At 34.5% G+C, this 72,089-nt stretch overlaps 2 protein-coding genes across 2 annotated transcripts; both read right to left on the reverse strand.

The window, feature by feature from the left end:
* Window positions 13,453-25,002, reverse strand: LOC109844520 (probable LRR receptor-like serine/threonine-protein kinase At5g45780). The gene is made up of 11 exons (XM_020413585.1): window positions 24,621-25,002; window positions 24,410-24,542; window positions 24,254-24,325; window positions 22,497-22,640; window positions 22,345-22,416; window positions 22,187-22,246; window positions 17,645-17,718; window positions 17,417-17,560; window positions 17,006-17,341; window positions 15,949-16,340; window positions 13,453-13,990 (listed from the first exon to the last, which is right to left on the reverse strand). Exons 1-11 carry the CDS (start codon window positions 24,745-24,747, stop codon window positions 13,679-13,681), a joined length of 1,866 nt encoding a protein of 621 aa, XP_020269174.1. The 5' UTR covers window positions 24,748-25,002; the 3' UTR covers window positions 13,453-13,678.
* Window positions 26,922-40,486, reverse strand: LOC109844521 (shaggy-related protein kinase eta-like). Its single transcript, XM_020413586.1, has 12 exons — window positions 40,338-40,486; window positions 39,576-39,662; window positions 39,418-39,477; window positions 38,751-39,023; window positions 38,590-38,664; window positions 38,447-38,503; window positions 35,537-35,677; window positions 35,364-35,414; window positions 35,190-35,285; window positions 31,953-32,036; window positions 31,027-31,128; window positions 26,922-27,461 (listed from the first exon to the last, which is right to left on the reverse strand). The coding sequence occupies exons 1-12, from the start codon at window positions 40,464-40,466 to the stop codon at window positions 27,366-27,368; spliced, it is 1,251 nt and encodes a 416-aa protein (XP_020269175.1). The 5' UTR covers window positions 40,467-40,486; the 3' UTR covers window positions 26,922-27,365.

Genomic DNA, 72,089 nt, shown 5'->3' on the forward strand with positions numbered 1-72,089 from the left:
GGATCAATTGTGTTCTTGCTTCAACAAGGTTTTCTCTCGGGTGTGAGAGGGTTAATCTCTTGGTTTAGAGATTGGTGTTCAAATTGGCAAAGTGCTTGTCAATTGGTGTTGCAATTTACAGGGACTTGCAAATTGGTCAGGTTTGCGTTTGATTTTATAAGTTTATTCAAAATCATAGTGAAAACTCTCAAGCGGTATTTGCTTGGGGACTGGATGTACACCGGATTGGTGGAACCAGTATAAAATCCTTGTGTTTGTGATTGTGAATTTCTGAGATTGCCATTTTTCTTTGCAATTTATAATATACTTTGCATAAATTTTAAAAAAATACTATTCACCCCCCCTCTAGTGTTCAAGTGTATCTATTTCAGATCCTACATTTGGTATCAGAGAAAGGTGAAAGATGGCATCATCAAATACATCACAATTCAAGGAAGGTCATTCTACAAATCGTCCTCCATTGTTCGATGGTTTGAACTACAACTATTGGAAGTATCGAATGAAGATTTACCTTCAATCAATTGGCTACGAACTTTGGAACATTGTGGAAACGAAATATGAGAAGCCAACCACTCCTTTCGCGGAATGGACTACATCTCAAAGGAACAATGCAAATTTGGATTCTAAAGCAATGAATGCCTTATTTTGTGCACTTGATAAGAATGAGTTCAATAGGGTGTGCAAATTTGGATTCTAAAGCAATGAATGCCTTATTTTGTGCACTTGATAAGAATGAGTTCAATAGGGTGTCAACGACCACATCCGCATATGATATTTGGCACACACTTGAGATAACTCATGAAGGTACAAATAAAGTTAAAGAATCTAAAATTTCTGTTCTTGTGCACAGATTTGAATTATTCAAGATGAAGAAAAATGAGACTATTGGAGAAATGTTCACAAGATTCACCGATATTATAAATTCTCTCATTGGTCTTGGAAAAATATATACTCAAGTGGAGATGGTAAGAAAGATACTTCGTTCACTTACTCCACAATGGGAAAAGAAAGTTACCGTAATTGAAGAAGCCAATGATTTGTCAACTCTTACGGTTAAAAATCTTATTGGTAATCTTATAGCATATGAAGTACAAATTGAAGATAGAAAGAATGATGAAGAATTAAAGAACAAGAAAGTTCTTGTATTCAATACTACTTCCGATAAAGAAGATTCAGATGATGATGATAAAGAAATGTGCATGTTTGCACGAAAATTTTGAAAATTCATAAAACGAGGTAATTTTAAATCTAAGAGTTCAATTTTAAATAACCCTCTTTGTTTTAAGTGTAATAAACCAGGGCATATGAAGAAAGATTGTCCAATGTTGAAGAATAAGCAAAAATCAAGTTATTTCAACAACTTCAATAACATTCAAAATAACAAGAAAAGGAAAGCAATGGCAGCCACTTGGGATGATAGTGATGAATCATCTTCGGATGAAGAAATTGAAGAAAAGGAAAGTGCTCACATGTGGTTTATGGCACAAGATGAAGTAAGTGACAATGAAGAACTTTTAGATGCTTTCAATGAATTATATAAAACTTTTGTGAGATTAAAGACATCACATAATTTTCTTAAAGGTAAAAATAAAAGATTACTTGAAGAAATTTCTGATTTTAATTCTTCTACTATTTCTAATTCTCAAGTAATTGAATTGATTAATAATATTCTTTCTTTTCAAAGAGAATCACAAAAGACAAAAGGATTAGGTTTTCAAATTAATAAAAACAAATCAAAGAATACAATATTTGTAAAACCTTCTTGTGATTTGTATGATTATAAAACTAAAAATTTGTGTAAAAAGAAATCAAATTTCTTTTCTATTTGGGTTCCAAAAGAATTATCTTATTTACATGAGAATTTTTATATTTCTGATTTTATTAAAAATATTTGTTTATCACCTAACTATTTAGGCAAATCAAACTCTTCATGGGTTTGGTTTCCTAAAGGCTAATTTAAAGGACCCAACATAGTATGGGTACCAAAATGTAAATGTTTATTATTTCAGGTACCCAAGAAAGATAAGTAGATTTTGGATAGTGGTTGCTCCAAACATATAACTGGAAACATACAATTGTTGTCATCTTTTCAAAACAAGGATGGAAGTACCGTTACTTTTGGAGATAACAACAAAGGAAAAGTCATCGGTATTGGATCCGTCGTTAATCCAAACAAACCTATCATTGATAATGTTCTATTAGTTGATGGTCTTAAACATAATTTACTAAGTATTAGTCAACTTTGTGATAAAGGTTTTAAAATTATTTTTGAAAAAGAATCATGCTTAATTTATGATATTGATTTAATAACCATTATTTTTTAAAGGTTATAGAAAGAATAACATATATGTGTTATCTATGAATAATATTTTAAATGAACATTGTCTTATTACATCATCTAATGATTCTATTTTATGGCATAAACGTTTTGGACATGTTAACTTTAAACATATGTCTAAGATTTCTAAAAATGATTCAGTAAATGGTTTACCTAAGATATCCTTTAAAAATAATTTTTGTGATGCATGTCAATAAGGAAAAATGCACAAATTTTCTTTCAAATCTAAAAATATAATATCTACAAATAGACCATTAGAATTAATTCATATAGATCTTTTTGGTCCATCTAGAGTAGCATCTTTAAATGGAAGTAGATATGCATTTGTTCTTATTGATGATTATTCTAGATTCACATAGATATGCATTTGTTCTTATTGATGATTATTCTAGATTCACATGGGTAATTTTTCTTAAACATAAAAATAATGCTTTTAATGAGTTTTATATATTTTGCAAAAGAATTCAAAATCAAATATCTACTTCTATTATCTCTATACGTAGTGATCATGGAGGTGAATTTGAAAATGAATTATTTACAAATTATTGTGACAAACATGGTATATCTCATACTTTTTCTTTTCCTCGTGCTGCTCCACAAAATGGAGTTGTAGAAAGGAAAAATAGAACTTTATAAGAATGTGCTAGAACCATGTTGTGTGATAGTAATTTACCTAAATATTTTGGGCAGAAGCTATATCAACAGGTTGCTATGTATTAAATAGAGTTTTATTACGACCTATTTTAAAGAAAACCTCTTATGAATTATTTTATAACAAAATTCCTAAAGTATCTTACTTTAAAGTTTTTGGTTGTAAATGTTTTATCTTAAATACAAAAGATAACTTAGATAAATTCGATTCAAAATCCGATGAAGGAATTTTTGTTGGATATTCTAATCATAGTAAAGCATATAGAATATATAACAAAAGAACACTAGTTATTGAAGAATCTTTACATGTTTCTTTTGATGAAAATTTTTCAAAAACACCTATTATACTAAATAATGATGATGATGTAATTGATACTATACATGATACTCCTATGATAAATATTACAAAAGATGATAATCTACAAAATGATTTACCTAAAGATTTTGTAGAAGTTAAAAATCATCCACATGGTTTAGTTATAGGAAATATTTCTGACAAAGTAACTACTAGATCTCATTTTAATTTGATTGCTAATAATGCTTTTATTTCAACTATTGAACCTAAAAATATAAAAGAAACACTTCTTGATGATTCATGGATAATTGCTATGCAAGATGAACTTAATCAATTTACTAGAAATAATGTTTGGGATCTTATACCTAGACCTCAAAATAAATCCATTATTGGAACAAAATGGATTTTTAGAAACAAATTAGATGAATTTGGTCAAGTTGTTAGAAACACAGCTAGATTAGTTACTCAAGGTTATAATCAAGAAGAAAGAATTGATTATGATGAAACTTATGCACCTGTTGCACGATTAGAATAAATTAGGATTTTACTTGCATTAGCATGTTTTATGAATTTTAAATTATTTCAAATGGATGTTAAAAGTGCTTTTCTAAATGGTTTTATAAAAGAAGAAGTTTTTGTAGAACAACCTCCAGGTGTTGAACATAAAAGTTTTCCAAATCATGTTTTTAAACTTAAGAAAGCATTATATGGTCTTAAACAAGCACCTCGTGCTTGGTATGATAGATTAAAGAAGTTTCTTTTAACTTTAGTTTTTGAAATTGGAAAAGTTGATTCAACATTATTTATTAAGAAAATAAATAAAGATATTTTACTAATTCAAATATATGTAGATGATATTATTTTTGGTTCTACTAACAATAATGTTTGTCAAGAATTTGCGAAGACTATGCAGGATGAATTTGAAATGAGTCACATGGGTGAACTAAATTTCTTTCTTGGACTTCAAATTAAACAATTGAAAGAAGGAATTTTCATCAATCAAAGCAAGTACGCAAAAGATTTACTTAAAAGATTCGGATTGGAAAATTCAACAAGCAAACCAACACCTATGAGCACTACAACATCTCTTGACAAAGATGAAAATGGTAAGAATGTTGATCAAAAGCTCTATCGATGTATGATTGGATCACTTCTTTACATTACTGCTAGTAGACCTGATATTATGTTTAGTGTATGTTTATGTGCAAGATTTCAATCTAATCCTAAAGATTCACATCTTAAAGCAGTAAAAAGAATATTTAGATATATTAAAGATACTACAAATTATGGTTTATTTTACCCAAAACATAGTTCTTTTGATTTAATATCATATAGTTATGCTGATTTTGCCGGATATAAATCTGATAAAAAAAGTACAAGTGGAACATGTCATTTCTTAGGACATTCACTTGTATCTTGGTTTAGTAAGAAACAAAATTCAGTATCATTATCAACAACTGAAGCTGAATATATTGCTGCAAGTCTTGCATGTGCACAAATATTATGGATGAAACAAACTTTAACTGATTATGGCATAAATTGTCCCATATCATCAATTATGTGTGATAATTCTAGTGCAATTAATTTATCTAAAGATCCTATTCAACACTCACGTACAAAACACATTGATATTAGACATCATTTTTTATGTGATCATGTGCTTAAAGGTGACATTTTATTAGAATTTATACCTACAGATAAACAAATAGCAGATATATTAACAAAACCCTTAAAAGAAGAAACTTATGTTAAATTAAGAAGAGAATTAGGTATATGTTCAATTGAAGATTTAAATTAATTTTTAAAACAAACATATATAAATTTATACCCTAAATAGTCGACTAATGTGACTTATAGTCGACTACATGCACAAGTCTTACAAACAATTTTTTCTGAAAAATTACAGTATGGTCGACTACTTACCTTTATAGTTGACTACTCAATGTAAAATCTTAAAATACACTTTCTGTTGTTTACAGTGTAGTCGACTACAATACAGATTAGTCGACTACTCTGAGTTAAAAACTGAAACTTATCTTTCTGTCGTTCACAGTGTAGTCGACTTCTCTCACTATTAGTCGACTACTGATTCTGAACTTTCAGTTTTACAGTTTTAAGCCAAGTGGATTTTTTTTCTTAGATTTAAACCCAATACTCATACCCGTTTCACTTAAGTAAAATTCATCTCAACCATTCTTTTTCAACTACATCAATCCTAACCATACATTTAAGATCAAATCTAAACCATACATTCAATTTACTATCTAATCTGAACCATACATTGTTTTAATTCTTAAAAGATAAAGTAAAAAAAGCAACTACACCCAAAACCGAAACCCCATCTTCCCCACTTCAGAGTCATCGATTCCAGGTTAGGGCATTTCTCTTTTCTCACTTTTTTCATCAATTCAAGCATTCAGGCTCTGTAGTCGACTAATCCAACCTATAGTCGACTAATCTAGGGTTTCTACAGTTGGGGTATTGCTTCTAAACTTGATCTTTACATTTTCTGTTATTTATCTATCTAATCATGTCTAGATCTAAGAAAGCTAAGCAAACCCATACCTCTATCAATGATGAAATCATCATCTATTTAAAAAGTCCTGATTTATTAGAAGAATTTAACAAATTATCATCTTTTGAAGTTCTTCCAGGACGATTTGTGAAATTTGATGATTTTATACCCTGGAATTTTAGTTTATATTTTGAAAATGTGGGATTGCTTAAACTGTTCTCTGTTGAAAATAAAAAACCCACATATCCATTTCTTGTGCAACTGTTCTATACCAATATAGAACGTGTGGGAACTATTGGTGGTTCTGAAAAAATCAAAACTCTTGTTAAAGGAATAGAGATTGACTTAACTACAAAGTCAATTGGTAAAATATTCAATATTCTTTATCAAGGAGTTTCTCTTAACTCTGTTAGGATGAATGATTCAGATCTGTTATCTAATCATATATTTCTTCCTGGACATGGCAAACCTTTAAATAACTCAAACAAACTTCGTCCAATTCCTAGGTTCATTGCTCGAATCCTAGCCTATAACTTGTTTTCAAAAACTGGAAGTTTTCATTTTATTTCCCTAGAACTAGCAAAAGCTCTATATGCTATAACGGGAAATATTCAAGTCAATTGGGCTGAGGTTTACTTTGAAAATCTTCTGACTATTCCAAGAGGATTTCTTCCTTATGGTGCACTCTTAACTAAAATCTTTGTCAAATTCCATGTCGATCTCCAATCTGAAAATTCTGTTGTCCGTTCAATTGAATTTTTTGATTCAAATGCCCTAACTATGATGAAATTGACAAAAAACTTTGAAATTCAAGAACATAATCTTCAAAATGAACCTGCTCAAAATGAACCTGAACCTCATCAAGAAGAAATTCCACAATCCTCAACTCAAGCAGGAGCTTCTTCAAGTCAACCACCATCATTTCCTACTGAACCCTCATGCTTTTCAGACGTGCAATACAACACTTTGAGTGCACGTATCCTTAAACTTGAAACTGGTCAAAGAGCTCTATATGCACAGAATTCATACATCATTAGTAATCAAGAAGAGTTAATCAAGAAGTTTGAAGACTTGGACACAAAGCTTAATACGTATTTTCAAGGACAGCAACCTCCTCCAGCACCTTAAGATGTTTTTTATGTTAATTATCAAAACAATTATGTTATTATGTTTAAGTTTCAAAAACTATGTGGTTGTGTGTTGTTAGGACTTATGTAATATGTTTCTTATGTTGCTACTATGTCACTTATGTTAATTATGTGTTTTTATTATCTATGATAATGTTTGGTTAGATAATGCATGTGCTACATATTTTAAACAGATCATGGTGATGAACATTATGGAATTTTTGATCTTTATGGCAAGTCTTTGTCTACCTATTTGGATGGGTGAAGTTATGGACTATGTTCATAACCTGGATGATTTGTTTGTAGTTTTAGCTCATGTTGAAGAAATAATGTCATGTTTAGCTTCCTATTTTTGTTGATAACAAAGGGGGAGAAATAGTTATGTTTTGTTATGTACTGTTATAGTTTAGTTATGTATGTTATAAACTAAAATTTGCATATATGCAGGGGGAGTAAGTATTATATGCAAGGGGAGTAAGTATTATATGCAGGGGGAGTAAGTATGATTATTTTAAGTTTTAATCTGATACATAAATTATTTTGTTATCATCAAAAGGGGGAGAATGTTGAATATCATATCTCCATGATAGTATTTTGATGATAACAATTTATACAGTGTGTGCACTAACTTTTATATGCATATTTTAATATCAGAATATGTACAAGTGCAAGTTGATTTCAAGACATTTTGAAGTGAAGAAAATGAAGAACAAAAGAGATAATGTATTTTACATTTTCTTTACTTAGAATAATTGTACAAGCCTTGATCACACACACGCACACACACAATTTTAGAACACACTAACACAGGCTTAGTGTGTTGGTTAACTATAGAAATCCCCTATGTTAACCATTAGAATTATAGTTAAAACTTGATTATAAAAACTTATTGTAGCAGAATTTTTGATCTTAGTAGTCGACTAATTAGAATAGTAGTTGACTACTCATGTATAAAACTCAAATACATGTTTCTGTTAATTTATAGTATAGTCGACTAATAGTGATTATAGTCGACTACTCAAGTGTTTGACAGAAACATAAGTTTCTGATATTTATAGTCGACTAATAGTGATTATAGTCGACTACTCAAGTGTTTGACAGAAACATAAGTTTCTGATATTTTACAGTATAGTCGACTAATGTCAACAGTAGTCGACTACTGAACTCAAATTTTATTTTATCAGTTTCTGTCAAAATACAGTATAGTCGACTAATGGGCTTTGTAGTCGACTACTGAGAAAATTTTCCGAAAACACAGAGTCTGTTTGAACTCAGTGTAGTCGACTAATGTCAACAGTAGTCGACTACTGAACTCAAATTTTATTTTATCAGTTTCTGTCAAAATACAGTATAGTCGACTAATGGGCTTTGTAGTCGACTACTGAGAAAATTTTTCAAAAACACAGAGTCTGTTTGAACTCAGTGTAGTCGACTAATGTCAACAGTAGTCGACTACAGATACAGTTTTTTCAGTTTTCAAAGTTTGAATATCTTACTGTTTATAGCCGTTTTTAAACGTTTTTAAAGTTTAAAAAATTATATTTTCAAGTGCTATAAATAGGTTATTTGTTCAAAAAAATTGCAGAGACTTACATACCCATAAGCTTTGATATTTGTGCAATTTTTCAAGTCAAAAATATTCAGATTTTGTGAAAAAGAGAAGTTTCTGAAATTGCCTCTAAACATTGATCAAATACTTATCATTTAGGTAATTTACAGAGGTTAAAAGAATCCTAAGCCACTGCTGCACTTCACTACACATTCAAGGCTTATAGGATCAATTGTGTTCTTGCTTCAACAAGGTTTTCTTTTGGGTGTGAGAGGGTTAATCTCTTGGTTTAGAGATTGGTGTTCAAATTGGCAAGGTGTTTGTTAATTAGTGTTGCAATTTGCAGGGACTTGCAAATTTGTCAGGTTTGCGTTTGATTTTGTAAGTTTATTTAAAATCATAGTGAAAACTCTCAAACGGGATTTGCTTGGGGACTGGATGTACACAGGATTGGTGGAACCAGTATAAAATCTTTGTGTTTATGATTGTGAATTTCTGAGATTGCCATTTTTCTTTGCAATTTATAATATACTTTGCATTAATTTTAAAAGAATACTATTCACCCCACCTCTAGTGTTCAAGTGTATCTATTTTAAATCCTACAAAATATTCAAGTGCAAATTAATAAAGAGAAGGAATATTTGAAGAAAGTATTACATAGAATAATTCCTATTGTTAAATATCTTGCTAAACATAACTTAGCATTTCTAGGAACAAATGAGAGAATTTATCAAAATAATAATGAAAATTTTTTAGGCCTAATTGAAATGATTACAAAATAGGATCCGGTAATGCAAGAACATGTTCGACGTATTGACCATGATGAAATTCATTATCACTATCTTGGTCCTAGCATTCAAAATGAATTGATAAGTATGTTAGCTTCTAAAATCAAATGTGCAATAGTTCAAAAAATTAAAGAAGCTAAATATTTTTAGTAATACTTGATTGTACTCCAGATGCAAGTCACCAAGAACAAATGACCTTAATATTACAATGTGTCGATATTTCTACAAGCCCGATAAAAATAGAAGAATTTTTTATAGAATTTTTAAAAGTAAATGATACATCTGGACAAGGACTTTTTGAAGAATTACAAAATGTGTTAAAAACTCTTAATCTTGATATTGATAATGTACGAGGTCAAGGGTATGATAACGGGTCTAATATGAAAGGGAGACACCAAGGTGTACAAAAAAATTACTTGATATAAATCTTAGAGCATTATACACGCCTTGTGGTTGTCATAGTATTAATTTAACACTTTGTGATATGGCAAATTGTTGTGGTAAAACAAAAGACTTTTTTAGAGTGATACAACGCATTTATACATTATTTTCTCACTCAACAAAATGATGACAAATTTTGATAAATAATGTAAAAGGTTTAACTGTGAAGCCATTGTCGACTACACGTTGGGAAAGCCATGTTAAAAGCGTTAAAGCGATTAGATTCCAAACATTTGAAATAAGAGAAGCACTACTTCAGTTAGCAGAAACTGATAATGACTCCAAAATAAGGAGTGAAGCAGATTCTTTAGCAACACATGGAATTGAAAATTTTAAATTTTTATTAACTATGATTATTTTGTATATATATTGTTTGTTGTTAACTTAATTAGCAAATCTTTACGATCTAAAGACATGCTTATTGATGTTGCTATAAATCAAGCAAAAGGATTGATTAGGTTTTTTTGAGGATTATAGAGAAGTTGGGCTCACACAAGCAATGTCAATTGCTAAAGAAATTGCTACTGAAATAGAAATTGATTCTGTATTTCAAGTAAAACATCAAATCCGTAGAAAAAAACAATTTGATTAGAATGTTAATGTGGAGACAACACAATCTGCTGAAGAATCTTTTAGAATCAATTACTTTTTATATATTGTAGATCAAGTTATTGGTTCACTAAAGAAAATGTTTGAGCAATATAAAGCATATAAAGATATTTTTGGATTTTTGTTTGGTTCAGAAAAGTTAAATTCATTAGATGATAATAATTTGAAAGCATGTTGTGATAATCTTGAAATTGTTTTAAAATATGAAACATTTTCTGATCTTGATGGGAAAGATTTATTTGGAGAACTAAAAATCTTACGAAATATTTTACTAAAAGAAACAAAGATGGCTATTGATATACTGAATTTCTTAAAAAGCATATAAAGATATTTTTGGATTTTTGTTTGGTTCAGAAAAGTTAAATTCATTAGATGATAATAATTTGAAAGCATGTTGTGATAATCTTGAAATTGTTTTAAAATATGAAACATTTTCTGATCTTGATGGGAAAGATTTATTTGGAGAACTAAAAATCTTACGAAATATTTTACTAAAAGAAACAAAGATGGCTATTGATATACTGAATTTCTTAAAAATAAGAAATTATTTTCCAAATGCATATATTGTTTATAGAATATTATTGACTATACCTGTTATAGTCGCATCTGCAGAAAGAAGTTTTTCAAAATTAAAATTATTAAAATCTTATCTGAGATCGACCATGTCACAAGAAAGACTAAATGGAATAGCTTTGATATCCATTGAAAATGATTTTATAGATAAAATTGATGTTAAAGGCTTAATTAGTGATTTTGCAGCTAAAATGCAAGGAGGACGATTTTTCGATGATACTTTTTGATACTAAAGGCCTCGATATCTGATGAAGGTAAGCACAGATACAATAGGAACATAATATGCAAGTATTTCTTATTGTGGACTATTTGCTCTATTATAAAGCTTTATTAAAATGTGATTACATGCATTTATCTGATCAGTAACATTTTATTCAGGTGACTTAAGATATGAAGAATGGGCAATAGCACTTGAAAAGTATGTTAAAGACTATCCAGATGCAAAAAAAAATCAGGTAACATTTTAATGCCTGATCAATAACATTTTGTTCCCTAGCATTTTAGGGATACAAATTAGAATTTATTGATATTTTGTATATAGATAAGTGTCATGTGTTTACTTTTCGCACAGGACCCCTAAAATCTCAGAACCTGCCCTGTTTAAACCCATAATTGAAGTAGACTAAAATAAAATGCACAAAATAAAATAAAGCTCTACTCAAAGAACGGCTTCTCCGTTTCTGTCATCTTTAGAAGTTCTGCTAAAGCAGTAGGAAAAAATGTCTTAAAGAGTGTTGTGATGGTTGTAATCAATGTGTGTGCAATTTTATTTCAATGTTGTCGTAGTCCATTCATTTTTTGAATGATTACCGTTGGTGAAGATATTATGTCGACTCATCTTTCATGGGCTGAAATTAGCTCTCTTGGATTTTTGGAAGTCATCAGGACCAATTACAAGTTGTGCGTTGAGAGCCGCTGCAGCAATTTTGGGATTTTGGCAGCGGCTATGGCATGCGCGAACTCATTTACTATCTGGATCACTTTTTTCAGGCTTTTAGGTTCTTAGTGTTAGTTGTGGAATTTGAGTGACTGTTCGAGACTGTCATTAACTTTTCAATGTGGCAATTACATGTTTGATTGTTATCTCTCGTATTGGTTATTAATGGCCATGTTTAATGTGAGTTGTTGATTATCAAAATTAACTGAAAATTTTTTAGTAAATTTAATACGACATTTAACGACATGAGATGCTCGATGATCAGGTGCTCATAATTTAGGGAGAGAAAATAAAAATTAAAAGCACACGTGTGAGATGCTTGAAGATCATGTCAGAAATTAAATGGCAAAACAATTATTTTATTTTATTTTTATGTCACACAACATGAGAAGTCTAAAAGTTGTGATATCTCATGATAGTTAAATTTTATAATTTTATTGTAGGGGCAGAAGTGATTTCTATTCCATGAGGGGCGAAACTGTGGGTCAGCAATACTTTTAAAATATAGAGCAGATTTTTTTTTCTTTACTGGGTCTACTTGTTTTTCTTTTTCTTTTTCTTTTTCTTTTTCTTTTTTTTTTACTGGGTCTATCATGTTCATAGTTCATAAAAGACAGGTAAATACTATAACATGAATTGCAACACACGAGAAACCAAATAATTATGTTGCCGCTAGCCAGAAGATCAAATTGGTGAGCCGTGTGATGGGAAACCTTCCCGCACGGTTAGGAGGAGCACTGAAGACGAATGAGAGGTTCACCAACTAAGTCAAACTGTACTAAAAACTTTTAAATTGAGGCGGGTGAAAAAGAAAATGCTCGAGGAAGGAAGAGTGGGATGAGTGCCAACTGGTCGAGACTGTGGCTTCGAATGAGAAATTCTTCCTGACCTCGCGGTACTGACTGATGTTGTCTGTAGCACAAGGGAAGGGTGTTGATGCAAAGATTATCAAGCCCCAATGGAATGGACCTAGCCAACAAGTGTGGGATAGCCGTTATGCTAGGCTTCCTCGCCGTGTTGATGGGCACCCTGACCGCTGCTTAGGGTGGCATGGCATGAATTTTTAAAAAGAGATAAAATGGGATATTGATATTAGAAAGATGAAACCCTTCATTTTGAACAACAAAGAGCGATTAATCAGGTCCGACAACAAGTTTTCGAACAAGCCTTACTATGCAGGATTATACACGAAAGATCCTTTTTTGGCTCTCTCCTCAACCCTATGTCTGCATGGAGCGAGGTTTTTATTTCGGTTTAAAAGAGCCGTGAGAGTCCTAAATGGTTTGGCAATGGATGAGCTCAAAGTAAAAGTGGCACCCGCTTCAAGTCATTCATGACCCATATTTTATTACACCTAATTTGTGCACCAATGGTGATAGTGGCAGATTACAAGAATACACAGGTATTTTGTTTGCTTATTTATATTAATATATAGATCAATGTGAATAGACCAGATAATTTACAGCCCTTTATTTTTACGATAAAAGACCATAGCCATAGGCATAGCCATGACAGGATTGATCCTGTTAGAAATAACTAATAGCGTCGCAAGAATCTGAAGTCCAACTCCAAAGGAATAGAATTGGAACCCCATGACTTCATATTGTTTATACAGAATAGAAAAGAATATGAACGCTAGTATCTCTAACATTTTATAATAAATATGCACCAAAGTACAACAAAATATACAAAAACTTTCATCATCAAGGATAACCTGTAGATGACTCAAAATTTGAGAGAGGATACATTGCCAGTCCTAATTACATAAAGTCATTCCATATACAGTTATAATCTTTTCTAAAAACAAAACTACCACTTTCTTTTGTACACTACTGCATAAGTTTTCTGAGGCATATCATCTGGGTCCTGAAAGCTCAATTGCTTCAATAATGAATGAAGAAGCCTCATTAGCATCATCATAACTTCTAGAGAAACTGCCAGATCCTGCACAGAGCACTTCCCCATTTGCTTCTTCAGTGCGGTCTGCTGGTCTTGCAGCTTCCAAGGCCTTAACGACTTCCGACATCTTTGGCCGAAGCACAGGATTAGACTGAGTGCACAACAGAATTACATCAACAACACTCTCCAGTTCATTGTCATTGAAGGAGCCATTGAGATCTTTATCGACAAGGGTTTGGATTCTTTTTTCCTCGTGTAAAGCTCTAACCTGCATCTTACGGTGTTAAGTAGCTAGATGGAAGTAAATGGCAGTTTGGTGTGTCCCTCCACGATCTTCGAAGGTGCGCTTTGACGTGGCATACATCCAAACCATCAACCATGATCTAAAGTGTGGTGATGATATGAGGTTTTGTGGTCTGAATATATGTCTACAACACACCAGCTGAGACCGTAGAGGAGCACACCGGCCCCCTTTATTCATTCTATATTTATAGTTTCTTCAGCAAGCACACTTTTCTAGGACCATAACATCCATAACAAGACTAATCAATTATGGTGCTCGCATATCTTTATGAGAGCTAACAAGCTCACTTCAATGATGTAGTGCATGTGTGTGTGTGTGTGCATGTCCTATTATGTGTTGTTTGTTAGGGGAAAAAAAATCCTATGGAAGTCCGCTATAGATAATCATACAGTTGAGAAGAGGATCTTGACACGTGTTTCCCGGCACAAATCTTACAGTTGGTGGTTAATAACCATCCAACTTCAATTTTTTGGGACGTGTGCCACTTCTGGATTTTCCACTAACAAAGTGTCACAATCCCCTTCCTATATAATTTCTATAGAGAATCACCTATACATTTTTTTTCGTGTTTTTTTATGGGTGTGTTTGTTGATTATGTGGGTGCGTGTGTGATTGAATGTCTACCTATGCGAGTGTGTATAAGACACGATGCTTTGCATCAGCTACATATAAAACTACACATAGATCGCCTTCCAAAGGCCTGAATGTATGAGTGCTGTCAGCTGTGCCATCGCATAAAAACCATACTGATTAAAGAAAACTATATGATATCTACCATACTAAATGCTCCATGCAGTTTTTCATTTTATCGGGAAGGCTCTTTTTTGTTTACACCTTTTAACAATCAATATTTTCTGTAAAACATACAATATCATATTATTTATTTTTCAATTTTTGAATTACATGTGCATTTGCATGTGACCAAAGATCTAGTAAACTGTAATTCTAAATAATTTAGACAGTTAAATAACAGAAAACTATAATCTGTAAACAATCAAAATCTTATAAAAAGTATGCATATCGTTTGCATAAACAATATAAACCTGTGGAAAATTATACACACATATGTGTAATTTCTATTGTCCACTGTTTCTTGGTCCACATGCAACTTTAGGAACTAACAAGGGCCCAAGGTTGAAGCTTAACTCAAATACAAATATCTTGCCTTAAATAATTCAACAGACCAGAGGCCTACTCTAAGTTGTGTTGACACTACAGTACAATGACAGAAAGGAAGCTCAAACCTCAAATGATAAAAATATTTTCTTTTTCAACAATGATTGGCTTCACATGATAGCCTAACAGCATAAAGGACAGTTACTTATAGTATAGCCTACGCTAAAATTGTCCATTGAATGTGAATTACTAATGAATCTTAAATTTCTCTATGGAATAGGACACAGACAATTAACTTATCATACTTTAGGATAAATTTCACACAACTACCATAAACTGTAGGGTTTTGCACAAAAGTTGCCATAAAGTATTAGAGAAAGTATCATATACTATCAAAACCTAACTATGAATTGAATATGATGAACTTTTACTTATGTTTTACAAACTACCATGGATTCAGATAAAGTCACAAATCAATCCTAAATTTTACATTATTGCAAGATAACTACTATATGGACCTTCCGGTATTTTCATAAAACTACCATGTACTTTTGGATAATATGGTTTCTGTGGGCTCAAAAGTTAGTGGTATTTTTCTCTAATAAAATTAGCTTCTGGAATTTTTGTGAAAAAACCCCTAATATTTCATGTAGTTTTGTGAAGTTTACCCCATAGTTTATGTTGAAAAATCAACATTTTTGGCTAATCATGTTAACTCATGCCGATCTATGCAGGAAAAATCAAAAAAGCAAAAATAATGTGTAGAAAAAATATAAAACATATTTTGCTCAACTTGAATTACTCACCCAGTCAAGAATCATTCCCTTTTGGACAGGAGCATTGCCAGAACTCAATGTCTTTGGACCTGTTATCAATTCCAACAACAGAATACCAAACCCAAATACATCTGTCTTCTCTGATGACTGCCCTGTTGACAGATACTCTGGGGCAATGTGCCCTACAGTACCTCGAACAGCAGTGGTAACATGAGAGTCCCTCGTATCTAGAAGCTTTGCCAACCCAAAATCTCCAACGACTGCTTCAAAACTCTCGTCAAGCAAGATGTTGGCAGCTTTAACATCTCGATGAATGATTTTAGGGTTGCATTGCTCATGCAAATATAGTAGCCCACGGGCAGCCCCCAGTGCAATTCTCATACGCTTGCTCCAATCCAAGGATGGTTTCTCATTGCGACGGTCTGCATATGGTTACTTATTAGGAAAATGAATGAGAAGAATTCGACTCTGTAGTTTTGTTTGCTCTTCAAGAGAAAGAAGATAAATTGGAGGTATATTGCATGGAATAAGAGCATAATTAATAGTTGTTGCTTCTGACTTTATGACATAGGACGGCTTTCTATTGAAAAAATCACAAATAAAGACATGTAAAACAGGAAAAGGATGGCCAAAATTTATTTTTGAATTAGAGTTTTGATGTCGGGAAGAGTTTTCTGGTACCATCATCCATAAAACACAAATTATTAGTTGTGAATTTTCATGGATTCAGGAATCCTTTTAGAATGTAATTAGTAAGAAAGCTTTTATTTTAGTATGATTAGATCTCTTTCTTATTAGGTATCAGTTTCTTGATGATCTAGTTCTCCAAGTCTATGAAATACTTGTTTTTCTTCAATAAAGTAAAGATGAAGATGTTATGAAAAAATTATGATTTCTATAGGTTAGATGATTCTGGACATTGATTCAGGCATTAGACCATTGACTAGACATGAAACGAAATATTAATTGCCTTCTTCTCTATTTTTGCTTGTTTCTTCATCCCTGATTTTCCCCCTAATTTCCCTGTTCCCCATCACTCTGTTATGTAATTCAATAGCAGATGAAATTAACTAGCAGCAAAACAAACCTCTTAGACGATCAGCAACACTCCCATTTGGCATATATGGATATACAAGGAGCCTCTCATTTGAAGTCATGCAAAACCCATATAGCTGCAGTAGATTCCTATGTAAAGCCAAGCCGATCATCTCCACTTCTGTTTGGAACTGAACTTCTCCAGTGAAGTTGGGATCTTTCAATCTTTTAACCGCTATCATAGTCCCATTTCGAAGCTGGCCTTTATAAACAATTCCAAATCCACCTTGACCTAGAATATTCTTAGAACTAAAATTATCAGTTGCAATCTGTAGCTCTCGGAATGAGAACCTCTTTAAATGACCCATTTCAAAGTCATAGTCTTGATCTGTGGATAGATTAGCAGAACGTTAAGATCAAATGCAGAGAGAAATTAAGTAATTTGCATGCTCCAGATTTGTACCATAAGATGAAAATGGTAGACGCCATCTACAATAATGGAGGCAACAAAAGAGCAGCGTGAAAGACATCAGTAAGGTACAGCCGACACTCAAAGAAACAGCAATTGCTAACTGATGGTTATTGGGTTTTCTTAATGTAGTGGTTTCTGCATTAAGACAAATGAAGTTGGTTAGCAGATAAGATACAACATTCACAAGTTCAAGAAGTTAATGATCGGAGTGCAAATCACCATTGACAGTCAAGGGAACCTTTGCACAACCATGTATAGCTGATGAATTACAGAGGAACATATTTCCTGCAACACTAGAAAATTGACATATAGTTTCAGCATTGCAGAGTGTACTGAAGAAGTTCCTAAAGTATATTGCATCATGGAACTTTGCAAAATACATTATGGTGTAAACGTTATAAAAAAATATTTTGCACATCTAAAAGAGTCAATTTTCATAAAATCCCTACTAAACTGTATAAATTAGAGAAAACCATCTGAACTTTCAAATTTATACAAAACTACAATGAACTATTTGAAATTACTATAAAGGGCATTAATGTGAAGGGTAGAATGTCTACTCTATCCTTATCAAGATCTATCACCCTATCTGGAAGAACTCTCTCAACAGAAGTAAAAAGGCATATTAAGGGCGAAATTGTCCAAACCATGTCACATGCACGTGACAACCATAGTGATGGAATTTTAATGACAGATATCTGGAGCTTCTCCCTAATTTATAAGATAGTTTTTCTCAATATTAATCCTTTAAATCTTTAATATTTTGAAGTTAGTCTCTCAAATAAGTGAAGTTGCCATTAGGTTCCCCAATTCTTATTTCTGGGTACTGCTACTCTTAGTTGGGAAAGATTAGCCCCTAACAGTAATCTCAGTGATTTGAAGGACTAATTTTGATAAGAATTGGGGGACATAATAACAATTCAATGATTTGAGGGACTAATTTCAAAATATTTAAGATTTGAAGGACTAATACCAGAAAAATCCTTTATAACATTTAGAGGGTTCATGAAAAACACCACAGAGTCTAGGAGCGGTTTCATGAAATTTACCCAAAAAACTGGGATGATGATGTGCAATGCATGTGCAAGTGAAAACATATTTCTATGCTATTTACTATCGTTGTTCTTTATAATCTCTTCTAGACAACTACGGAAATAGTACTTACAGTGTTAAAGAGAATTTATTGGGAAAAGGATCAACAAGAAATTTTGTTTCAGTGTTCACCTCTATGGAAATCAATACAATATAAAGGGTTTTACATTATGGAAATATGACACGTATGACATAACAAGCCATGAGTCGTCCCTTTTTGCCCATTAGTTTTTTTAGTTGAATACCACTGGCCTAGTAACGAAGAAGGATCATACACATACAACCTAAGTTACTTGGGTACTTCTAATCTGAAGTCGTACCCGTACCCTATGTTGGGTCCTTTTGTTTTGATGATGATTAACAAATAATTTACAACTAATGTTGTTTGTCTAGTGTTTGTGTTTTGTATGTATTCTAGGCAAACAATATGTTATTGGATAGAATTGCGTCATAACGATCATATCCAATGGAGGTTGGCGGAATTGTGGTATGAAGCCCTGCAATTCAAGTTGAAGATTCAAGTTCAAACTTCATCCGTAAGTATACCAAGTTGAGCTACATCGAAGATCAAGATTACTTGGGTATATTTAGTTTAGCTTTTTATGTTGTGTGCGTTGATACTTTAAGCTCAATCACTTACACACATACAAGTTTTGGTTTCTTATATATATATATATATATATATTATTCATTGTTTATAGACTTCATAACAATAGTTTATATCTTCCTTTAAGTCTATAAAATCAGTTTATAGAGTTTCAAAACATGGTTTATGTGCAATATCAAAAACAAGTGTTTTTCATTTACATGTTTTACACTATTTTGTAAAATGAAGAGATTTCTCATTCGGGAGGTGTTTTTTGAAAACTAGTTTTTATAACATGTGTATTACCATGTCTACAATCATTTCCCAAAGTTTCATAATTTTTGGATTTTATTTGCTATTTTTTATCAAGGTTTAAAAGTCAGATTTTAGACATGTATAGTATATGTGCATGTTCATAAGTCAACTTATCAGGGTTGATAAATCGACTTATGAAATGCTCTAAAAAGTGCATTTTTCTTTGCTGAGTCAACTTATTCAAGAACACAAGTCGACTTATTATAAGTCGAATGCAAGTTAACTTATAGGCATATTTTTGTGTGTTAATTTTCTTCTGAAAGTCGACATATATGAACTTTCAAGTCGACTTATTGTAAGTCAATCATAAGTCGACTTATACTAAGTCAAATGCAAGTCAACTTCTAAATATGACCGTTGCACAGTAATGACTATTTCCAGATTCTGTTTTTGTGTGGGTTTTTGGTCATTTCCTTAGGGTTTTAGCTGATGTCTTGGGTTATTATAAATACCCCATTGCATTTACCTCTTCAACCAACCAAGAGAATGTTTTAAGAGAAAAGTTTAACATGGGTTTTAAAATTTTGTTTAGTGTTTGTTTAAAAAACTTTTAAGCAATTGAGAGTTTGTTTTGTGAAAACAATTTCACTTTGTTTAGTGTTTGTTTAAAAAACTTTTAAGCAATTGAGAGTTTGTTTTGTGAAAACAATTTCACAAGAGCTTGAGGAAGATCATCCATCGGTAAACAATTTCACAAGAGCTTGAGGAAGATCATCCATCGGTGTTTGAGCATCCAACTCTTCTCCCTCTCTATCTTGATCTGTAGAGAAGTTTTTCTTAAACTCAATTCTAGCATTTTATATGTTTGATCTTAATTTCGTAAGCTAGATTTCATATTGAGTTTAATTGTTTTATTGAATCTCTTTGTTCACACACAACCATTAAGCTTATTGTATTTATATTCATAGTATAATTTGGGTTGTGAAATTTGTAACATTGAGTTGTGCTTAATTAAGTTCTCACCTTATTTAGAGAACAACCATTTGTTGTAGTGAGCCTAATTGTGTAAATCATATTGTATTACACTTGGACACCGAGAGAAGTGGTTAGTAAGAGACGGGGTCGGTTCCAAGAGAAGTGGGGTTGGTAGTAAAGACTAGTGAGATGTGGTAATTCTGAACACTTGAGGAAGGTGACACGGGCTAGACTAACACTTAGAGGGTGTGAAGTGTATTTACAATTGTGTGAAGTGTATTAGAGTGGCTAATTGTGAAGTTCACTTTGCATTACACTAGTACACCAAGAGGAGTTTGTGGTGAGAGATGGGGTCGTCCTAAGAGGAGTGGGATAGGTCGTAATGGCTAGAGAGAGGTTGTAATTCCTAACACTTAAGGGAGACACGGGCTAGAAATCAACACTTGAGGTGGTAGTTAGTGTAGTTACATTGTGAGTGATTGTAAATTTTTCGGTGAACTAGAAAACCGAGTATGAGTGTAAACGTTATTCGGATGAGCGTAGAAAACGCGGTTGTGATAGTTGAGATCTCCTCAAGGTGAGGAGCGAAGATGTAGGTCATGGGGATCGAACTCCGTGATCATATTGTTTGTTTGCGTTTGTCATTGGCGTTCCTTTATATTCGTGTTTACCATTTATATCGCATTTGTCAATTGCTTGTTTGTATTGCCCTATCACTTTAGTAGTTTGTTTACCCTTGTGTTACTTATATATATCATTGCTCAGATCTTGTTGAATATCATTCTTACTAGGATATATTGTTAATTAGTTTTAAATTGACATAAATCGGATTAGATTAGCATAAACCCTATTCATCCCCCTCTAGGGTTTCTTTCATAGCGACCTTAGGGTACATTCACCCTACACGTACTTGTATTCGTACCCAAACTCCTTGGACACTCCTTGCATATATGTGTACATTTATTTGCGCATATACTAAATTATACAATATATGTTTTAATTTAAAACATTTGCCATACATTTTCTAAACATATATCCTACACTTCACATCCACTTCTTGAAACTTGTTAGACATAGGTCAAGTTCTGAACTGTGACTTGAAGGGTTGTTTGGATGTCTAGTTCAAAAACTAGTGATTTTCCAATTTATACATAATAAAAGAAACATAAATTGTTATAGGGATTTTAATTCTCATATTTGTTCTCATATAAATTATTAATTCCAATATATAATATATGTGTATATAATCATTTATATAGTCATGTCCCCGTACCCTACCTTTTACAAATATGTACCCATACCTGTATCCTGGCAACATAGTAGACAACCAACCAAAAGTGATGCACTACATAGAAGCAAGATCGTGCTGGCATGAGTGGCATCTTCCAGCCTTTAGCTGAAAAGTTGTAGTCCAAAATATATCCACTTTGATATAATGGGCTTTAACAATCACAGTGCACAGTCCAAATTCCAAGTCTCTCGCTACAATTTAACATAGCAGCCCTTAAAAAGTTAAATAGAGAGATGATTTGTGTAGGTGAATCCAACTAAAGAGTCGATATCCTTGTTGTAAGGTTCCACGTCTAATTAACCAACCAACACAGCATCTACATTTCACCTGTTCATTTTCAATAAAATGAAAAAGCATCGATGACTTCAGATTAATCTTCACATATGCACAAGAATGCTTATATCTAGTTGATCCTTAATATAAAATTGAATTGTATAAAATCATGATGCACGTTTTCTACAAGCATTAAGAAAAAGCAGAAAAGTAGAGAAGATATAAATACTAGACAAAGTGTGTAAGTACTTAAAATTTTTACTTGAAGATATCATTTACACTAATTCACCTGTAGTCTTTTGCCAGTATCTTGGGAGTTGGACCACTAAGATTGTTGAATGATAAATCACTGTCACATAGTTGAATGGGTAAATTATTATGCCCAACCGAAAAAAAAGGAGGAGCAGAAGAAGTAAGCAGTTCAAGTTTCAAGGGAGGGGTACATACAGGAATGTAAGTCCAGAGAGATTTGCAACAGTTTTGGGAATCTGACCGGACAAATTATTCCTGTCAATGCGCCTATAGCAGGGAAGTGTAAGCATTACAAATTGAACATGACAGTTTTAAAACATATATAAAACTCTTAACCTTTTACTCACAAGTAGCCTAGTTGAGTTAGAAGTCCCAAAGAACTTGGGATTTCACCGATAAATTGGTTACCAGAGAGATCAAGAGTCTTGAGCTGTGACAGCTTCCCAATCTCAGAAGGAAGAGGACCAGATAATCTGTTATTTTGCAACAGCCTGAAATACAAGGTTCAAATATCAGGATATACAAGTGCAGAAAGTGCAAAAGGCCCAGTTTATTGTCTTTTTTTTTAATAATGGAACGGCAAACAATAAAACCCTTCAGTTTTGCTAGTGGCTACTATGGGCTAGACCTATATAAAATAGTGAGTAAATAAAGGAAAATGAAATGAAAATAGAAACTTTTTTTATCGTTTGACACTTCATTGGTGCACAGGTTTTTCTTTCTTGATTACGTGATATTTTTTCCTGATTACATGCTCAAATGAACCTAGAAAGGTAGAATATGATTTGATGTTGGTTTGCCGTAGTTGTATCCTACAACCGCTTTAAAATATGAACAACATAAATTTTAATTGGAAAAAAAAGGAAATTTAATTTGAAAAGGAGGCCCCTGTATTGGTTAACAGGTTTGGAATATTTTAGGAAGCATTCGATCTCTTCTTATTAGAAGCGAATTTTAAGTTATGCGACAGCATATTTGATAAAGAAAACCAAGGAAATAATTATTTGATTATGGAAACCTCTAATCAAGGTGACATGATCAACAAATGAGACAGATTTTATTTATTTGTTAGTCATTTCATTCCTTCAATGGTGAGCTAAAACATGATGCCAAATACCAAGCTCAACACTTCAATGGTGAGCTAAAACATGATGCCAGATACCAAGCTCAACATTAACTAACAGATCGAACAACAACAAATCCTTTGCCCAATTCTCTCATTAACTTTCCAGTTATAAGTTATTAAGTTACTACTCCCAATGTAGTGATGGAAATGGGTGCAGTTCATAATATGTTATTCTCCACGTGTATGAAGTACAGAAGTAGACACGATTCAAGTTGCAATCAGCACACTTGGCAAGCCTCATCATTGCAAGTACTCGATAGAGAGATATCACTATTAAAAAACAAGCAAAAAAACTTCACATACTTAAGCCAAGTAGAAGAAAGAATTTCAGTTTCTATATTTTTCATTTGCCACTGGAGAAACCACTTCCTAAGTCACAATCGCCCATTTGTATCTACCATCAAGAATAACCATAATTCATTCATAATATGATAACAATCACACACCAGTGACTTGCATAGATTAATAAATCACAAAGAAATATAATTTCAAAAAGCGGGATCTCCACTCTATATTTACAATGTATAAAAGACCTAGACGAACTCACTGCTAAAAAAATTGTTAGAGAGAAGAAATTCAAATCTTTTATAAACCACAATTGACTCCTCCGTTAACTAAGGTGGGACTAAATGACCCTAATATTCCATCACACTTCCCGTAGTCCCACTGCCCACGGTAACTGGCTTTGCACTAGTCCAGTATCGGTCGATTATTGCAATACGTACATCACCACCAATGTCACTCACTTGCAGCTGGGAAGATGGGATTGCTCTGGTATTATTTGTAAGAGATCTAGGAGAGCTCATCCTTAAAAGCTAGTCGTCAGAGGGAGAGAACCCATATCTCTTATAAACAGACATTTGATTACTCATTTAATCAATCTGAAACTAAAAGGACCCTATCACAATATAAAGAGTATCTAAATCCAAATCTAAGGAAATAGAACTAATTTACATGCTAAAACCCCTTAAAACTCACATGGTCTGTAGATGGCTCAAATTCCCAATGCTCGAAGATAGCGTACCCGACAATCCATAGCTAGCCATTTCCCTTATCACATCAAGAACAAAACACAATTAAGCCGAAAACCCAAAATCAAGCATTTACAATAAAATATCAAAAACGTTCGCATACAATGAGACCACAAAACCATCAGGAGAGCAGGCAACCATGAACCAAGTACAAGGATCCACAGAATTGATATCCCAGCCATCCATGACCCCAACCTCATCCCTTACCTTGCTCTTCATCGACATCAACGCAGCCACTGCGAACAAAAGTTACAAGAACTTTAACATCCACCAGCTGTTCGACGAAATGCCTCAAGGAAATATTTAATACCAACCTTCATAATTCAATCCCTTTGGCGATAGAATCGGATCCTTGGCCATCACAAAATCAAGGAAAGGTAATAACGACAGTAACAGCAAGAGCCATGGCGCCATCGTTGGAGAGAAGTTGGGGAGTGACATCGAGTGGAGAGTGAGTGAGATGGGTCTTTCATAACTGTGGAGTTGTTTAAGGGGAGGGATTGAAATGGATTCTTGGAAGCCATTAGGGGACCTCGGGAGTTGGTGACTTTTGAAATAGAAAAATGGAGGGTTGAAGGTTGGGAATGGAGAGAGAAATTAGTATTTTTTTTTAAGGGTACAGCTCGAGAAGCAAGAGGGAGCAGCAAAGCATTGAGATGCTGAGAGAGGAGCAAAATTTTGTCCGGACCGAGGACCGGCCTGTTTGTTCGCTACTTATTACTTTAACAAAAAATATTACGAAGGTTTAATTTCATAAATCCGCCCTGAATTTTGAGGTTTTGCACACACTTTTTTTATTTCATAAAACCCTCCTGAACTTTGCAGCATCTGCCGAAACCCCCTTTCTGTTAAAACTTTTCCTAAAGTTAAAAGTTGGCAATAACTAAAATGTGCATGAGAGAAGGAAAAAAAAACCCAACTCAGCCATCTGTATTTACACTGCAAGACCGCCCCTCTTCAGTTCAAAGCCCCCCCCCCCCCCCCCCCCCCCCCCCCTCGGAAACACCTTTGCACAGGGACTGTGCTAAAAAAGTTTTAAGTTCAAGACATCTTGTCAGACACCCCAAAGTTGGGTTTTGGGGGTGAGATAAAAAATAATTTTGGGTCTTTTTTGTGTGTGAGAGTGTGAGAGAAGAGAGATTATTGCATTTAAATCAAAACACATACAAAAAATTGATTATTGCTTGAAAAGGAATTTTTTTGTGATTTTCCCTTGGTTTTGTTATAGAAAATGAAAACATATATTTACATCTACGTAAAAAGTAAAACGTCACAAATGCGAAAAGGACCGAAACATGATAACTTGCACATAAGTAACATGAACTATTAGGGATTTTGCGCGAAAATATTGTGAACTTTCAAATTAGCACAAAAGCATCACATGCTATTAACAGAAATTATGTAGCAGTCCTATGGTGACACATTGAAATTCGACAATAGTTATAAGAGAAATACAAAGTCCATGGTAGTTTACGTGGAAATCAGAAAATTTTCGTAAAAACATAAACAAAAAATCATGGAATATAATATATGAATAGTTCTCCGATAATATATTAGTTTTTTCCCCCACTGAATTAAATATTATAATATATCCTTTAATAAAAATAAATTTATGATATTTTTATGCAAATACCTATGACCCAATAGTCGTTCATTACATTTAATTTAAGCAAGATTCGAGTTAGTAATTCTTGAGTGATCATTCAGAACAATCTATTACAAACAGAGAAGCTGGCGGTCAACACGTTGAGCAATAGCTCACATAATTCAAAGTACGTGTCAGAAACAAGTAGATTATAAGCACCGGGAACTGCAGCGTTAAGGAAAAAGTCAACCAACCACAGCTAGCGATGCAGTCTGCGCATAAACTGGCTTAAAGCCTTAACCATAACTTAACCTTTGTGGAGGAAGTATATTAATACAAATATTCTGGTCCATTGTATTTGGATGGCCTCCTATCAATGAATTCATGAATAGTATAAGGGCCTGTTTGGTTCAATAGAAGGTAGGAATAGGATTATGAATCCTATTTTATTTATGGATTCCAATCTAATCCATAAAAAATTTATAGACAAGTTTTAGTTTTATGGAATCTCATTTATTTTGTATTCTATGTTTGTTTCACCCAAATGATTAGGAATAGGATTAGGAATCAGAATAAAAAAGAGGAGAGAAGTGTCAGAAATTCCACCCAATTCCTAGCAAATGGACTGGATTTGGATTTCCTGAAATATACACTGTTTAAGCCACTTTATAGATTAACAATTCTATAAAAAAAATATTTGAACCAAACTCAGGATTAGGATTCATTTGGAATCCATTAATTACGAAAACACCATTGTCAGGTCCAATTTGAACCAAACTCAGGATTAGGATTCATTTGGAATCCATTAATTACGAAAACACCATTGTCAGGTCCAAATACCATTCCTATTCCATAAAATTGACATTTGGAATCCATTAATTACGAAAACACCATTGTCAGGTCCAAATACCATTCCTATTCCATAAAATTGATGAAAAAAACAGGCCCTAATAATACAGAAAAGACGAATGCTTCGTAACAGCACAATATCAATTATTGACAGACTGGGTCAGCAAACAGGAGACAAACAGAATAGAAATAGAAATACATCTTCCTCTGGGTTAAGTAACATTTACATGTAAAAACAGCTTTTCATGCAATTCAACTTCAGACTACAAGGGGCACTAATACAACTGCAACATCGTCGGCTCAAACAAAGAGAGAGAACCAGAGGAGAAATCTTCCGTCTTCCATATAATGAATATTACATAAAACCTACTTCACATCACAAAATAATACACCGTTCAATATCGTCGTACACCTGGGAACATTCTAATTCTACTGATGATACAAAATGGTCAGAAAATATACACAGGCTGGGAGATTGACCACCACTGAAAATACTGGCACCCCGTCTTTCTTTCGTGATTTGCTTTCAAGTTCTTATGCGCATAAAATTTATCCTCAAGGGCTTCTCCCTAGCTTCTTCCTATCTCAGTGTTGTACAAATTAGAGTAGAAACCGGTCAGAGCCATCAAGTCCCGGCTGGGATAAGGAGGTTGAAACCAGGCTGACGCCTCACATGTTCGGGTATGAGTTTGTTGATAAGCTCTGGTGAAGCTCCAGATAACTGAATGAAGAAATGTCGAAATACAAAAGTTGAAGAGGAATTGAGCAACATAAAGCCAAATACAGCAACCAAACCAAACCAATAAAAGTTGGTTAACGAGTCAAAAGTTCAGTTCGCTTCTGCAGAACTTTAATGTGAAGAAAGCAAATTGAAAAGGCGACATTCTGAGGATAAAATATATTCCTCTTATGGTAATACTAGCATATCGGGTATTTGGAATATTAAATTCTTAATACAATTACACGTTAGTAACTTTATGATGATTAAATGATTTCATTTTTGTATAGAGTTCAGTTCAATACATTACTTTTATGTTAATACTAGCATATTGGCAATTTGGCCCGTTCAATGCACATGCAAAAGTAATAAATTCTTAATACAATTAATTTTATATCATACATGTTAGTAACTTACGATGATTTAATCATGTAATTTTGTTACAGAGTTCAATGTAGAAAATGTATCCTAAAATTTTTAGTAATTAAATCAACAAATGATCATAATAGAATTTTATGAGGATTTTACTTATTCAGTATAATATAATTGGATAAAGTAATTTAGAAGAAAAGGGGAAATTTTTGAAGAAAAAAAATTTGCAATGAACCGATATGTGGATCATGTAGAATGCAACTCAAATTCGAAAATCATTGCGTGTATCAAATTAGTTAGCTAGTTTATAATGATAAATGATATGTTTATATAAATTTACTCTTTAGTAACTTTTTATCAATTCCATTTACATTGTCAGTAAATCACTAAAAATACTATAAATATGGTCAAGATAAAGAGGTGTGCTTAAGTAATTATTATAAAGATCTTCAAACATAAACTTGTTCATTATTAGAACTTATTAGGTAAGATTTTTTATAACAAGTTTACTAGCACTAACTTCTACTCAAGGGAAGAGGGGGTCTGAAACAAGGGCAAAATGGCACACTATTATGTGTAATCTCAAATTACATTTTTACCCCCCACCCCCAACCACCATTCTATTCGTTGTCCGTAACTCCACTTTCATTCAATCTTTTGTCTGCTCTCACTTCAATCTTTCAATATTAGTATATACTTTAAACTTATTTATAATTTAAAAAGTAGTTCCGATTTTTTTTATAGGAGTATACTAACACTACCATCTAAAGAAAGAAGTTAAGTAGTGGGGGAGAGAAATGAAGTGGATGGTGTAATGACATTTTTTATAGGAAATATCCCAATACTACCATCTAAGGAAAGAGGTGAAGTACGGGGGAAAGAGAGATGAAAAAAGGAGTGTAATGACACTTTAGTTATTGTATTTAATTTCAAATTTTCATTCTACTCCATCATTCTATTTGTTTTCCACTTTCCTTGACTTTTTGTCTACCCCCACTTCTTCATATGTTAATATCGATGATTTGATGAAACTTCATCCCTGTAACTTTGGAATATGTCTAATATCTCAAATTTCATACTTTCTTTGTATAGGTGGATGTCATCTATATCATGTCTGAAAACAAGGAAATGAAGGTCAACTAAATTGCCTAATATGTAGTGTCTGGAGTGTTCACATCGAGGTTGCATGGACATGGTTGCGGGTCCAGACATGGACAAGGGTGCGGATATGGGACATGGCAAATTTGTAAATGATAAGATACACAAACACGACTATACATACACATCGAAATTAGTAATTTTATATGAGATCAATATTGTTTTTGCATTCACGTGTTATGCGAACTAAAATTCCTACAACATTATTATGTTCTTTTATTGAATAGGTTATGAAAAAAGTGCTCTTTTTGAACTAGAAACCCAAATAATCCATTAAAATCATACTTATGAACTGTGTATGAGTTGAAACGAACCCGACCCCAGTCTAACAAGTTGCAGAAGTCCGAGTTGAAGTGTAAAATACATGTCCACTAAGTGTATTACAAGTGTTTTAATCTAAAACATGTTTTTATAATTGAGTAAACGTCTGAATAAATATATGCATACATTCAAGAAGTGTTAATGAGTGTCCAACATAGACATGGATACGGAAAGACATGGATACGAAAAATGTCGGACACAGATATGGCATTCTAGATGAAGTGTCCGGGAAACTTAGGTTCACATCCGTTGAGTTCAAGTATGGGTTCGCTCTAGCAAAAGCATGTGATGAAACTTAGTCCCGCATTGGAAGAGCAATTAGATGGATTAATGGATAAGAATGATTAAATTCAAAATTGATAAGGTTACTCCTTAAAACATTTTGAGTCAAATTGGATCCAAGTGGATTAGCATAGTTCATCGTTCATGGGCCTTTGCAATTCAATGAACTAGTATCAGAGTACATGGTTTGATTTGTCCTTGGATGCTCAATTTTTCCGAGATTGTTGTATAGGTTATGGACTTATGTTAGGTACATCTATTTCAAAGTCGTACTCGTACTCGACATGTACCCATACTCGTACACAAACTTCTTGCACACTTCTTAAATATTTGCCTATGTTTTTTAAAGTGTATACCCAATTATATACTACATGTTTTAATTTAAAACACTCCTCGTACAATTCCTGGATGTATATTCTACACACTTTCACATCTATTTCTCTTTATTGATCTTGTACAAATGAGAAAACAATATTGATTCTATGCAAATGATTAATTTTAATACATAAATATACATAACAAACATATTTATAGCCATGTTCCCGTACCCTACCTTTTACAAATTTTTCATGTCCCATACCAGTACCCATGCCTATACCCATACCCGTACTCATGCAACTTAAGTTATGGCTGTGGATAACATAATGCACATATTACCTAGTGTAACTTGGTCCAAACATGGATTCAAGTTCCTTTGGGTGCACATACAAATCACATTTGCCTCCGGTGTGGCTCTATTCGTCTGCGAAATGGTAAGTCAAGACCTTATCTCTATTAGCCATTTGTACTAGATTCGACTTGAGACTGAATTATATATGAGTCAAGATGGAGATTTGTTCGTAGCATCTCACATCTATCCATTCAATTCCAAGTGTTTATTCGGGCTAACAAGGGCATCAGACAGGCCACATTGGAAAAACAGGTAGAAATTTACGGAACAGTTTCTTCTGACCACATTAACCTAAATAAAGTATGCAAGAAGATAGGCTCTTTACCCAGCCAATTGGCCTACATTATGTGGGTGTAACCCATTTGCCCACAATTGACAAGACAAGATAGATGTCAATAGGCAGAGATAATAAGTCCTTCAACTACATGTTAAAAATAATAATTACTTGACTAGTTACAGTTAAAACAAATAATTTACTTTGTAGTGTAGTAATATCAACTCTAAACTAATCACTGATTATATTCTGTTTTCTACTGCCAGTTGGACAAGTGTGTTGGGCTACAATTGCTCTCCTTTCATTTTAAAGGAACAAGACCCAAGATTCAATATGAATACGCGACTCCTTTATCAAGGCAACAAAAAAATTGAACAGAAATAGAATATAGATTGTAATGATATGATAAATATATACTCAGTCAAATTATCTGCTATATCTGCTATAACAGAAACGTACAGCATAGACAGATGACAAGGACCACGACCTACCTCCTGTTTAAAGTTAAAGAGGGGAGGGAGTGGGCGACCAGTTGGCAACCGTGCATTGGGTTCTCGCAGCTCGTCAAAGAAGGAATGCGCACAGGCTTCAAGCTGCCATTAGAAAAATAAAAATGACTGAGAATACTCTTACAAATAACAGTAATGAACCAGTTTTAAGCAAATTGACCAATGTTTCCACTTTCCAGTAAGTTATTGGGTTTGCCATAAGTGGATTTGACCATTAACCAACTCAAGCTTAAAGTTGATTAAAAAAAAGAGTTACCTGGTTTGCTCAGGACTGAAAGGAGAGAGATTTTGTCAATTAGATGGGTTTTTAACTAACCAATAACATCAAGGGTCAATCTCATGTATGTTGAATTAATAGGAGAATAAACTATTTTAGGTTTATTGGTCCACAAAGCAAGCTAATATCACTGTTTCTAATTTGACAACTACAACAAAGTATAATGCATCACAGACGAAACTAAGCCACCAGATTGAAAGAAAACATGAGAAAAAATATGTAATCACAAAAGACAAAAGCAACATATTGAAAGCAGGATAATAATAATAATATATGAATATATAAGTCAAACAAATATATGGAAAATTGTAAATGAAACAACTAGGAAAGGAATTGAAATACTAGTCCACGCTGTACGCATCATCATTTGGGGCATTAGAGGTCTAACAATTATCGGTAAATTGTCAAAGGAGCTTCACACGCTTGTTGAGAGAGTAGAAATAGTAACAAAAATAGCTGCCAACGAAATGAAACTACACCCAACCTCATTTGACTCATCATTTGGGATATCCTGATGTTAGGACAGCCTTGGTAACTCAAATTGATTATAGGCTACAGCCATTTCCCCCAAAAAAATTCAAATTGATTATGTGCTAGTACGCAAGTAAACTACATAAATGATAGGACTTACTGCAGTGCAACGAAGACTCGGAGAATATTGTAGCAGCCGAGATGCAAGATCTATTGCTTCTGGAGGCATTCTTTTGTGGAAAATCTGAACCAAAGAAACAAGTATAAAATTTCTGCTAAAGCACCATAGACTACGTCTATCATCATTGCTCATGCTCGTGTAGCCAAACTGGACAAATCATTCAGAAACAATCAAGCTACAATGCCATATTAAACTATGAGTTTACAGTGATCTACGTCACACGGCAAATTTGTAAAGAGGAGGATTTGGGGACACGGCTGAAACACAGAGTGAAAGCATAGTTCTAACATAGATATGCAAAAGAACCTTTGCAATCGTAGTTTTTAACTGAATATGGACTGAAACACAACCAGCCCTTAGCCATGTTTCAAAAGTGGATGTGAAGTGTAGGATATATGTCCAAGAAGTGTATGACGAGTGCTTTACATTAAAACATGAATTGCACAAATCGAGCGCAAAGGAGCGTCACATACAGGTACAGCTTCATGATAGAAAGTACCCACGCAACATAACCACTGACCCATACATCAACTGGCGGCACCATTAACTTAACTAGAAACAACTAGTCTTAAGCCCTATTAGAAATTCCAAAGAAATTTTACATGATATGTCATAACTTCCTTACAGGACACACATAACAGAAGCGCAAAGCAAAACTTTGTTGACATTGAATTGTTCTTTAAGCTTTTCATAAGCAGGATTATACAAGAAAATTCTTTGTTACTCCTACTAGAATGCAAGATAGGTTGGCTTGTAAATTTAAGGTATCTCCACCATATCTAGTATGCGAGTCTGCGACAGGCACCATGTGACAGTTTAAAGCCTTAGAGCATCTCCAACCGAACGCTTTCCCCTCAAATTGACGCAAAAAATAACCATGTTCATCCTCCAACCGAACGGCATCCCCAGCGCCATTTTGGGGGAGAGCTACAGTGCTGCGCCAGATTTGGCGCAGCACTGTAGCTTTGGCGCAGTGATATTTTTTTTTTTGTTTTTTTTAGGCCATGGAGTTTATTATTTTGTTGGTTTTTAATGTTTCTCTTTTTATTCATGATCAAAATATTTCATGGTAGCTTTTATTTTTTTTTTATTATTTTGATATGAACTATTAGAATAAAATTAGATTATAAAATAATTATTAAAATAAAATTCAACAATGGAAAAAATAGATAGTTTAATCCAAACACTTAAAATTTCATAATACTAGAACCAAATAGAACATTGAACATAAACTAGAACAACATTGAAAATTAACACTAATTGCAATACATTAAAATTAAAGGAAAATAGAACATTGAACATAAACTAAAACAACATTTCAGTATTCTGGGAAATCATCATCAGAAGGACGAAGATGTTTTCTTTTGTGATGTTAAATGTAATCTTTAGTTGAAGTTATGAAAGTAATATTTTAATTTGATTTAGCATTTAATTTTTATATTTTTATTTTATTCATAAAATATATTATTATAATTAATTATATGTATTATATAATTATATAATTATATAATTTGTTAAATATTTTAAATTTCAAAAAATGTTAAAAGATAAGAATAATAAAAGGAATATTCTTTTTGGTGTAACATTTGGTGTAATGGGTTGGAGATGGAATAGTAATTTGGTGTAAGAACTACACCAACTTGGTGTAAAAACTACACCATTTTGAGTTTTATGGTTGGAGATGCTCTTAGAAACAAAAGCCCGTTTGAAGTATTTAGGCCGTATAGACTCAGAGATATATATCAGCACTGTCAGTACTTATGCACCAAATCCTTCCATCCATATTTTTCAGCTTACATAATGTCATATAAAAGGGTTTAACTTGTCATTATGCAAAAAAGCTTGCTTTCTAATGATGTAGATTGAGGTTAGCACTTTCAAGCTCCAGAGATGTGGCATGTCAGCATAGGCATGAGATGTGGGGAACATTTGCCGCCACATATGTAAGAGGGAGACTCTTTCTCCCTTCCCTCAATTGATTTCCAATGCTAGACTGGCCTCCCTGAAGTCCGTAAACCATGAATCTGGCTATCATTGCTTTTCAGATATTCGGAATTCAGAATGGTTGGATCTCAATGGTCAAGTGCAGGGTTTATAAAATTTAAGCTTGTTTTATCATTCGCAAGTATGTATCACAAGGAGTTTATTTGAGATTTATTTGCATATCCTTCTGAAATACATAGGGTCAGCAAAATGCATGGTGATACGATATTGCATTTTTGCCACGATCATGCCTCGGCAATACATCAAATTCTAAAATTACCCGAAAATTGTGCAAATTTTGATATATAATCCAAATAGAAATGCCACAAGAAGGCATGCAAAGGTTAATTTAATTTTTGTTGCGATAATTGATGTCATGTCACCTGTCAAGCAACTAATGATACTCATTGTCAAAGCATTCAAGTAGGGAGCAATTACAGTATAGAAGTTCTTAAGGCCCTTATCATGCAATTGGTACCTTAGGTCAGCAAAGGATTTCTGAGATATAATCAACAAGTCATCCTTTATTTAAATAGCTGTCTACCACATAACATAATAGTTGCCTAAAAACATATATTTCTATAGCAACAGATGTATAATACATGTAGAAGCATATGGATAATCCGCTCTGTTGAACTTGATCTATATATTCTAAAACCCCAACACACCAAGTTTGGGGTGAACCCATCGTCGATTGACCCTCCGTCAAACCATGTTAAAAGTTCTATTCATTCGAAACCGTTAAAATTGATATGAATGTATGAAGGGTCAAACGACGACGGGTTCACCCCAAACTTGGTGTGTTGGGGTTTTAGAATATGTAGATCAAGTTCAATGGAGCGGATTATCCACAATGTAGCTCAATCATGTGATTTTAGGCCGCGTCCTTAGATGACTATCTAAGGTGTCACCTTAGAAACACTTCTCCCATATATATATATATATAGACAGAAATATGGAGAAACTTGGTACCAAGTTTTTTCATTGAACTTGGTAGTGATGTGGCCAAATATCACCCCTATATCATACCTCGAAGATGGAGCCTCTTTTATGGAGTAGGTAAATAGTGATTGAGGCTCTATTTTCAAGGCATGATGTAGGGGTGAGATTTGGCCACCTCACTACCAAGTTCAATGAAGAAACTTGGTACCAAATTTCTCATATATATATATATATATATATACATTACTTGCAATATAAGAAAACTAAGAATCATGGGAATTCAACACCTACCTTGTGCCATGGATGAGCTTTTATCTGGGGAAATCTAAACTCTGTATAATTTGGATTCATGCACCGTATCTCCTCCCGAGTTGGAGTACCAAGTACCTGTAATAGAAAAGAGTTAACTAAAAGGATTTCCATGCAATATAAGACTTAAATTACCATATGCCACCTATACAATACCTTGATTATCTCTACTAACTGGTCAACTGCACTTTCACCGGGAAACAAAGGCTGCTCAAATTGCAAAAGAAGTTCAGTACAAAGAAAGCCAAAAATGATTCGAGGTTATATTAATGTATATCATCTGTATATTTAGAACAAGAAAACTGAGTTTAAGATGACCAAAGAGTAACCTGGCCAAGTAGTAGTTCAGCAAGAACACATCCTGCAGACCAAATGTCAATAGATGTTGTGTATTCTGTTGCACCAAATATTAGTTCTGGAGCACGGTAATAACGAGAGCAGATGTATGATATGTTGGCTTCACCCTTAACCTGAAAAAGGCAAATCAATTATCGAATAAGAAAACCATTTGCAACATTGCTGAGAAATATTACTCTTGCTGAGAAATATTACTCAACGCTAATACTTGGGGTAGATTAAAGCTCCAGATTCTTGATGTTTGTGAAATGGTGCATTTTGTGCTTGAAGAATTTTCAGACACAAATCAAAAGAAAAAATTAAGAACATGTATGTTGATCAAATAAAATATTGAATTAAAGACATTCTGAGTAATACAAGAAAGTGGCCCAACCTAGAAAATAAGCATGATCATCCTAAAATATAAACAGAACCAGAGAGTTTACAGTTCAGTAAAAAATTAGACATTTCCCAAAACCACCAAAAGATCTCACCGCTGTGGATCCTTGGTGACTAAAACATCAATTCAGTTCCCTATGATTAATGAAACATTGTATTTAGCCAATTCTATAGTTAATTTGTTATACTAAATACAAAAGTGAACGGGGTTGAACACTGCTTAGCTACAGTTCATTCCCATTAGCTATATTAGCTGTATACTAAAAAGTTAATGGGGATGAAACGCGCTAGCTACAGCTCATCCCTACTAGTAACTAGCTATAATATATAGCAATATATGGCAAAGAGGACAAGGTGTTGCAGTGGTAGAACTCTCCAGTGGTATACAATTGATACCGCATTCAATCCTATGGGCCTGTTAGCGAACTCCTCAAAACAGATTTGGGATTGATCCTAACCCAGTTTTTGAGGTAAACTGGTTCTTTTTTAATCCAAAAGAAGGAGAGGATTAAAAAAATAACAGTTTGAGACCCCTTTTTTGGCTTAGGAAAAACTGGCCCGAATTTTGCCAATCAAAACCAAACCCGAAACTGGGCCAGATTCAGTCCTGGCTCAATTTTAAGGTTTGTCAAACACACCCATGGTTCGAAAAAAATTTGTAATTTTTTTTACTTATAAATCCACAGTTTTACTTCCATTTACTTTAAGCCACCTATTCCCAAAAGCCACCTATTCCCCAAAAAAATCCCCCTATAGAACAAAAATCTTTCCCCTATTAATTTCCAAACCTACCAACTTCAAAAATTTTACTCTGACTTTTTACCCATAAACCAAAAAGTTCCATCCCGATTTATACTTTAGTCCATCTACTTCCAAAGAGTTTTTGAGTATAAAGCCAATCAATTTTTATTTTAAACTCGCTCACTGCCAAAATATGAATCCAAATTTTTATCCCTATTTATTTTTGAACCCACCCACTTCCAAAATCACTTTGATTCTCGTCATGCCCAAAATTTTATAAGTTTTTTGTTTTTACCTATAAACTCAATATTTTACTCCCATTTATTGTTACACCCATCCACTTCCAAAACAGTTGGGTTTTTGCATAAAAACCCAATGCTTTATGCCCACTAATTTTTTTGGACCTACCAAGTTGCTTCCAAAGTTTTACTAGCGGTTATTTTGCCTCTAAATACAAAGTTCCACCCCAATTTATTTTTGAGCCCACCCACTTCCAAGAAGTCTTTTGCACACCTACGGGGAGAAAAAAAAGCTTGCCTATGAATCCAAAGTTTTACTCCCGTTTATTTTTAAACACACCCTCTTTTTTCCCTTTTTTTTTTCTTTTTTTTCCAAAAAACCCATCCTCCTCCAGTCACTCCTACACTTAAAAACGCTGCAGAAACTTAATATTAAACTCAATGTTTTACCTGTATTTATCTATGTATTGACTCACTTCCAAAAAGGATTAGTTGTCTACAAGCCAAAGTTCAGCTCTCATTTATATTTGAATCCATCCAATTTCACAATCAATCTTAGACCTAAAATATTTAATGGAATTTTTAAACTCACACTTTATTTCAACGGTTGGTTTGCATTATAAGTTGCTATATTTTGATGTAATTTACTATATTATTTTCTAAGTGGTTACGTGTACAATGTATGTTTAAACCAAATCCTTAAAACAATATTTATTGTGACTTTTTAAACTAATGTCGCGGCATCACGCCAGTCAATTTTGCTCATGTTCTAGCTAAAATGAAAAATTGTAGGTAGTCAACTGAGCGAGGATAACTAGAGGTAAACCTAGATGTAAGATGTTGCACACATTACCTAAAAAGTACAAAATGAACACTGCAGGATATCAAGAACAACTAAGTGAAAAGAAGGTTTTATGTAGCCAGATCCAATTAGGTAAGACACATCTATGAAACTGACTATCAGCAAGGACCAGGCAAACGAATATGAGCTTGTTTATGCACTGGTAAGTTGTTTCCATATAGATAGAAAGCCAGTAGCTATGGTGCCTAGGCAACTAGCCCGCCATGCCTAACAGCTATGTCACATGTAGTTTGATGTGATCTTTTCCTTTTGCTATTCTGTATGTATTTGGTCTTGAAAATAGCTCTAGCATCTATGACCATATCAAGCAGAAATAAAAGATAAATGGCTGAAATTATTTTCTACTTTAAAGTGGGGGACCAATGGCAGAGTTCAGATTTAAAATTTGTATTCAGAAATTTCACTTAAAACAACAACTAGAACATCGCATCATGTGGAGAACAATTGTTCCAAGAGCTGAAAAGCTAAAACTCTGTGTCACAGACTCATTACAATGACAGTGTAGCTGAAAGAGAGATAACATAGGTCAGTCATCTATCTATATAAAACAGTGGACTCGAAAGCACGTATAACTTGCCAAAATTGATTGCAATCATAGAGTTGTCATAGAGTTAGAAATGAAATACATAATAAACAGAAAAACTGAAATGTGCAAGGCATACCAAAACTTTAGCGCTTCCAAAATCACAAAGCTTAACTTGGTGGGTAAGAGGATCAACCTGCACAATAACCAGTGATGATTATACCAAACAAAAAGCTGACAGTAAAAAAAACTCGAGCGTGATATGAGTCGCAAACAGCTTACCAGGAGGTTTTGTGGTTTAACATCTCTATGACAAACACCCGGAACAGAATGAATATATGCTAACCCCCTAAATATCTGCACCAAGACAAGAAGACAATTACCCCTATGCCCAATAACAAAAAACTTATATATATTCAAATACATAAAGAAAACAAACAGACCTGATACATGTAAAGCTTCACATAGATAAGCGGCATTCTTTGATTAGCATTGCTGTAATGCTTTAAAACGCGATACACGGTTTCAGGAACATACTCCATAACTAAGTTGAGGAAAAGCTCATCTCTGCTTGTAGTGGAGAAGAAGCAGTGCTTCAAAGAGATGACATTAGGATGATCCATCGACCGCATAAGTTGCAGCTCTCGGTTCTTGTACCGTCTATCCTGTAATACTTTCTTTATTGCCACGGTCTCCCCTGTTTCCAAACATTTGGCCTGTATAGAAAAGAAACAACGTACCATAGAGAGAACATTTAGTCTCTTTCAGTAAACCACAACTCCGAAATCATAATTCAGATTGAGAAATATAATTTTATACTTAACCCACGGGTTGAGCCCTTTTTCACCAAAACCTAGACCAGGTACTGGTATGGTATATTTTCACTTTTACTTCTGCTTTAACCTAGCTCACTAGCTGTTTTTTTTAATCCACTTTAAATATGTGATCCACGGGATTTGAACTGGATTGCTCTGATACTATATTAACGGCCTCTTCTAGTACATCACAACACCAAAGATATGACGAGGGTTGAGACATATAATTTATACTCCTAACAAAATTGCATAAAACTTCTAGGGAACAACCAATATTTTCCCCTTTGAATCATACCTGAAATACGATTCCGAACGAGCCAGTTCCAACAATGCGCTCCGCCATGTAACTAATGGTCTACAAAACAATTTTTCCCAATCAAGATTTGAAATTATACGATGAATCAAACACGCTTGTTACAGATCTATTTACGGAATTGATTCGTTATTTCTTACTTGTTTTGGTTCACCATTCTTTCCTCCAATTGTAGTGGAGATAATGTGACCTGTGACTGGATCGTTCCCTTCCATAACAGATGTCACCTGTATTTATTTCACCCTCAAAATCATAAGAAAATAGCTGAAAATGGAGAATAAAAAAAAGGAGGAGGAGGAGGAAGCACCAATATAACAAATCAACTCCAAAATCGATGTCTATATTTAAAAAAAATGCGAGTAAAATGAATCTAAATTACATATCAAAACCATAAAAGCAGGAGTCTGACAAGATTAAACGAGCATATCCAAACAAGACTCAACCAAATCATTCAAAATTTACAGATCTGTCGTCTTGCTAAATCAAAAATTACTATCATGAGCAAACAAGCCTAATTTCTTCCACACAAAAAAAAAATCCTCACAACACTCAACACGGGTGAAAAACTCGAGAAAACCATAAAATTTTGGCAAATTTTTCAAAGGAGACTTAACGCAGCATAAACTAAACCGGATCATCCAAATTTTCCGGATTTGTCCCCTTCTAGCATCCAAAATCAAAGCCAGGAGAAAATCAGCTCATGTCCTCAAAAAAGAAATCTAGAAAACACCGAACCGGTCGATGGAATAAAAAGGACAGCTGATGACATCCAAAACGAAAACCAGGAGAACAAAACCACGAATCCCTCAAAAATGCTGGAAAAATATTCAAAAAATGAGAAAATTCAAAACCGAGATTTGAGAATGCAGAAGAGAACCGAGCAACGAACCGACGGAAGATACCTTGTCTTCGGCCATCTCAGGCCGGCAAGGATCTAGATTCTTCACGAGAATCTCATTCTCATTCTTCTCCTGATGATGTTGATGATGATGAGGCCGAAGAAGAGGAGGCCCCATCGGCAACGAAGCCATGTGAAACTATTCTCTCCCTTTCCCAAAATACCCACTACCTGATTTATTCACGGCGATTTTGGCAGAAGGGTAGAGGACGTAAATAGAAGCAAACCTCGGTGGTGTTTCAACTTTTTTTTTAACTTGATCCGAATGGATTTGAAGGAACGAAGGGACCCCAGTTCTAGGCCCTGTTTGGCATCTTGTATTGTACTCTAGTTAGCTTTAAGCTTGGTTTGGAAGGGAGTTAACGGCTGTTTGTTTTATTTACTAGAAACCTAAATTTGAGAGGTTATTTTATTATGGGAAATAGGTTGTGGAAGTTATTTTCATGTTCGAAAATGTTATTTGCATGTAAGATGGGTGCGCAGCCCATCTCGCGTGCCACAGTAGGGGGTGGGACCCACATCTGGTTGGAGTGCCAAATAGCAAGGTTTTCATGTTTTCAAACTTATTTCATGATTTTTTAAGAGAAATGGATTTTTTTAATTTGGGACCCCTAGCACTATTATCTTACTAGTGAGTGAGTCTCACATGCATAGCATCTCTTTTTTTTCCTCTCTCAACCAAATGCAAGAAAAAGAAATAAAAAACATTCACATTGGTGTGTCAGATATTTTGATTTTATTTTCTTAGTTTTTCAACCAACCAAACATCCCCTAAGGGGCTGTTTGGTTGTTTTCCGAAAAAAACAAGAAATAAAAATGTCACATTTCATTTGATATCATGACATTTCAAGAGTTTTCCCACATTTCATTTTTTTGTTTATTTCGCAAAGAAATCACCCTTTGAAACCGCCAAGTCACATAAAGAGACAAAAAAACCGCAATAGTAACAGTGCATGTGTTTTCTATTTCTTGTGTTTGTTTGAACAAAAAAAAGGGACTGGACGTAGTCAATGATGGGAAAACGCCAATCTCGGGACTCAGACCCAATTTGAGTTGAATTCATCTCATTGGCGTTAATATTTCCGTCATCTTCCTCTTCAATATCCATATTATATATGGGTACGCAGAGTTGATGCGTCCTTACTGTGACTAGTAGTTCAGTTTCGGGAGGCTGTGCAAGTGATACCGCTAGTGCTGCCACAAGTGTTTTCAGAGGTTTTTGTTGTGAAAACACATTTCTTAAAAATGTGATGTGGCATCCTACGTGGCATTTCATTTCTCTAAATTTCAAAACGAACCAAACTGAAGAAATGGAAAACCCTTGAAACCAAAAACATATGTGGTACATGGGGGATTTCTTGAAATGTGAGATGGCGGGTGTTTTCTCTTTTTTTTTTTTTTTTTTTTTTGAGCAAACAAACAGACGGGGGGTTTTTTTTTTTTTTTTTTTTTTTTTTTTTTGAGCAAACAAACAGACCCTAAAAGGAGAGGAGGGAACGGGAGGTGTAGACGAACAAAGAAGGATACACTTTTGATGCTTTTTTGTTTGGTGGAGGGAAAATAGGGGCAGGTGTATGATTTTTTTTTTCTTATTTGACTGAGGGAATGGGATGGGAGTTGAAATGAAGAGTTAGCTATAAATGACAAGATACCCTTCTGCTACTCCAACATAATAATTCTTCCATATTAGGAGAAAATTTGCAAATGCCAATATTTGTGGAGGGAAACTTACAATCACGAAAATTTCTAGGGGTATATAATGTGCAAAAACTCCTATTTTCCACCCAGAAAATGACCTCGCATGAAACTAAAATGTAGTATTAAATATTATTATTTCTTTCTACATTGGAGGTGCAACAAATAGTAGAAATCGATTAAGAACAAATAAATCACAATAAATAACTTCATAAATTATACATACTTGGTCGTAGAAATTTTCTCATCAAAACAACTATGGAGAACATTCAAGTTGCAACTGCCTATTGAGGTATAATCATACACCACAAAATCCCTTCCGCAATAGAGGCATCATATATGATCAATTTCTATTCTCAACTAAGTAATAATCAAGCACTAAATCAATTAACCACCCAAACAAATATGTGTTTATGTATATTTGTATAAATGTATATTCGTATTCATATCTGATTTTAATATACATTGATATGAGTTTTACTTATTGAGGTATATTTATATCCGTATCTGTGAATAGCAAGTGAATATAGATACGGTAAGTATGATATTCGAGCCGTATCTAAGCCGTTTACACCCTATGATAGTCAACCAATACCTAACTAATTAAAACAACTTAATTTATTCATGGCCTCCGTAATGAAAAGATTTTATTGAAATGCAATTAGGCCCTATTTGGTGAAAAAAATATAAGTTTGAGTGGTATATGTTAAAAGCTGGAGTAGTAATGGACTATATATTTCTTAGAAAAGGATTTATTACCACCTGATATCTTGAGATATCATGTAATTACACGAGTGACTTAGAATTCGTGCATCTACATATATAATTTCGAAAATATTGATTGTAATTACACAGGTAATTCTAAAAAATTGTTTTTATCTAGGTTCCAAGGTCATTCGTATAGTTACAAATCTATATAATTTCAAAATTGTTAAGGCCTATTACCAAAAAAACCCTATGATTAACTAGACAACAAATTTTTTGAAAAGACAATTTATAATTTATAAAGCAAATAGAATAATGATAATTACATTATTTTTTAAACTATTTTTATAATAGTGGATAGTCAATTGTAAGCTCCCTCGATAAGTAATCAATTTTGAGAAAAATAAAGAAAATAAACTTTACGTTTATCTCCCTTATAGTCTAGAAATAATAAAGAAACAGTAACCTAGCTAATAAATTACACTAAATGGTAGGACCAATCACATGAGGCGGCCTGACTGCCCCGCTGTGCCAGCTGGACTACTGATCTCCCAGCATTCAAATAGCAACTATATAGGGGTGTTTTGGTAAATAACCTCTCGCTTTGTCGTAACACTACTTACAAAAGCTAAGGCCAATTATTTATAGTAGGGCATGTCGTAATACGGAAGGTCAAGAGGGGCATTTGAGTCAAATACTCTCATCAAAGGTATGGGCTTTAGCGGTCGCTGAATTTTCCGTTTTCTGCGGCGGAAATCCGTGGTCATTGCGGGACCCGCTTTTCTGTCCAACTCGTATTTCGAGACGTCACCATTGTGATCCGGAGGGGGGAATTATGAAGTGGGCTGGAGACTATGGGCTAGAAATAAATTTTGACACGGCCTGGCCTAATGACTGCAGATTTGCCCGGTTTCATGGGTCTTCTACGGTCAAGAGCACATGAGCAGAGGACGTCTGGTCAGCGAGAAATGGGGAAGCAAACTGCAGAGGCATCTGCAAGGTTTGAATGGATTTTAGGGTATGTTTGGTTCACTTCCTTGAAAAAAATAAAGCACAAAACCATGCTGAAATCCATTTCAATGCATTTCAGAGGAATTCTCAGATTTGATTTTTTTTAGTTTGTTTCGCCTTGAAATCATAGGATGTAAAACATTGTTTCCTATTTTTTTGGTTTGTTTCAACATCCAAAAATCAAGAAATCTGACCTATTTCAGCCACTTTAGTCACTTCATGTCACGAAAAGGTGAGCGGGACAATATTTTATTTCTCATTAAATTCATTTCTTGTCCATTTCAGCCACTTCGGGTCTGAAATGAGTTTTCTACAAAATTTAACGTGGCTCCCTATTTCACAACTTTACTTCCTTAATACCCTCAATGAACCAAACGCTGGAAATGGAAATGTGGTGAAATAAAAAACTGACGTGGAGCTCTTGTCAGGTCACAAAAGCTCAATTTCCAGTTTTTTTTTAAGCAAACAAACAGCCCCTTAGTGTTAAATATAACTAGTGTCCACCCCGTGCAAAGCACGACCCCCTACTTTTTTAAGTATTACATTTTAAACTTACCTCCCTCTAAGTTTTAATACATTTAATTTGATTATTGTATACTTAAAATTAGAAATTATATCTACTCCTCTATACTTAAAAAATGATCCAAGTTTAATATATTTAATTTAGAAATCATATCTACTTCTTTATACTTAGAGGATGTCTAAATTTTAATACATTTGATTTGATTTATTGTTTATGATATAATAAAATAATGTAGCATAGACAATAACTCCAAAAATATAGTGCTAGATTTTGAGTTATGTTAACAGTACAGTAACAATACAGTAGTTACTGTGTGGGGGGTGGGGGTGGGGGGGCTACTGTTCACGAACAACTGTTTTTTACTGTATCATGAATAGTGATTCTTTTGATCCTAGATGGATATTAGCATGTTTGTGGATCATTTATGCACTTTCGTGGAGTTAGTGCTACAATTGGCAGGGGTGCTGCATCTGGTCGTCGATGGATCCCGATTGGCTCTCTCTCTCTCTCTCTCTCTCTCTCTCTCTCTCTCTCTCTCTCTCTCTCTCCCCCCTCTCTCTCTCGCGTCTCTCTCTCTCTCTCTCTCTCTCTCTCTCTCTCTCTCTCTCTCTCTCTCTCTCTCCCCCCTCTCTGTGACGCCGACCCCAATATCACCGTGTACTCATCGAGATCCATCATGGGCAACTGTGACACCCCCGTGAGATCTGTAGGTCCTAGAGAGAGGAGAGATGAGAGAACGTGTGTGAAAAGAGGGTTCTTGTAGGAATTTTGACAAAAAAACTCAACGGGAAAAGAGTATTTGTGACTGAGTAAAATGAAATAAAATTTAAAGGTGGTTCATGTATAAATTAAAAATAAATGTGGTTCATATATTACACCCCTATTTTTAAGGTGGTTTCTATATAAAACCCTAAAAACTTTGATACTAAGATACAATAAAAGAGTCTATGGAAATTCATTTTTTTTCGTTGCAATGTAATATGCACTAGGTGGGATGCATATGTATTGCATGTGGTCAAATAATCTTTTTTTTCTTTTGATTTTATTTTTACCATATCTAGGTCGCGTAGGTTACCATAAAATATATTTAAATTAAAACTTTTAGATATCTCCATGGGTAAAAATTTGTTCGTTACAATTTTTTTTCTTCCAAAAAAAGTAAAATTTAGTTCTTAAAAAAGAGCATTGTAAATAATAAATAATGCTTCCTCCATTTCCTTATTTTGTTTATCAATTTATGAAGATGCTTTACTATTAAAATATTATTATTTTTAATTGATTAAAAGAAAGAAACTCAGCTTCATATGAGTGCTATTACTAAAAGTTATATGTAGTGAACCAAATCTACTAAATTAAATAGTCCATAATGATCGATATCATTCTTTACTTATTTGTTCAATCTCAGCTGTTAGGCTGAATAATAAGTCTTCAATGTGTATAAATCATCAATAAAATATTTTTAATCTATTTTCTTGATAACTCGTTATTGTTAATTTAATTTTAACAAGGAGGTTTTTAATTTCTTTTTAATTTTTATCAAAAAAATTTAAAATATTTTCTATTTATTTTTTAAAAAAAAAAGTTATTTTTATTAAAATTCTAATATGTTGTTTATTTTTTACAAAGTTTTATTTCTTAATTCATCAAAATATTTTTATTATATTTTTTAGTAAGGAGCTTGAATTATATGTATAATTCACCAACAAACTATTTTTCTCTTTGTGTCATCAATTTTAATATTTTAATAAGAAAACTAAAAGACCACGGGAAATCAATGAGCATCACAGTTCTTTTCTTCAACCTATTAAGAAAGATCCAAATTTCTTGTTGAATTTTTTTAAGAAAATAAGGAATTTTTTATAAGTACTTAATCTTGGTATAAATTAGTTAGAGGGAAGGAGGCAAGAAAATCAATATTGTACAACTAAAAAAATATCATTTGTTATTTCCTATCTGAGATGAGCCCATAGAAGAATATAAGGTTAGAGAAAAATTATAATTAAAATTTCTCACTCGATTCTATATGCTTTAAAATTTGTATAATAGGTTTTTTCTTTTAGATGGTAGAAGTAGTAAATTTGAATTATGAAAGTTGCATAGCATTAGTGAAGAAAAATTATGCATGATATTATTAAGGAAAATAATATTAAAATAAATGTGCAATATTTTTAAAGAAAAACAATGAAGGCAATGAAACATACTTATTGAATGAGACGTTAAGAGCAAGTGCATCAAGCTCCCAGTTAGGAGTCCTAGTCAGCAAGCTCTCAAGAGCTCTCAAACATTTTGAAATAAAAACTTATAAAAATAAGCCTTGGGAGCACCTCCTTATTTTATGGAGCTCCAACAAGCTCCTAGTTAGGAGCTCCAACAATATCAAAAAAAACTCTCTTCTATCAAAAAAACCTCACTTCTATTGCAAAGATATAAAGGCCAAAGACTTTTTCGTAAAAAAATATTTCTTTAAGGCTTGGGTTTAAAAGTAGGGGGTTTTTTGTAAAAAAAAATTTTTTTAATGCTTATGAGCTCCCAAGAGCTCCGGTGGGCCCCACTGGTCACATCAGCCCAGGGAGCCCCTTGGGAGCTTGATGAGAGTTTGTTGGATGGGGGTTTAAGAGCTCCCACCGCCACGTAGGCCTTAAGAGCGGCGGTAGGAGCTTGGTGCACTTGCTCTAATAAAGGAGATTGTGAGCAACAAGAGAAATTACTATAAAATTTATGTATATAAAAGCTAGTATATACAAATATCATCATTGAATCAAATACATAATCTATACTACTTATAAAAGAGAATACACATGTCAAAACTTTTAATTTCCTATTTTACCCTTTTAAATTTTGATAATTCGCAATTATACCATTGATTATAATTAATCTTTAAATAACTATCCATAACTCTTTATTAAATGCACCTCATGCTCTCCCTAAGAATATTTGGTCAAGAATAAAATCATTATCAATAGTTTATAATCTAATACTACATATAAATGGTTATGTCTATATTTAGAATTTTAGAATTTCAATGTTCACTTTTTGGTCTATCTTAGTTGCATGTCGGGGGGCTTGCAACTCTTCTCTCTAAGAAGTTGAAACAACTGTATTGGAGGGACATCAAAGTTTAAATCATGGGAGGACCAGAGTTATGTAGAAACTACATAATGTAAAATTAGTGAATGATGCACTTTATTCTTTATTGATTTTGGTCTTTTGAGCACCAACCGGTAATTAGTCAAAAATTTCAACTCAAGACTATGAATTTCTTCTCAATCGGTCACAAAATAGTATAAGACAAAGTTAATTAAATAATATAATAATAAGATGTAGAGTCTAAATTTTTAAAATTCAATTTGAATCAATGCATAAACTATGAACCAATTAACTACAAACAACCCTTTTTATTTTTATATAACTTCTCTTTTATCTCTTGAGTGTAAATTGGCTCATACATTTTCTTCCACTCACCATAATACCTACTAAGTCAAACCATACAATTACAAAAGAAAAGGTCAACTAGAACTCCACTTGGATTAGAATAGAAAATTTAACAAAGCACATGATGTCGACTTCTTTCGAGGATCAAATTTGCTCAAGCACATGTTAGCATGGTATGTTCCTCTATAATTCAATTAGAATTTTAAAAATATGTTTTGAAAATTGATTATTGTAGAAATGAGACAATTTGGTATAATTTAAATTGGTACAATCAATTTGGGATCACTCAAATTTTAAAATGTATTATAAAAAGACTAAAATAAACAAATGTATTTTAAAATCTCATTTGATTAAATATTTTTAAAATTCAACCCCCTAAACCTATGTTTTGAAACTTGGTTATTGTAGAAATGAGACAATTTGGTACAATTTAAATTGGTACAATCAATTTGGGATCACTCAAATTTTAAAATGTATTATAAAAAGACTAAAATGAACAAATGTATTTTAAAATCTCATTAGATTAAATATTTTTAAAATTCAACCCCCTAAACGTATTTCACGGTATAATTTGAAAACACATTGTATAAAAAAAATCTATAATGTTAATATCATGAAATAGGGGCACGATTAGGAATGCATTAGGCAAATTGTATTATCATTTTGATGTTACAATGAAAAGTACAAAATAAACTTTTAAAAGTACAAAATAAACTTTCTTACCATGATTTCAGAAAAAAAACATTAAATAAATACTACAACCAGCATATTTACATGCATCCAAAATAAATGTTATTTTTATTATAAATAAGCCCTAATTACTAAAGTGATATCTTCTAAAGCTTTGACTTTTTTACCTTCTAATTAATTACTCATTTTGTATGTTACAATTTTTTTTCATTTATTTCTCTCTTCCTCTCCTTCCAACCATTTGACTTCTATTTCTAAGAAACGAAGTGCTTGGGATGACACTAAAGATGGAAGAGATTTCTATGGAAATGCTATCGCAATGATTTAATGCTAACTTGTGAACTAGAGATTGATAAAATGCACATGAATGACATAATCAGTCTCTCTTGCAATTATCACGAAACTTTAACAAGTGACAAGTCCTTTCGCATGATATATCTCCATCATTCAAACATGTCAATTTTAGTTTTAAGTTTAAGAAATTTATTTGCGAAAGCTCTTATTAATTAGCATTTCCTTAAATAGCTTGAACCTTAGTGTAAATTGAGCAAAGATACGTCTCCCATCTCTAATATTAGATCATCTTTTAATATTGCTATTGTGTTTACATAATAAGTTTGTTCATACATAGGGTTATAATTTTTTCACTCTATTAATCCACGTCGGGTATCTGCTAAGTAAATTTGACCCTCTATGTCTATATGTTTTGTTTCAGCTTTAAATGCTGATAATTAATATAGACTTTGATAAGGTAATTAAATTTAAAACATGATATGAATTGGTTCTTTTTTTGTCTCCTTACCCTATGAGTTAAGGTCTTCCAGCTATTAGCTAATCTAATTATCTAAGAATCCTAGCACATAAATCTCTTATTACATTCTTTATGTGGGTTTCATGAATATTGGTAAAAATCTAAACTAGCTTAATTACATGAATATATCTAAATCATCGATTCACTTCATCATTTTATGGTTCACATTTAAAATTTTAGCTTAATTACATGAATATATCTAAATCATCGATTCACTTCATCATTTTATGGTTCACATTTAAAATTTTTAATACTGAACAAGTATACCCACGTGCAACCACTTCATCATTTTATGGTTCACATTTAAAATTTTTAATACTGAACAAGTATACCCACGTGCAACGCACATGCACTTTACTAGTACTATAAAAAACGATGAAGACAACATGACATACGTATATAAGGAGACGAAATTGCTATTAAAAACTATATAATTTCTTTTTATATATAGGCATGAGATACTAAGGTGGGAGGATAACGCTTTTCAATAGAGTAAACAATTAAAAACCTAGATTTCTACTTAAATTCAATCCATTCACATGAGTGTTATTTTATATCTAGGGATTAATATAGGTTTTAATTATATAGTTAAATCAAATTTGATGAGCTTATAACGTGTATAAGTATGGTATTATTTAAATATTAATTAGAGTAGAAGAGGATATTGAAGCTCTATATCAATTAATTAGAAAAAGTAATTAGGATAGGATAATATTGTGATATCTAAATAGGTCAATGATATTTTTGTCCATGAAACATTTTCCCCGAACTCTTATATAAGCATGAAAAAGCTGATTTATACTTAAATTCAACCTGTTCACGTGAGTATTATTGATTTATACTTAAATTTAACCTCTTCACGTGGGTATTATTTTATCCCCAGCGAATCAAATCTCAATATAGGTTTTAATTATATACTTAAATCAAATTTACGAGCTTATAACGTATAAAAGTATAAAGAAAACCTAGTCAATAGTATTAATCTTGACATAATTTTTGTTGGATGTTTTGTTCATGAAAAGATAATTTTGCCTTTGTGGATAGTCCCACATTGAAAAAGGAGATGAATAGTATAGGGTATATAATGGTTCTCTTCTTATTGGGCTTTGAATAGTATTTTGGGTTTTGTGGGCTTTGCATATCTATCTCACACACACGCGCGCACGCGCCGCACCGCACACATTTTTGCTTCTCAAGCTTTTATTTTGCACGTTTTACACGTTTTATAACGGTTGCATGCGGGGATTACACGGAAGCGAGATTCGTGCGTAACGGTTCCTTTGATTCAGCGGGGGTTACACTTCTCCTCACCTATATAAGCAGCCGTAGACCTCATTGAGAAACACAACAACAAGAAGAACAACTTCCAAAGCTCTCTTTCTCCACTCTCTTTTCTCCCAAGTTATTTCGACTACATTACATTTATATTTTGGGCAACTGTTTTTGTCTGAGCATAAGCTCTGTGACTCACGCCCGAGCGCAGAGGTTGGCTGATTCCGATGGGTTTTACCGTTAGGGGAGAGGGGACAGATTGCGCCAGGGCGATAAGCGAGTCCTCAATCTTCTAGGGCAGTGACATCACGACTGCTCCCGATCAGGCCTGAATTTTCCAACTCTTTAATTTGGATTTTATATTAGTATTATATTCCTATTTAGACAGCAATCTAGAAGATTGATTTATTTTGTTGTTACTTTTAGATCTACATTTTAACCTATAGTTAACTGTTTTAATTTGTTAACTAATTTTTCCTCTAAATTAGTTATTAAAAAAAGTTTTTATTTTGCTGCTACTGTACTCAATTTCTGTATCTGTCACTTTTCATATACATATATACAGTAAAGGAACAAGAAATCTTTAAGTGAACTGGTTCAAGTTTTCTTGGATTAGTTGGTGTCTAAGGCAAGGTTTAAGGGTTGTGTAAAGCGCTCTGCAAGTAACGAGGTACTTAATAGATCTTTGATCAACCTCTAGTACTATCCTTAAGTAACGAGGTACTTAATAGATTTTTGATCAACCTCTAGTACTATCCTTACTTGGCCAAACTGCCCGGGTAAAGCTTTAATCTTTTTACTTTTAGAGTTTTTGGTTAAGAGCAGGTTTAATTAAGTTTCTGGTCTAGTAGTGTTGACAAAATTCTTTATTCTATCATATTCTATCTACCTAGACTAGTAAACTCAAATTGGACTTATGACAATTTCTGATCATTCAAAAAGTGTCAAACCTGAGAAGTTCACCGGTGTCAACTATAAACGGTGGGCAAATCAGATGAGATACTGGCTCACTACCTTAGGTCTCTTATCTGCTATTGACACTCCTGAGTCTTCTACTAGTGGTTCTCAACCTTTGACTCCTGATCCTGAACAGCCTGCTCCTTTCACTTCTGGTTCTGGTGCCTACTAGTGGTTCTCAACCTTTGACTCCTGATCCTGAACAGCCTGCTCCTTTCACTTCTGGTTCTGGTGCTAGCTCATTTTCTAGCTCTATGAAACCAAAAGAAATCAATTATCATTGTTGTCATAGGATTCTTAGTGCAATTGCGGACAACATTTATGACATATACTATGAGTTCAAAAGTACAAAAGACCTATGGAATGTCCTTGAAGCAGAATATGGCTATGATGATGCCGGAATTCTGCGTTTCACTTCTTCCTCCTTCAATAAGTTCATGATGGCTGATGACAAGCCCATTAATGAACAAATTCATAAATTCCTAGATTTCTTCCGTCATCTCCAATCAAAAGGAAACACTTTTACTGACGACTATAAAGTTTCTTGTTTGATTGATAAACTCCCTCCCTCCTGGTCTAGATTTGCTGGAGATCTTCGACACAAGTAAGGAAATCTAACCTTATGTCACGCCCCACTTCCCAAAATACTCAGGAATCGGAATGTGAACAAGTCCGCGATGTATTAGATTAAGAAGAATATACACTATTTTTTTTCTTTTCTTCTCAATCTAATACGCTAAGTGTCAAATACGTAAATCTCAATCACAGGTCCCCGATCACAATAGCAAGAATATAAAGACAATCCAGAATAAGAAATAAACATATCATCCATAGTAAATCATCCCAGACATAAAAATATGGGTCAAACATGCCCTTATTACAAAACAGTCCAACTAGAAATAAAATACACAGTCCATAATAAAAGAAAATATTGCCAAGAATACGAAAATCCGACATTAACTAAAGAATAAAAAGATAACGAGTTCTAATGTTCATCAGCTACTACAGAGGAAAACACGTCTAGGCTTCGGTTTGTTCTTCAACTCCATTGGAAGGATACTCCGGTTCGGCATACGCTGGCTCTGCTTCAACATCTAGCTGGACCTGTCCGTCTCCTAAGTCTGACGCACACCAGAGAAAACAGGTGTACGTCAGGGTGCATGGCACACGGCAAGATCTCACATGTACAGATAGGACGGTCTAAACGACCCATACTATGACAATAATAATACTAATATGCAAGACAATGATACATACAACTGGAAATCTAATGGTAACATACAGCGATATGAATACAATAACTGGGTCAATACTAACCAACCTAAGACTCAACGGTCCACATCTCACACAGAGTCAACGCTCCTGTCATCGGATAACTGGCTGTTCACAAATCCCCTACGCGCATCCAATGCCGCTACACGAATCGGTCAGAGGACTACACGTAATCCGATTTCGGCCTGGTCTGAACTCAAGCAGAACTCGGGTGACTACACAAATTCACTGACTAAAGTGACTACACGAATTTACTTTAGCCCAACAAACCAACCCCAGTGACTACACGAATTCACTGGTGCGAGCCTGGAAGATACATCAACAGTCTTATCCGATCACATGAATACTGATTTCCCCATCTCAACTCTTCTCGTTTTTCTAAGTTAACCATAATCTCATTGAAACTCGAGTTCGCCGCCTAAACTCACACATGTCACTAAGTCTGTTCATGACGCACAAGGCTACTAAGTCATGAACTACTAAGGTTCTCAACACGTCAACAGATCATGAATATAGTATGGCATGTTAACATGATTATGCAGGTTTATGAAGCAGAAAAGAGAACTGTAATGAACATGAAATGCTTAAACAAAATACAGCATGAATGTAAAACATGAGGGAGCTTCATTATTATCTTACCACTGGGATGTCCGAACTTCTCATACAAATTATCCGTACTTACGTATTCTCTAATACAATAATACGGTAAAAAGAAAACTAGAAACTGATGTCGTTTTGCACATGAAATGTTGCGCTCTACGATAATCAGTCGTACTATTATAAATAAATAATATTCTTTTTCCAAAATTATTCCTTAAAACTATTTCTCATTATAACTAAATTAAAATAACAAGGATTTATATAATATAATATAATAATTCCTTTCTGCATGAAAAATAATATTTTCCTATTTTATAAATTTTCCTTAATTAATTTCTTTTCGATAAAATTATGTAAATTCTAATTTTAACACATAACTTGTTATTTCATGTCCAAAATTTTTAAAAATACAATTAACAACATTATTAATCTAATTTTCACGGTGCGCTCGCAATCATCATTCCACGCAGATATTCAAAAATACATATTAACCATAATAATAATTTAACTATATGTAATCATCATACTAACAACAGTATTATCCATAAAATAATTTATTTACATCTAATCACCATATTAATTACGATATGAAACATTAATTAAGAAACAATGTAAACGCGAGATCTACCTACGGACAGGCGGATCTGTACCGAGCGGTGGTCGCTGGCAAGGAGACTCGCAAGATTGGGCCGGCGCTGCGACGGCTCCGGATCCTGTCGAGCGCTGCCGCGAGGAGGCTCGGTCTGTCGGCGCGGCTGCCCGGCGAGAGGGATCAGCGGGGGACAGGTCAGGGAGGGCTGTCGACTGGAGTGGAGCGTTTCGACGGGATATGGAAGGTCAGTGCGCGTCTCGGGCTGGACGAGGAAGGAGAGGCTCGACGTGCGTGGTTCGTCGAGGAAATGGGGTGCGGGAGACTGACGGCGGTCGACGGGGCGAGTCGAAGGCGTTGGGGTTCTTCGGCTGGGGCCCCCCGCTTGGGAAAAAAAAGGGACAGGCGGGCCGGTGTGAAGAGGGTACTGCAGCGGCGGGCACGACTCAGTGCGCCGGGAGAACGGGATGAACGCGGGATAGGGACCAGGTCGGCAATGAGGAAGAGAGAGGTCCGACGCGACCTGCTTAGGGGCGGCTGGGTCTCCAGCCGGGTCGCGGGGGTTGGGCACGCGAGGTCTTGGAGCCGGAGCGGCTGGTGCAGCGCGTGGGGGGGTAGCAAGGGGGAAGGCGACGTTGAGGGCTGAGTCGGAGGCGAGACTCCGGCGGACTATGGCTGGGGCGGTGAACAGCGTGAAGCTGTGTTGTGTGGTCGAAGAGAGAAAAAAGAGAGAGGAGAGAGAGAGAGAGAGTACGGTGAAGAGGGCAGAGAGATGAAGGAGCTGCTGTACGTGAGATTTGAAAAAGATAGAAGAGATTAAAATAAGAAAGAAAGCCAGCTGTTTGTGAGTGAATGATTGAGGGAGAGGACGCATGAAATTAAGAATGAGAGAGAAAACGTGTAGAGAGAGAAAGAAGGAGTCTGTGCTTATTTGGAAGGGGATTAAGAGAGAAAATGCACGTGATTGAGAAGAGAAATGGTATAAAATAAACGTGATTAAGGGGGTGATTGGGAAGTGATTAAGGCTGATTGGGAAAAGAATTTGGAAGGAATTCAAATTTATAGGAAATTAAGAGGGAGAAGATTATGGGCATATATTTGCAAGATATTCAGAATAATAATATTAATAAATAATTAACAACTAAATATTTATATATTTGTATATGTACTAATGTACTAAGCTCAAATTATTAATAGTATCAATAGTTAAAATAATTATTTTAAAATATTCATTGTAACTATAAATTAATATTTCACAGAATTAATAATTTCAGGACTATATATTTTATTTATTTATTTATTTTTGTAAAACTCATAATATTCCAGAAATTGAGAAAAATATTAATAAAATAAAGTTTAATATTTTAAAATACTAGTAAAATTTGTTTAAATACGTATCAAAATTTTACGGTTGTTACACCTTAACTGAAGCCCTCAAGGCTATTCGTATTGAAGATCAGCATAGGCAAAATTCCAAAACCAAGAATGAATCAAAAGCTAAAGTAAACTTGGTAGAGGATAAGCCTACCAAAACCAAGAATGAATCAAAAGCTAAAGTAAACTTGGTAGAGGATAAGCCTAAATCTAGGAATTTCAAACCCAAAGGGAAGAAATTCAAGAAAAACCAACAACCTTTCGACAAATATTCCTTCAAATCAAATCCCAACTCTTCCAGCCATAAGTCTAATGGAAAGTTCTGCTATGTCTGTGGTAGAACCAATCACATGGCTCCTAACTGTTTCTTTCGGAAGAAGGAACCGGCCAAACCTACCCTTAAAGGAAATGGATCAAACAAAGTAAATATGATTGAAATGAATCCAACCTCCTTCATGTTAGCCTCTTCATCTCATCTTGTAAATTCTCTAACTTCTTTCACTGATTGGTATTTGGATTCCGGAGTAAATATCCACGTCTGTAATGATCGCTCTTGGTTTTCAAATTATCAGGAATCACGTGAAGGAAGCATAAGCTTAGTAGATGACTCCACTAATAGAAAGTGGACGTATAGAGCTCACCATAACTTCTGGGAAAGCTCTGCATCTGCAATGCGTTTATCATGTTCCTTCTCTCCGTCGCAACCTGATTAGTGAATCTCTTCTTATTAGAGCTGGTTATAGGATTGTAAAAGAATCCAACAAATTTGTGATTACAAAGAGTAATATTTTCATAGGAAAAGGTTTTATCTGTAATGGCCTTTTCAAACTCAAAGTAATCAATTCCAGTTCTAATGAAATTCCTGAGCTTTCTGTTGCACAAATTGTTGAGTCTTGTGATGTTTGGCATGGATGACTTGGACATGTCAATTTTCAAACCTTGCAGAGAATGAGTAAATTAAATCTTATTCCCAAATCTTCTCATGATCCCTCATCTAAGTGTAAAATCCGTGTTCAAGGGAAACACACTAAAAAACCCTTCAAGTCTATAACTAGAAACTCCGAACCCCTCGAATTAATTCATAGTGATGTGTGTGACTCAAACCGAGTTCTCACCCGAGGGGGTAGGAGGTATTTTGTGACTTTTATAGACGATCACTCCAGATATTGTTACACCTATCTTCTCAAAACTAAAGATGAAGTCTTAGATAGGTTTAAGGTGTTCAAAGCTGAATCTGAGAACCAACTTGACAGGAAGATCAAGATTCTAAGATCTGATCGTGAGGGGGAGTATACCTCAAATCATATGACTGAATATTGCCAAGAACACGGTATTATTCATGAGGTTACTGCTCCCTATACACCACAGTCTAACGGGGTAGCTGAACGAAAGAATAGAACCCTAATGGACATGGTGAACTGTATGTTACTCAGTTCAGGAGCACCTGAAAATCTCTGGGGTGAAGCTCTTCTTTCTGCTTGCTTCATTCTCAATAGGATTCCCCAGAAATATTCCGATACAACTCCTTATGAATATTGGAAGGGGAGATCTCCTAATCTAAATTTCTTCCGGGTTTGGGGTTGCTTGGCTAAAGTAGCTATTCCCGAACCTAAGAAGAGAAAAATTGGTTCTAAGACTGTAGATGCTGCTTTTATTGGATATGCACTTGATAGCAATGTTAACAGATTTTTAGTCATCAAATCTGAAATCAGTGACATATCCAACAATACCATCATTGAAGCAAGAGATGCAGTCTACTTTGAAAACATCTTTCCTTTCAAATCTAAAATCTCAGAAAATCCCAGATCATCCATTCCTTCTGATCTTCCATCTTCCAGTTCTTTTCAACCTCTTGATATTGAACCTCGAAGAAGCAAAAGAGGTAGAATCGAAAAGAATTTTGGAGAAAGAGTAATGTTTTCATAGGAAAAGGTTTTATCTGTAATGGCCTTTTCAAACTCAATGTAATCAATTCCAGTTCTAATGAAATTTCTGAGTCTTCTGTTATTCAAATTGTTGAGTCTTGTGATGTTTGGCATGGACGATTTGGACATGTCAATTTCCAAACCTTGCAGAGAATGAGTAAATTAAACCTCATTCCCAAATCTTCTCATGACTCCTCATCTAAGTATGAAATCTGTGTTCAAGGGAAACACACTAAAAAAACCCTTCAAGTCTATAACTAGAAACTTCGAACCCTTCAAATTAATTCATAGTGATGTGTGTGACTCAAACCGAGTTCTCACCCAAGGGGGCAGGAGGTATTTTGTGACTTTTATAGACGATCACTCTAGATATTGTTACACCTATCTTCTAAAAACTAAAGATGAAGTCTTAGATAGATTTAAGGTGTATAAAGCTGAATCTGAGAACCAACTTGACAGGAAGATCAAGGTACTTAGATTTGATCGTGGGGGGAGTATACCTCAAATCATATGACTAAATATTACCAAGAACACGGTATTATTCATGAGATTACTGCTCCCTATACACCACAGTCTAATGGGGGTAGCTGAACGAAAGAATAGAACCATAATGGACATGGTAAACTGTATGTTACTCAGTTCAGGAGCACCTAAAAATCTCTGGGATGAAGCTCTTCTTTCTGCTTGCTTCATTCTCAATAGTATTGTTAGACCCTAGAAGGGGGGGAGAGGTGATTAGGGTCTTATGCTAATCTAATCCGATTTTATGTCAATTAAAACTAATTCAAATATTATTCTTGTAAGATAGATATACAATATGATATGAGCAAGAATATGCAATATGAACAAAGAGATATATCCTAGCAAAGAGGTATATGATGAAATATATGCAAGGATATATAAACTAATGCAAGGGTAAAATAAACATAAACTAGATAGTGGGTGATAGAAATAATGAGCAATGGACAATGGTGACAAGAAACATAAACATAAGAGTAAGTACGTCAAAGCAAACTCAAACACACGATATGATCACGGAGTTCGGACCTTCTGTCCTACGTCTCCGCTCTCCACTCTCGGGGAGAAATCTACTATCACAACCGGGGTTTTTACGCTCACCCGAATAACATTTACACCTCATAATTTCATTCATGGAGTTCGGTCCCCATGACCTACGTCTCCGCTCCTCACCTCGAGAATATCTCCACTTCACACTCGATTTTCTAGCTAACCGAAAACTTTATAATCTCACAATATAATAAATGATTTGTTCTCTACAATAGATGAGAACTCAATGTAAGCTCATACTCAAAGTTACAACACTCACCAACCTAAATATACTATGTATGAATACAATAAGCTCAATGTGGGTGTGTGTAACAATAAGTTATCAAATCTAAACTCAATATAAAAACTAGCATTAAAGAATGATAATCAAAACAAATATACAAATGTAAAGCTAGATATGAGTTTAGAAATTCTTCTCTGAAAAAACAAGATGGAGTGATGGATTAAGATGAAGCTCAATCAATGTAGATGATCTCCTCCACTTGTAAAACAAACTTCACAAACCAAACAAACTTTAAACCAAACTTAAACCCTTGTTAAAAACTCTTTTAAACTTGTTTTAAAATATTTCATTAGCTGCTTTGGTAGAGAGGGGTTTGAGGGTTTATATAGGAAAAGAAACCAACAGCAAAAACCCTAATCAAAAGACCAAACAGCCCACAGAATCAGAAATCAGATTCTGTACAAATAAAGCCGTTGGGCGATCGGCGGGGGGGCGTGGGAATTTTCGCGGTCGACCGCGAGCAACACCAGAGGCAAATCTGGCGACAGAAAAACATACGGTCGACCGTGACGGTCGACCGCGAGAGCATCCGGTCGACCGTCATGGTCGACCGCGAGCCTCTGAAAAACTTCCTGAGTCTCTGGACTCAGGGGTGGTTGACCGTGGTGGTCGACCGCAAACTGACATATGAAATTCCAGGTTTATAAATAGTTTTCTAATTTTAAAACCCTGTTTAAAAATATCAAATAAATTCTAAAAATTATAAAACTTTAAGAAATGATTGTAGACATGATAATATTTAAAAAACCGCGAGAGCTGCAAAAACTGGTTTTTAGAAAGGACCTCCCAAGTAAAAAATATCATCATTTTGCAAAATAATCCAAAACATGAAAATGTAAACGCATGAGTTTTGACACTTTAGCTTAACCATATTTTGAAATATTACAAAATAATTTTGTGGACTTAATAAAAGATATATATGATTATTGTTAAGTCCAAAACCTAAGAATATAATATTTTCACAAAATTACATATTCTATGCAATATATTCTGAAACATAATAGAATATGAAACAAATAAAAATGTAAATAAATTTGTTTGTTGTTTCATATCTATGTAGCTAAACCAAAACACAATAATAAATATGAAAAATGTAATTTCATATTTATAAACATGAAAACTATAAAATTATGTATGTATATATATAACTATATATATACATAGAAACCAAAACTAAAATGTGTGTGTATATATGATTGAGCTTAATGTACTAACACACATAATATAAAACCTAAACTAAATTACCCAAGCTTAATCTTGATCTTCAATAAGCTTGACTTGGTATACTTTGCGGATGAAGCTTGAACTTGTATCTTTAACTTGAATGTATATTGCTTCACTCCACAATACCGTCAACCTTCATTGGATATGATCGTGAATGCGCAATTCTATCCATCCTCCAACTCGTTATTTGTCTATAATAAATAAGAAAACACAAATACTAGAGAAACAATATTAGTGGTAAATTATTTGTTAAACATCATCAAAACAAAGAGGCCAACAAGTATTCCCCAGAAAAATTCTGATACAACTCCTTATGAATATTAGAAGGGGAAATCTCCTACTTTTAACTTCTTTCGGGTTTGGGGATGCTTGGGTAAAGTAGCTATTCCTGAACCTAAGAAGAAGAAAAATTGGTTCTAAGACTATAGATACTGCTTTTATTGGATATGCACTAGATAGCAATGTTAATAGATTTCTAGTCATCAACTCTGAAATTAGTGACATATCCAACAATATCATCATTGAAGCAAGAGATACAGTCTACTTTGAAAATATCTTTCCTTTCAAATCTAAAATCTCAGAAAATCCCAGATCATCTCTTCCTTTTGATCTACCATCTTTCAGTTCTTCTCAACCTCTTGATATTGAACCTCGAAGAAGCAAAATAGGTAGAATCGAAAAGGATTTTGGAGAAGACTTCCTAACCTTTCTTATTGAAGGTGATCCAAGCTCATTCCAAGAAGCAATAGATTCACCTGAATCTCCTTTCTGGAAAGAAGCCATTGATAATGAAATTAAATCTATCATGTAAAACCACACTTGGATACTCACCGAATTACCTCTAGGTTGTAAACCAATTGGTTGTAAGTGGATATTCAAGAAGAAACTCAGAGCTGATGGTTCTATAGATAAATTTAAAGCTAGATTAGTAGCTAAATGCTATACTCAACAAAAGGGCATTGATTATTTTGATACCTACTCTCCTGTAGCCCGAATCTCTATTGATTATTTTGATACCTACTCTTCTGTAGCCCGAATCTCTACTATCCGAGTATTATTAGCCTTTGTTGCTATCCATAAGCTGATTATACATTAGATGGATATAAATACTGCTTTCCTAAATGGTGATTTAGATGAAGAAATCTATATACACCAACCTGAAGGCTTCATTACCAAGGATCAGAAAAATAAAGTCTGTAAGCTTGTTAAATCTTTATATGGTCTTAAACAAGCTCCTAAACAATGGTACCAGAAATTTGACAACGTCATTGCACAATATGGCTTCACTGTGAATGAACACGATAAATGTGCCTATTCTAAAGTGATAAACAATGACTATGTCATTCTCTGTCTCTATGTTGATGATATCTTTATCTTTGGAACAACACTTGAATTAATTTCAAAGGTTAAGGATTATCTTTCCAAAAACTTTGATATGAAAGACTTAGGTCTTGCTGACATGATACTTAAAATAAAAATCACTAGAGACACCAGAGGAATATCTTTGAGTCTTTCCCATAGCATTGAGAAAATGCTAATCAAATTCAACTTTTATAACTCTAAACCTGTTTCCACACCTTATGATTCTTCTATATCCTTGAAGAAGAATGAAGGTGAACCTATCTCCCAGCTGAAGTATTCTCAGAAGATTGGATCTCTTCTTTACATATCCAATCGGACCAGACCCGATATAGCTTATGCTATAGGGAGACTGAGCCGGTATACTAGCAATCCTAGCAAAGATCATTGGACTGCCTTAGAAAGAGTATGCAAATATCTGAAAGGCACAATTGACTATTGCTTGACTTAAACTGGTTATTCTGGTGCTATAGAAGGGTATAGTGACGCCAACTGGGTCCCGGATTCCAACAGTGTAAAGTCTACATCTGGATATGTATTTCTTTTTGGTGGTGCAGCTGTATCCTGAAAATCTTGTAAGCAAACTGTAATTGCTAGGAGCACCATGGAGTCTGAATTGATTACTCTTGATACTAGTTGCACAGAAGCCGAATGGTAAAAATATCTTCTCTCTGAACTTCCTTTGGTCCCTAAACCCTCTCCTCTTATTTCCATTCACTCTGATTCTAGATCTACCATAGAGCTTCTAAAGCAAGTACGTGTAAATAAAAAACATAACAGACATATTCAAATAAGATATAAGTCTGTACAACGTCTATTAGGCAAAGTTATGATCTTAGACTTTGTAAAGTCTGAGAAAAATTTTGTTGACCCTTTGACTAAGGGATAATCCATGAGTGTGGTTCTGGATTCATCGAGGGAGATGAGGTTAAGCCTATAAATGAGGTCACTGACAACGGCAACCCAACCTTTATTTGGAGACGTAGTCCCAACGTTGGTTCAATATGGTAGAAACAAGCTGGACAAGTAACTCTCGTGTGGAGCATCGACCTAGATATATTTATATATCATTATGTAGCATTTGCTACTACCCCTTCTCTATGATGACGATGCTCTTATGATACAGCTAGCTAGGCTGAGTTTTACTCTTAATAAGTCCAACGTGTGTATTGTGGGAGGTATTAAATAAACGCATGTAGTACCATTTGAGGACTTACCTACGTGAGAGGAACCGTGATGGCCACGGTTAGGGGGGCAGGACTGACCCCTAGAAACTCTCATGAGTCGGTTTTTTGTGAGCATGACCTTTAACGCTCAACCCGCTTAGCTCAATAGATGAAAATGTATTGTGTGTGTTTTTATCAATACTTTAAGGGGCCTAATTCAAGGCCTAGTCTATTATGTCCCTCAGGTGGCGATGAACTCACTAAGAAAAGGTTTAAAGCTGAAAGCTAGCTCTCCCGAATTCACGATACGAAAGGTTGCCCAACCTATATTTATTTTGTGATTTATTGATTTATTTATTATTTTTTGAGTGTTCAGTTAATATTGCCTTTGGGCGGGGGGTTGTTGGATGTTTTGTTCATAAAAAGGCAATTTTGCCTTTGTGGATAGTCCCACATTAGAAAAGGAGATGAATAGTATAAGATATATAATGGTTCTCTTCTTATTGGGCTTTGAATAGTGTTTTGGGTTTTGTGGGCTTTGCATATGATAATCATATTTTATTATAATTTTATACCCTCATTATCTAGTTTATATGAATAAATTTATCACTAATAATTATTTTTATCTTTAATTGCAGGTTAATCAAAAATAAAAGCCCAATATCTCTTCTCTCAACAAAGCCCACTAATTAAATGAAGAACTCAAGCATGAAAGCCCAAAAGAAGAAGAAATGCCAAAGAAGCCCAAGCCCAAAGCATAAAAGAAGAAAAAGTTGCGGAATGCAATTGCAGCACATTGGGCATCGATGTCAGCATCGATGCCCGCATCGATGCTGGTATCGACGCCATCGTCATTCTGTTACGAATCTAAGGCTGAAATTCATGGTTTTTGGATAAGATTTCGTTCCAATGGCTCTCATTCACTGATGTTTACTATAAATAGGGATAGAGAGTGAGGGGTTAGAGGTGTGAAAATTCACTGATGTTTACTATAAATAGGGATAGAGAGTGAGGGGTTAGAGGTGTGAAAATTTTTATAACTCCTTTTGGAGAGGAGAGCTACTCTTAATTGGAGGGGTTAGAGGTGTGAAAATTTTTATAACTCCTTTTGGAGAGGAGAGCTACTCTTAATTGAGAAGGCTTTCCAAATTTATAACTTTTTGTTACAATTAATAATAATAATTTTTTACCACTTTAAATATTTCTTCTATTTGTTGGATGATGAAGATGGAGATGAAGAATTATTTAGAGGTTTGCATTTCTTTTCTTTTTCTCTTTTATTTCTTTTTTATTGCTTATTAGTTTAGATTTATTTATATGCTTATAGTTAGATTTTATTTTCTTGTTAAATAGCCAATAGGCTAGAACCCTCTTGCCTTAGATTTATTTCATGCTTATAGATTAGAATTATTTTATGCTTATAGCGTAGATTTATTTTCTTGCATTTAATTCTTGCAATTTATTTTGTAGTTTAGATTTTACAATTTATTTTGTAGTTAGATTTTAATTTCTTACACTATTCACCTTGAGGCTAGAACCCTCTCGGGTTTAGTTTTTCTTTTTATTTATTTTTATTTTATTTGATTCGCCTTTAGGCTAGAACCCTCTAGGGAATCACCCTTTTCTAAGAAGTGGGTTAAATTTTAGATTACCCATATCTATAATTGAATCCACCATCTTTAATTTCTTGCATTTTCTTTTGTTCTTAAATTTTATTTTTTCATTATTGATTTTTATTTGTTTCTTGATTTTTTCTTCTTGCCTTATTGATCACATTTATTCTTTGTCACATCCATTCTCACTTACATTTTGGGCCTATTTACACACTATTTTTACTCTCTCAATCTCTTCACAATCATATTCACTCATCGCTCCCATTTGTCACGCACACAACATAAGAACCAATTTTATATTTTCTCCTACAAAACACCTTCCTCGTGGGATCGATATTTTTATACTATAACTTGACACGGTTGTGCACTTGTAATATTTTTGGTACATGTTTATGCCACATCAAGTTTTTGGCGCCGTTGCCGGGGAAGGTGCTTAAGTATGTTTTAATTATTTTGGTTCTTTAACTTGTGTGTTTATTGTGAAGGAAACGCTTGGAGCTTGAAGATCGCGGATTGGAGAACTAGGATTTGAAGATTTGCTTTCGGGTAAGTCTTCTTTCTAGCGTTTTTAATTCCACCCTTTTTAGTTAGCTTCACAATTAGAGACAATTAGGACTTAAAAAAAGATTTTATTTTTGTTGACCATAATAAAATTCACCCTCCACTTTGACATTTACTAACAAGATAATAAATTCAAATAATTTCCCCCTTCTCATTTGTTTGATTGTTAACCCTAATTAAAAAAAGATTTTTTCTTTTCCATCCTTTTTAGTTGCTTTTAATTCATAGGCTTACATTTCATATTGTTAGTAGGAATTCACCAAGTGATTTGAGCATTTTGATTTGGCACACACTTAAAAATATTTTTAAGGGCAAAACCCCATATTCAAGATAAGGTGAGGGATTTCATCACCCTTCCCTTAGCCCAAAAATCACTAATTTCTCACTACACCACCCAAGCCTAATAAAACTCATTAGACGTTGGCCCTAAAGGATTCGAGCTCAATAAGGAACAAGAAATCCTTAAGTGAACCGATTTAAGTTTTTTTGGATTAGTTGGTGTCTAAGGCAAGGTTTAGGGGTTGCGTAAAGCACTCCGCAAGGAACAAGGTATTTAATTGATCTCTGATCACCCTCTAGTACTATCCTTACCTGGCTAACTACCCGGGTAAAACTTTAATCTTGGTAAAACTTTAATCTTTTCACTTTAGGAGTTTTTGGTTAGGAGCTAGTCTAGTTGAGTTAGGCTTAATCCTAGAGTTAGAGTGATTGAAAAGTGATTGATTTTGATTTGTTTTAGTTAGGATTTTCCTCTTTTTCCTTTCTCTCCTCATTAAAAAAAACCAACTTTTATAAAAAAAAAGTATAAAAAGAAATAGTTTTGGTGTATGCAACTGTGGATTAGGGATAATTCACGTCGATTAATTCGCTTTGAACCAATCATAGAAATGGAGCATCCTAATCCACCCGTTCTTCAAGATATGTGCTATCCCATTAGGAATACAATCCCCTCTTGCATTAGGCTCTCCGAAATAAATGCAATAATTTTGAGCTTAGACCGCATTACATAAAAATGCTTCCCAAATTCCTTAGAAATGAAACAGAAGATGCATATATTTTTATCTCGGAATTTGAGGAAGTGTGTATTATGATTAAAATGAGAGAATTAACAGAAGATGCGATCAAACTCAGATTTATTCCATTTGCTCTCAAAGACAAAGCAAAAAATGGCTGTATAGCTTACCCGTAAATTCCATCACCACTTGGGAGGAATTTATCACCGTTTTTCCTAAAAAAAAATTCCTATTCATAAAACGGTGAAGCTAAGAAACAGCATCATAAATTTTAAAATTATCCCGGGAGAACATTTTTAGAAGTATTTTGACCGATTTAAAGATCTTCTCATCCAATGTCCTCATCACGGTTTAGAAAAATGACGATTGTGCCAAATCATCTATGAAGGATTAGATTATTCTTCAAAGACTTCCTTAGAATCGATGTGCCAAGGGGATTTCATGAAGAAAAACACTGATGAAGCTTGGGAGTTTTTAGAGAGTCTTTCTGAAAAAACCATGCAATGGGAACACTGTGATGACCGAGTGTCATCAGTTCCCTAACCTAAATCCAGTGGTATTTCCTTAGAGTCGAACATTGCATCTGAAGCTAAGATGGTCACAATCATGCGTAGGTTAGAAGCTTTAGAAATCAAGGAAAGAGCCCCGGCTCAAATCAATCAAGTTTCAGCCTCAGGATGTCATAACTGTTTGTCACCATTTCATATTTCAGAAGAATGTCCTCTCTTAGGAAATAATCAGCCATTAGGATAGGTCAACGCTGCATTCCAACGTTCTGCAAATGATCAATTCTCTCCAACCTATAATCCAGGTTGGAGAAGTCATCCCAACTTTGCATGGAATCAAGGAAATTCTCCCGGAACTCAAAACTTCACTCCCGCTTCGACCCAACATTTTCCTAGGGAAAACACAGTTCCTTTCAATTCTCATCCACAATATCAACAACCCAATCTGCCATATCAAAATCAGTCTCCTCTTCATCAAGCTGTAATTCAGACTCCTCACAATCCAGATCAGGATAAACGTCTCAATGTCTTGGAAAGGGGTTTGGAAACCATAATTAAGACCTCCACTCAAACCACGAATATGTTGACTTAAACATCCAGCACTCTGAATTCCTTTATGCAATCAACCGGACAAATGCTCAATTCCAACACTCAAGCTATAGCTAGATTAGAATCCCAACTTGGTCAACTAGCTAGTGTCGTGAGTGAAAGAGAGAAAGAAATTTTTTCGAGTCAACTCGTGGTCAACCCTAAGGACACAGGATGCAGTTCATCCTATGAAGCTCAAGTGAATGCAATCCATTCACTTCGGTCAGGTAGACAGGTCGATAATCAAGTGAGAACTCCTCCAAGTCAAACTCTTGATCCTGTACAAATTCCTTCTCCTTCTCCTTCTGATGAATCTATTCAACAATCACCCTCCTCAGATGATCAAGAACCTGAACCGGAACCTGAGCCTGCTTTTGATAGGTTTAGACCAGTTGCTCCTTTTCCAGATAGACTCAGGCTTAGGAAACACTCCCCTCAAGAGGAGAAGATCCTAGAAACATTCAAGCAGGTTGAAGTCAATATTCCTCTCTCAGATGTAATTGAACAAATTCCATCTTATGCTAAATTTTTAAAAGAATTATGCACTAAGAAGAGGAGAATAAATGTTCCAAAGAAAGTCTTTTTAGCCACCAATATCAGTGAAATGCTATCAAATCCCATACATTTGAAACGTAAAGATCCAGTACCTTTAAAACGTAAAGATCCAGGTTCCCCCATCATTTCATGTATCATTGGTAATACTCACATTGATAAGGCGCTTTTAGACTTAGGGGCCAGTGTCAATTTGCTTCCATATTCAGTCTACCAGCAATTGGGTCTAGGTGTACTGAACCCAACCAAATGCACCTTACATTTGGCTGATAGATCTGTTAAGGTTCCTATGGGTGAGTTAGAGGATATTCTGATTAAGGTTGGAGATTTTATTTTTTCAGTAGATTTTGTAGTCTTGGAAACGCAGCCTGTTTCCAATCCCAAAGGACAGACACTTGTCATCTTAGGACGACCGTTCTTAGCCACTTCTATTGCTCTCATCAACTGTAGAACTGGTCAAATGAAGCTGTCCTTTGGGAATTTGACTACTGATCTCAATATTTTTAATCCAGGGGACCAGCCAAATAATCAGCCTCTAGAAATAAATTACATTCAGGAAAGATCAGAAGAAGAAGAAGAAGAAGAGTCTGATTTGAGTTTTGAGGAAATTTTTAATGAAGAGTTAGAGTTTGTAGAAGAAGCAGATCAGGTCCTTGAGAATAATGAAACTGTGTTAAACATTTGCTGCTTTGAATTAAATTTTGAAGAACTCTTTCTTGATGAACTTAGATTCTTAGAGAATAATCAACAGCCAAATTTTCAGAACTCTACAGAAGAATTGGTTGTTAGAAAACAAAACTTCACAGTACAAGAGTCTAAGTTAATTAAGAAATGCAAAATGTATGACACCAATAATACCTACCTTACTTTGTTGCAAAAATTATTGAACACCCCGAAATACTTAGAATTTCACATTATTAATTATATTATTCTAAATTTATTTAAAATCCGGAGAAGAATTTTTAACAATAAGGTAGGATTCAATGTAGAATACGAGCTCTTCGTGTTGAACACTTCATTTTACATTATTTGTTTTATTTATTTCAGAATAATAAAAAGAATTTATTCTTCTCTTAGTTGAGAGTTTTTGTTCAGTTGTTAAAAAAAAGAAAAAAAAGAAAAAGAAAAAAAAGAAAAAAAGAAGAATAAAATTTTGATTCCATCATCCTCAGACCAAAGGTAATTACAGATTTTTATCAGCCGACCAAATGTAAGTACTTTACTTCTTATCTGTGTTACTTTGTATATCATAGAGTTTGCATTGAGCACAATGCAAATTTTAGGTGTGGGAGTGGGAATTAGTTATTTTTTCTCTTTGTTTTATTTTTTTTGTTGCATTTTTTTCCTTTTCCTAAAAAAAATTTATAAAAAATATCGCCACTTGCCAAATTGATAGAGTTATATAATAATTGATTTATTTGATAAATTTTAAATTTTCTAATCAACTATTTACTCAAGTTCACCTTTTATGATAACTCAAAATAAAGTTCTTAAGAAATGATTTTCAAAGTAGTATACTTTACTTATGCCTTAACTTAGATTTTTATTTAAAATAATGGAATGCATGCTTAGCTTAGAGTTAAAAATAATTTTTTTAAAGTGGCTTGAATTACATATTTTTCAGAATATATACACATATACATATAAAAAAAATTTGCAAAAGAAGAGTGCGAAAAATGGGCACAAAAAAAACTCTTAAATTCAAGGTGATTCTATCTTATAAAGAAGAGTGCGAAAAATGGGCACAAAAAAAACTCTTAAATTCAAGGTGATTCTATCTTATAAAGCCTAAGCTGATCGAGTAATTAAGCCCAAGGAGTATTTCCATACTTAATGACCTAAGCCCAATTGGGTTGGGATCCATTGGCCCAAAACTCGTTAAATGGTCGCTTAGAAAGCCCGTTAAAGTAAAAAAAAAATCACCAAGGAAGAAAGAGTTAAAAATAATATAAAAAAATAAAAATAAAAATAAAAATAAAAATACTAATAAATGTTTTATATATGTATATATGGTCTTGGAAAATATTTTAGATCAAGCAACTTGAATATTATTTTAAACAAAGAGTTAGCATGTTCTTTTCAAAACTTTTAAATTAAATTTCTAAGTTTGGCTTGGTTTTGTATTACTATAATGAGAAGATTTTCTAGGAAATTTACCTTAGAGTTATATATAAAAATATTTTCTTGAGTAATAACTAGCTTCAATTATCAAGTAGATTTAGTTATTTACTAACTTCTTTAATTTGGTAAGATGACCGAATTTTGTGGGTATATTCACTGCAAATCCTCACGAGACTACAACTCGTCCACTAGAATAACCTAGGGGTTTAAAGGCTTGTTGTATGTGCTAAATACAACTGCGATTCCTGCGAAAGTGAGTTAGGTTTTATTTTTTATTTTTCTTTCTTTGCTAGAGGACTAGCAAAAGTTTAGGTGTGGGGGTATTTGATAATCATATTTTATTATAATTTTATACCCTCATTATCTAGTTTATATGAATAAATATACCACTAATAATTATTTTTATCTTTTAATTGCAGGTTAATGAAGAATAAATCTCAAACTCTCATCTCTCAACAAAAACCCATTGATTAAATAAAGAAATGAAGCAAAGAAGCACATTGGAAAATCAATTTCCAAATTATCCAAAAGCCCAAGCTAAGAAGAAGAAGTAAAGCCTAAGAAATGCCAAAGCCCAAATCAAATAAATGAAGAAATCAAAGATTTGTCCAAGCCCAAAGCCCACAAGAAGAAACAAGTTCGAGTATCTGGCAGCCATAATAGCACGTACGAGGATGGGCTTTCCCACTCCTCATGACGTGAAGGGAAGGAGTACAGTGCTCCGAGCCTATCAAACAGCCACTCATGGTACAAGCGAAAGGCATGGTATCTTCCAACATTACATGGTCACATCCCATGATTCAAGGGAGTGACCACGCCGTCTCTCCTCTATTTAAGAACCTCTCCTGGCTACAGAAAAGGGGTTCGCTCATAGTTAATTGATTAATTCAATCAGTTAGCTGAACCACTAGCTCTCGACTCTCGACTGAGTTGACGACAAGCTCTTTGCATGACCTTTACACTGTAGCATCCTCTCCTAGCTTCGGGCCCTGATCGCCATCAAACTCGAAAACTCGAACTCGACCAGCACGAGCTTCTACTGCGTACTAAAGCTCACCGGCAACCTCGATCGAATCGTCCAAGGGAAGCAGACTCGGTGCGAGAACCGAGCAAGGCGTCCTATCGCTACTAAAGTCTCCACGTTAAACAAGAAGGGCCTTCCCTCTGCTTCTGTTGTAATTTCGATTCATTAGTTTGTAATAAGCTATTCTTATAAATACAAACAATACCCTCATTTCGGGAAATCAAAATTTACACCTACAGAAGATGGCGACCACAGTGGGAGAAACTATTTCTTCAACCGAAATAGTAGTAGCGCAGTTCGACGAGGTTGCTGTTGGGATGACCGTAGAGTCCCTAGAAATCGAGTTCGATCAAACCAAGTACGAAGAGTACTTGTCTTCCTCCTCCTCTGGTGGCGATGCATCCCGCAAACGCCACAGAGTCGTGCGTAGAAGCCGACCTCAAACGGACAAAGCCTTCACGCCTGAGGACTCTATCTGAGTCACGCCAGGGGAACATACTCCCTCCGAGTTGATCAAGGCCAAGCCAGAGGTCGAGAGCACTGGGCGAAAGGCTGCCAGATGGGTCGCCAAACGACCCTCGCAGACCCCGCTCAGGAAGAGATGGTGGTTCAGCTCGGCGCAGACCATGCCGTCACGGCCCGCATGGACGCTCCTCCCTCTAGAAGAGCTCACTAGCGGCGACGACAGGTCCTTGCCCGACAGGAGGCTCGAACCTTCGCCTCATACGACAACTCGAATTATTATTTGGGTCTAAAAGGCGCCAAAAAGAGAAGCAACCCTCCCAACGCTGGTGGGCTCGCCAAATCAGGCGAACCCTCCCGTTCAGGCGGACTTCGTTTTGATCATAATATCCCCCGTTTCGGCATGTTTCTAACCAACTTAGCCATTCAGGCAAGCCAGTCAGAATGGGCGAACCTACCTCCTTAGGCTAGTTTCGCTTCTCAGGTCATATTCCTAATGCGAACAAACTGCTCAGAGTAGGCGAGCCCTCGAAATCAAGCGAGTCTCACCGGGTCCGCTCGGCGGATAAGCGTTGCGAGCGAACGGGCCTTAACAATAAAGGCAAGACGGTAGGCAATACCTCACAAACTCGCCTGCATGAACGAATGATTGAGTTTCGCCTACAGGCAAAAACTCGCCCGAGCATGAAGACTCGCCTGTCAAGGCGAGCTCGCCTAACTCCAACACTTGACCATTCCACCCAGTATACTCTAGAGAGTTTGTCCAGACCTCTCTCATGCGACCGCTCGATCAACCCTTCTGATGTCGGGGGTTGTTGCCGACTACCCGCAGAGGATCTCTGGAGTTACCTAACTCGCAAACGCACCATACATGAGGCTAATCCTCAGTGTCACTGTGAGAGGCTTATCCAAATGGTACTCCCCGACTGCCCATATGTAGAAACGGCGAAGCCTTTAGTGTTCGGGAGGCTTGCTCAAAGACCTTCCCAGCCAAGATCTTCTCGCCGAAGGCACGACCACCAAAGAAGGCGTGCCCTCGATGATTTAGAGCTCTCGTCTGCTACGGTCAACATGATGGGGAAGAGTAAAAATGTACTTTCAGATCCCCCAGATTTGGATTCTTTCCTGGAGTCCAGTCACCCGTTGGTTCAACGCGAACGTGACGGTATATTCCTACACACCCGTAGTTGTACGGGAGTCAACATCCCACTTGATTACTCTCTCCTAGCGCCCCCTTCCATTAGTGAAGAAGAAGTTTGTTCGGCGGCAGCTACGTCCCAGACATCGCATTCGAGCTACGGCGAGCTAGCAATGGTGCATATGGCTGAAACCTCGAGTGATCAGACGATCGCTCAAAGGT

The sequence above is a fragment of the Asparagus officinalis genome, chromosome 6 (genome assembly GCF_001876935.1).
Source record: "Asparagus officinalis chromosome 6, Aspof.V1, whole genome shotgun sequence".
Lineage (NCBI taxonomy): Eukaryota > Viridiplantae > Streptophyta > Magnoliopsida > Asparagales > Asparagaceae > Asparagus > Asparagus officinalis.

Excerpts from the sequence above, each read along its gene's own strand:
- LOC109844520 (XM_020413585.1), bottom strand. The coding sequence starts at position 24,747 with ATGTCACTCCCCAACTTCTCTCCAACGATGGCGCCATGGCTCTTGCTG. Across the intron at positions 22,641-24,253 it reads TTGAGCCATCTACAGACCAT|GCTGTTGCAAAATAACAGAT; the intron begins GTGAGTTTTAAG and ends CTTGTATTTCAG. Across the intron at positions 17,342-17,416 it reads TCTACCATTTTCATCTTATG|ATCAAGACTATGACTTTGAA; the intron begins GTACAAATCTGG and ends ATCTATCCACAG.
- LOC109844521 (XM_020413586.1), bottom strand. The coding sequence starts at position 40,466 with ATGGCTTCGTTGCCGATGGGGCCTCCTCTTCTTCGGCCTCATCATCAT. Across the intron at positions 39,024-39,417 it reads CGTTCGGAATCGTATTTCAG|GCCAAATGTTTGGAAACAGG; the intron begins GTATGATTCAAA and ends TTTTCTATACAG. Across the intron at positions 38,504-38,589 it reads TTAAACCACAAAACCTCCTG|GTTGATCCTCTTACCCACCA; the intron begins GTAAGCTGTTTG and ends GTTATTGTGCAG.